The 66497-nt window shown below is 36.4% G+C and overlaps 14 protein-coding genes, 1 long non-coding RNA gene and 2 other non-coding genes across 24 annotated transcripts; 7 read left to right on the forward strand and 10 right to left on the reverse strand.

The window, feature by feature from the left end:
* The first annotated feature begins 5827 nt into the window (after nt 1–5827).
* ETO1 (tetratricopeptide repeat (TPR)-containing protein) lies at nt 5828–10439 on the forward strand. 3 transcript variants are annotated; one of them, XM_012994843.2, is made up of 5 exons: nt 5828–6430; nt 6559–8629; nt 8725–9016; nt 9095–9404; nt 9661–10439. In XM_012994843.2, the coding sequence occupies exons 2-5, from the start codon at nt 6582–6584 to the stop codon at nt 9891–9893; spliced, it is 2883 nt and encodes a 960-aa protein (XP_012850297.1). In that variant the 5' UTR covers nt 5828–6430; nt 6559–6581; the 3' UTR covers nt 9894–10439. The 3 variants fall into 3 exon arrangements, with proteins under 3 accessions (XP_012850297.1, XP_012850298.1, XP_088682345.1); XM_012994844.2 differs by having other exon boundaries at nt 5859–6430; nt 6582–8629; XM_088826219.1 differs by having other exon boundaries at nt 6029–6430; nt 6588–8629.
* Nucleotides 10440–10688: 249 nt separating this feature from the next.
* Nucleotides 10689–11402, forward strand: LOC105969940 (hypothetical protein). Its single transcript, XM_012994711.2, has one exon. The coding sequence runs from the start codon at nt 10689–10691 to the stop codon at nt 11400–11402; it is 714 nt and encodes a 237-aa protein (XP_012850165.1).
* Nucleotides 11403–11841: 439 nt separating this feature from the next.
* Nucleotides 11842–14270, reverse strand: LOC105970195 (putative L-type lectin-domain containing receptor kinase VI.1). The gene has a single exon (XM_012995000.2). It carries the CDS (start codon nt 13994–13996, stop codon nt 11939–11941), a length of 2058 nt encoding a protein of 685 aa, XP_012850454.2. The 5' UTR covers nt 13997–14270; the 3' UTR covers nt 11842–11938.
* A 628-nt stretch (nt 14271–14898) lies between these two features.
* On the reverse strand, nt 14899–14980 carry TRNAS-CGA (transfer RNA serine (anticodon CGA)). The gene has a single exon. It is a non-coding gene; the product is annotated as a tRNA-Ser (tRNA).
* Nucleotides 14981–15313: 333 nt separating this feature from the next.
* On the reverse strand, nt 15314–17046 carry LOC105970069 (gamma-interferon-responsive lysosomal thiol protein). The gene is made up of 5 exons (XM_012994851.2): nt 16588–17046; nt 16398–16463; nt 16186–16326; nt 15800–15892; nt 15314–15694 (listed from the first exon to the last, which is right to left on the reverse strand). Exons 1-5 carry the CDS (start codon nt 16927–16929, stop codon nt 15542–15544), a joined length of 795 nt encoding a protein of 264 aa, XP_012850305.2. The 5' UTR covers nt 16930–17046; the 3' UTR covers nt 15314–15541.
* A 71-nt stretch (nt 17047–17117) lies between these two features.
* LOC105970068 (histone-lysine N-methyltransferase ATXR3-like protein) lies at nt 17118–19778 on the forward strand. The gene is made up of 5 exons (XM_012994849.2): nt 17118–17998; nt 18098–18308; nt 18551–18748; nt 18845–19290; nt 19378–19778. The coding sequence occupies exons 1-5, from the start codon at nt 17516–17518 to the stop codon at nt 19585–19587; spliced, it is 1548 nt and encodes a 515-aa protein (XP_012850303.2). The 5' UTR covers nt 17118–17515; the 3' UTR covers nt 19588–19778.
* A 215-nt stretch (nt 19779–19993) lies between these two features.
* Nucleotides 19994–20713, forward strand: LOC148766719 (uncharacterized). The gene is made up of 2 exons (XM_088826220.1): nt 19994–20464; nt 20579–20713. The coding sequence occupies exons 1-2, from the start codon at nt 20086–20088 to the stop codon at nt 20638–20640; spliced, it is 441 nt and encodes a 146-aa protein (XP_088682346.1). The 5' UTR covers nt 19994–20085; the 3' UTR covers nt 20641–20713.
* A 351-nt stretch (nt 20714–21064) lies between these two features.
* On the forward strand, nt 21065–23070 carry LOC105968258 (uncharacterized). The gene is made up of 2 exons (XM_012992888.2): nt 21065–22579; nt 22697–23070. Exons 1-2 carry the CDS (start codon nt 21890–21892, stop codon nt 22871–22873), a joined length of 867 nt encoding a protein of 288 aa, XP_012848342.2. The 5' UTR covers nt 21065–21889; the 3' UTR covers nt 22874–23070.
* Nucleotides 23071–23185: 115 nt separating this feature from the next.
* TRNAG-GCC (transfer RNA glycine (anticodon GCC)) lies at nt 23186–23256 on the forward strand. Its single transcript has one exon. It is a non-coding gene; the product is annotated as a tRNA-Gly (tRNA).
* A 65-nt stretch (nt 23257–23321) lies between these two features.
* Nucleotides 23322–24440, reverse strand: LOC105968260 (uncharacterized protein At5g01610). The gene is made up of 3 exons (XM_012992889.2): nt 24160–24440; nt 23882–23936; nt 23322–23779 (listed from the first exon to the last, which is right to left on the reverse strand). Exons 1-3 carry the CDS (start codon nt 24244–24246, stop codon nt 23409–23411), a joined length of 513 nt encoding a protein of 170 aa, XP_012848343.2. The 5' UTR covers nt 24247–24440; the 3' UTR covers nt 23322–23408.
* A 783-nt stretch (nt 24441–25223) lies between these two features.
* Nucleotides 25224–26216, reverse strand: LOC105969987 (PRA1 family protein B4). The gene has a single exon (XM_012994760.2). It carries the CDS (start codon nt 26119–26121, stop codon nt 25456–25458), a length of 666 nt encoding a protein of 221 aa, XP_012850214.1. The 5' UTR covers nt 26122–26216; the 3' UTR covers nt 25224–25455.
* Nucleotides 26217–26438: 222 nt separating this feature from the next.
* LOC105970146 (influenza virus NS1A-binding protein) lies at nt 26439–32095 on the reverse strand. 3 transcript variants are annotated; one of them, XM_012994945.2, is made up of 11 exons: nt 31811–32095; nt 30701–30864; nt 30382–30563; nt 29700–30305; nt 29392–29469; nt 27915–28245; nt 27617–27816; nt 27402–27478; nt 27201–27302; nt 26898–27084; nt 26439–26768 (listed from the first exon to the last, which is right to left on the reverse strand). In XM_012994945.2, the coding sequence occupies exons 2-11, from the start codon at nt 30861–30863 to the stop codon at nt 26670–26672; spliced, it is 2025 nt and encodes a 674-aa protein (XP_012850399.2). In that variant the 5' UTR covers nt 30864; nt 31811–32095; the 3' UTR covers nt 26439–26669. The 3 variants fall into 3 exon arrangements, with proteins under 3 accessions (XP_012850399.2, XP_088682568.1, XP_012850400.2); XM_088826442.1 differs by having other exon boundaries at nt 31662–31823; XM_012994946.2 differs by lacking the exon at nt 31811–32095 and adding an exon at nt 31547–31740.
* A 3394-nt stretch (nt 32096–35489) lies between these two features.
* PECT1 (phosphorylethanolamine cytidylyltransferase 1) lies at nt 35490–41877 on the reverse strand. The gene is made up of 10 exons (XM_012994859.2): nt 41285–41877; nt 40398–40633; nt 39906–40087; nt 38969–39040; nt 38656–38723; nt 37511–37631; nt 36265–36330; nt 36031–36153; nt 35820–35915; nt 35490–35743 (listed from the first exon to the last, which is right to left on the reverse strand). The coding sequence occupies exons 1-9, from the start codon at nt 41572–41574 to the stop codon at nt 35844–35846; spliced, it is 1230 nt and encodes a 409-aa protein (XP_012850313.1). The 5' UTR covers nt 41575–41877; the 3' UTR covers nt 35490–35743; nt 35820–35843.
* A 267-nt stretch (nt 41878–42144) lies between these two features.
* LOC105970064 (Protein kinase superfamily protein) lies at nt 42145–45774 on the reverse strand. Of its 2 annotated transcripts, none has more exons than XM_088826832.1 (6): nt 45224–45774; nt 44549–44889; nt 44283–44418; nt 43260–43396; nt 42932–43055; nt 42145–42826 (listed from the first exon to the last, which is right to left on the reverse strand). In XM_088826832.1, the coding sequence occupies exons 1-6, from the start codon at nt 45282–45284 to the stop codon at nt 42339–42341; spliced, it is 1287 nt and encodes a 428-aa protein (XP_088682958.1). In that variant the 5' UTR covers nt 45285–45774; the 3' UTR covers nt 42145–42338. The 2 variants fall into 2 exon arrangements, with proteins under 2 accessions (XP_088682958.1, XP_012850299.2); XM_012994845.2 differs by having other exon boundaries at nt 45230–45551.
* Nucleotides 45775–46197: 423 nt separating this feature from the next.
* Nucleotides 46198–47244, reverse strand: LOC105970065 (uncharacterized). Its single transcript, XR_016034883.1, has 2 exons — nt 47133–47244; nt 46198–46828 (listed from the first exon to the last, which is right to left on the reverse strand). It is a non-coding gene; the product is annotated as an uncharacterized LOC105970065 (long non-coding RNA).
* Nucleotides 47214–50050, forward strand: LOC105969983 (uncharacterized). Of its 2 annotated transcripts, XM_088826833.1 has the most exons (7): nt 47214–47314; nt 47625–47790; nt 48200–48373; nt 48593–48685; nt 48924–49088; nt 49250–49414; nt 49500–50050. In XM_088826833.1, the coding sequence occupies exons 2-7, from the start codon at nt 47638–47640 to the stop codon at nt 49863–49865; spliced, it is 1116 nt and encodes a 371-aa protein (XP_088682959.1). In that variant the 5' UTR covers nt 47214–47314; nt 47625–47637; the 3' UTR covers nt 49866–50050. The 2 variants fall into 2 exon arrangements, with proteins under 2 accessions (XP_088682959.1, XP_012850208.2); XM_012994754.2 differs by lacking the exon at nt 47214–47314 and having other exon boundaries at nt 47391–47790.
* Nucleotides 50051–50162: 112 nt separating this feature from the next.
* Nucleotides 50163–52273, reverse strand: LOC105970185 (NADH dehydrogenase ubiquinone 1 alpha subcomplex subunit). Of its 2 annotated transcripts, none has more exons than XM_012994988.2 (3): nt 51686–52273; nt 51423–51517; nt 50163–50445 (listed from the first exon to the last, which is right to left on the reverse strand). In XM_012994988.2, coding segments are annotated over exons 1-3 (420 nt in total). In that variant the 5' UTR covers nt 52010–52273; the 3' UTR covers nt 50163–50444. The 2 variants fall into 2 exon arrangements, with proteins under 2 accessions (XP_012850442.2, XP_012850441.2); XM_012994987.2 differs by having other exon boundaries at nt 51417–51517.
* Nucleotides 52274–66497: the final 14224 nt, after the last annotated feature.

Consider the following 66497-nt stretch of genomic DNA (forward strand, 5'->3'; position numbering starts at 1 on the left):
TTCCATGCTGTACAATTTCCTTACTTTTTCGATCACAAACTTTGATCTTCGAAGATCCAAGTATGAAAATATATATGGACTAGCTCATGTTAACAATCTGTACAAAGCTCAAATAATAACTAATTTGAGCACTAGCTAGGACTTAATTAATTCCATAGAAGCTCTCGATCAAGAATGAAACTGTAATTACATTTCTTTATGATTAACCTAATTGCACAAGACAGGCCAAAAAATACTCATGAATATTAATTAAACTAGCTAGTATAATAATTCCATCATCAGCTATCTTTGAGAATGTTCATGTATAGTTATGAGTAGAATTAATAAATGAGGATCGTAACCCTAAACACGTGAGAGCTAGGAAGAAGACATACAGACACCCCCTCTCTCTCAAATAATTAAAAATAATAATAATATTAAGTAATATTTGTATGAGATATCTAATAATGGCATCTTCTATATTGTTACAACTTATAAATAAATTAGGTAGGTACATATCAAAATAAATTAAGGTGCAGTTTTTACATACTTAAAAACTTAATGTTCAACGTAACTGTACTAGTTTCAGTACTATTGGTTTTTTTTATTTGCAAAAATACCCTTGTTTAATCTCTAATTGCAGAAACTTAAAAGAAAAGAAAACAAGTAGTAATAAGTAATAACTCTTTGTAAAGATTGACCAAAGAAACGTCCAACGTATGAAGAAGTCAACGACCAACAGGACCTCTGTTTACATTAATGAATTTATATGCATGGGGTTGGGGTATCTTAGGAACATGTGTACTGTCTCGTCTGCCTATTAATACGGATCTACCATCAATTTAAGAATAAGCATGTCTGTCGTTTTGTACATACATATATGATTCCTCTTCTATATATATTAATTAATTAATTAGTTAATCCTATCATCATCAACAATGAATTCTTAACTGTATATATAGACATTCTTGCCCAATTGCCCATGCCCCATATATATATTTGCATGTTGCTTTTATTATCTTTCTATATATTTTGTTGGTTGATGCCTGATTTATGTATTCCATGCACCTACCTTTCAAAGGAAAATTATATACGATCTTCACATTAATTCTATTTTCATTTTCACAAATTGGCCTGGTATTAATTATTAATCATTATAAATTTAAAAAAACTTAAATTGAAAGAAAGTTTACTTTTCAAATATATATAATATATATACCTTTTCTTAAATAAATTATTTTCACCTCATCATCATCAATACCCTTTCATCTTTTAGTTAATTGTTTATATTAATCTTGCTAAGGTTGGCAGTTGTCACATGGGTTTCTTTGATCAAAAATTTTTCGCCCGTCCGGCCTGATTTGCCCACCAAATCAGTCAGCCTTCCTCTCGATTCTCTTCGTACAAAACGCACAAACACAAGTCTTTTAGCCAACGTAAACGAGAACAAAAGTATGCAGCGGAAAACAACACACAAGCACGTTTACGGGCAATGCCCAACATTTATATTAGTTTCCAACAAAGAATACAAAGGTGCACACACAAAATCCTCACTCAGAATGCCCACAATTGCAATCTGAACTCTCTAATGCTAGATGGGCAGTATTTGTGCACTCATAGCCATATAAATACAAGAAAGAATGTAGTTTTCACATAAAACTACCTAAGGACACTTGGCAGCATACTTGCTTGACACTTGGCTAACTATTACAAGTAATAAGGGGCAGTTTTTCATGCTTTCCAGGCCTCAACTTGCTCCGCAACTTCCCTCAAAATCGTCCATAAGGCTGGTTTTCGAGGCCCATCTTTGATCGGGCGCGCGCTCGCGCACCGAACGGCCCAAAACAACCCGGCCGGTTGCTAGGCAGCCCACCTGCCTTGCCTTTTCGGCACATTTTGCTCGCCTTGCCAATTACTTGCCAGTTCTTTGCCCACACGGTCATTAACACGCCCGCACTTCGGGCTGCCTTCCTTGACTTGCCAACCGGTCGTGCCAACTTGCCCACACTTGTCAAGTCGTGGTCGATTTCCTTCGAACGCACGTTCGTTTGCCCAAGTTCTCGGCCACATGCCGATTACTGCCCACGCTTGTCCGCATTCGCTGCCTAGCAACGCCGTGCCAACCATAAGTACTTTCGATCACCGTTCCCACTTGAATCAAGCCGATCCTTGCTTTCTCGGACAAACACCCCAAATGCTTGCCCAACACTCGACCACTCATTGGCCAATTGTGTGGCTGTCTTGTGCCAACCCTTGCTTGGCACCATTTCTCGGCCATGACTCGGCCACACTGGAGTCATAGCCGATGTCACCGACTAAGGGGGTAACAGACCTCCCCCACCAACAGTGTTCGACGCCCTCGTCGAACCGACACCATCAGCTTCAGCTTTCCCTCGTTTCCACTTATCTTGCCACCGTCCTCGATTGTGCTTGATCCACAGCACCACATCGAAAACCAAATCCCAAGTCTGATCCCACGAATTTCCCACAAATTTTTTCAGCCCTCGGAAAATCGAACGCCAATCGCGTTCAAACAACAACACCATACCACAAGTGAAAATGCTAGTTTTTGGCATCACTAGCATTTGATCTCGATTGTCACACCAATCAAGAAAGGAGACCACCAACCCACGGAAATCACCCAAACACGGCTTTCATTTTCTCAACAACAGAAACCAGCCCAACAAAAATCCAACACGCAACACAAATTCAGAAGATACCACATTTCGAACCCGCGAATTATGCCACACACGACAGCAACTTGGAACAAAAGGAAGGCCGCAATGCCCTTTCATAAGCCCAACTAAATACCTCAACTTGCCTTCGGCCTTTGTATCATTTCTCGGCAATGCACGTACAAGCAAACGAGCCCGAGAATTCACCGTTTTGTTTCCAACGACTGCAATTAGGCTCGATGACTCCTCGTCGTTCGATTCTGCCTCCAATTGCACCGCAACCAACATTTCTACCGGTTTCTTTCCCGCCTTTGCTTTAGTCACGTACGAGCATTCGACGAAGCATGGACACTTTTCGTCCATAATCATCAACCCTCCGAGAAATGGTATCACCGCAGCCTTGGCAGCAAGTAGGAACTCTTGCCCCAATATCACATCGAAATCATCTAGTGGTACGACAGACAATCCACACTGCCCTTTCCAAGAACCGATCACTAAATCAACATCGGTTCTGCCCTTCACCGGCCCCGCCTCTGAATTTACAGCCTTAACTTGACTTGTATGTTTTGAGAGAGTCAAGCCCAGCTTATTGACTTGCATGTTTTGAGATAGTCAAGCCCAGCTTCTTGACCTTTTCTTTCGGCAACGAAGTTATGAGTTGCTCCCGAATCAACCATTGCCCTCACTTCCTTGCCATTGATCAGCACCGTGGCATACATCAAGCCCTTGGTGCCGTTGGGTGCCTTGTCCACGACCAAAGCACTCAACAACTGAATCGGATTTGCACGCCTCGTCTCATCCGACTCTTCCTCACTATCCGACTCCCGCATCAAAGCGCCAACTGACGCAGAACGGAAGCACGATAAAGAATTAATTTCTACGAATTAATCCTATAGAACAAAATAACATTCGGAATCCACCGAAAACTCTGGAATCCACCAGAAAAATAGAGAAAACTCTAAATATTTTATTAAAATTCGAAATTCTTTTTAAAATAAAGTCCTAAGGCAGCTATTTATACTAAAAAACTGAAAACCCTAATTAAACTAAGTAAATACTAAAAATTACCAAAAATGGCAAAAACGAGTTAAAATCTGATTCTAGTAGATCTCGTAATTTTGTGAACAACCCAATTTACGGAATCTTAATCCGATTTTTCTATGATTTGATATTAATTTTCTAAAACTTGCATAAAATAGCAAAAACGAACTTTTAGGAGTCTAAACGACGTTGGATTGCTGAAATTTGACGTGATTCACGAGCTTTGCTCATGAGTTTTGTTCCTTGCGCCGTTTCACTTGAGATAGAGTTCGTTTCGTACTCAAATACAATTTGAGTTCGAAGAAAACCCTTATTTTTCAATAATTTCTTTCGATATTTCCACCAATGCCCATAAATAACTCTTCTCCGAATCAAGTAGTTATTTTGCAATTCGAATCCAATTTGACGTTCCTTATCAATTCAACTTGCTCCTCTTAGGAGAGTCCCTCATCCGGTGGTTGCCATCACATAGAAAACAACCACGGTTTTGTTTGTTGACAACGGGTTGTCCACCGGAATTGGCCTGCACCGTGGATCCCTCGCCATCACCGCTCTCTTTTTTGCTTCCAATTACGGCCACCCTTGCTACCGAACTTATTTCCCTTGGACTTATCCTTCTTCGAGCCTTCCTTATCGGAATCATCGGGCCCCATCACCTTGTAATCGACAAGTCGATCTGCTGCCGAAATGGCACTTGGCAGATCCTTCACGCCTTGTCTGCCGAAATACGACGGTCCTTTTGAAGTGGTGTCAAAAGTTGGCCGAGTTGCCTATCGGTTGAAGTTGCCGGACAGATTGAAAGTGCATCCTATGTTTCATGTGAGTTTCTTAAATAAGTTCAACCAAGATTTACTCGATGAAAGTCGGAAGCAAACGAAGAGAGCCCCACCCGTGGTCCGAAAGGAATTTGAGAGAGAAATTCAGCAAATTCTGGACCACAAGACCCAAGGTCAAAGCAAGAAGAACCGGCGGACTGAATTTTTAATACATTGGAAAAATTCAGAGGTGGTCGATGCTACTTGGGAGAATGCAGTGAATCTGTGGCAGTTTGAAGACGAGTTGGCAAAGTATTGGGATAATTTGAAGCGGGTGAACAGTTCGACGAGCGCGTCGAACACCGTTGGTGGGGGAGGTCTGTTACCCCCTTAGACGGTGATATCGACTATAACTCGAGTGTGGCCGAGTTATAGTTGAAATGGTGCCAAGAAGTTTTGGCACAAGGCAAACTACACATGGGCCAAACAGTGGCTGAGACTTGGGCAAGTATTGATGTGCTTGGCCGAGAATTACAAGGCAAGGGTTTCGAGTGATTGGCAAGCATTGAGGTGCTTGGCCGAGAAAGGCATGGCAAGTGTGGGCAAGGCAAGCGGGCTGAATTGCACGCGTGCGGGCGGATTCGATCCTTGGGCATGCGCGCGTGCCGATTGGGCAAGCCGGGCAGCTAATTGACTCGGGAAGTTAAGGAAGGCAGTTGCGGAGCGGTTGGCATCAACAATGGCTTAGAAAACCGTCCATTTATGTTGTATTAGTGAGCAAAGTGGCTGGCCTGCGTGCCGCCATGTGTCCTTTGGCAGTTTAGTGTGTAGACTGCATTGTAACTTGTATTTATAGGCCCTAGAGTGCACAAATCCGACCCATTCAGATAGAGGGACTCATATTGCAATTGTTAGCATCTGTTGTGAGGATTCTTTGTGTGCACCAAGGGCTTTCCTTGTATTGTTCGTGAGTGAATCAATAAAGGTTGAGCGTTGCTCGTAAATTGCTTGTGTTGTTCGATTTCCGTTGCATACTTGTGATTGTTGCTGTTCATTTGATACAACGATGGTGCCTTACGTTTGTGGGAAGAATTATTGAGTAGGCTGACTGATTTAGTGCGTAAATCAGGCCGTACGGTGTGAAAATTTCGATTATAAGTTAACCCCTGTAACACCAGCCACAGTTGAATAATTTGAATTTAAAACGTCAGAAATTGTGAAATCACATAATAAAGTATTTATTTATAAACGAAAAAGAAAGGGTGAGGCCCAAAGATAAAAGCCCAGGAATGAGGAGAGGTATGACACAAACAGCCCAGCCCAACTTACATGACTAATCACGAGCATTCATTATCCATCATCGCTACCTTTTCCTTTAATGACCAACTCACGCGCCACCTGCCAAAATGTTCAGCCAATCATAGATTTGGCTATTCTACGCGCGAACCAGAGAGCGTGATGTTTCTCGATAGGCCCGAAAACTACGGTCGGAAATTGCAGAATATTGGAGCTTGGCATTCCTTTCTCTTTTTTTTTTTCTTTTTTTCTTTTTAATTTCAGCGGCTCTCCATTTCTAACGGGTTTTTACGCACTTGTTACTTTTTTTTTTTTTCTTTTTCTTTTTGGGTAAATATTGGTACGCACTCTTTACACGCACTAATTGCATTATTTCTCTGTAAAAAACAAGTCCAATAAAAAAACAATTTATACAAACGAATCTGTTGATTGTTGATAAACAAATATAGATATAGATCATATTTAGAGAGAAGATAGAGAGAGTGGCCGTGCAAATTAACGGCCACCACCCTCGACCACCATCACCATCAAATTTCATAATTTTGAATACTCAATAATAGGACAATTTATTTAAAAAAAAAAAACCTCCATCCATTTATTGCTGAGAAGGAGAACAACTCATCGCAGAACCGGCTCTTGTTTCCAAAAGCTTTCTCCTTTCTTGGTCAACGGGGGTGTTTGCAGGTAAAGATTTGATCTTTTTATATTTTTACCCAATCCCACAGCATTTCATACATTCCCCTTCTTCTTTTTTTTTTTTTTTTTTTTTTTTTTTTGTGTGTGTGTGTATGTCTTTGCATAATTATTTATAGGGTGGTGTTTTGATTGAGGGAAGATGCAGCAACATTTATTCAATACAATGCGTAGTTTGAAGATGATAGATGGGTGCAAAGGAACCCAAGTGTACGCCCTTAATCCCACGGCCAGCGGAGGTGGTGGAGCAGCCGGCGGTGGCGTGGGTGAGAAATTCTTGCAGCATTTGCAAGACCATTTAAGGGTTAATTCAATTAGGTCGAAATCTCATCGGCGTTATCAGAGTTTCTCTCAAACCAATAATGTGAATCCAAGTGTTCTAGCGGAGGTTCTTGCAATCTACGGGCTTCCCCAGTCGGATCTCATCGAACCCCAGATTGATCCGTCTCTCAAATTTGTTGATTTTGTGGGAATTCTAGCCGATGTTCATACAAAGCTTGAGAATTGCCCTGAATTCGAGAGATCAGGTGTGTATATGGAGCAATGCGCAATCTTCAGGGGATTGCCTGACCCTAAATTGTTTAGGAGGTGTCTTCGATCAGCCAGGCAACACGCTGTCGATGTGCATTCAAAGGTTGTACTTTCAGCTTGGTTGAGATTCGAGAGAAGGGAGGATGAGCTGTTTGGTGTGTCAGCAATGGATTGTAGTGGTTGGAGTATGGAATGCCCCAAGACTTCATTGGTATCGGGGTACAATCCCGAGTCTGCACATGATATTTGTTCGTGTCAAAATGGCTTGGAAAAAGACGGGGCTATGGAATCTGATTTACAAGGCCAAGAATGCTCGACTTCGATTAGCTACAATGATGATGATGAAGAGGATGATTATGATATGTGGTTCTGCATTGGGGATGATGAGGTTAAATGTAATAGATACAAGATTGCTTCTCTCTCCAGACCGTTCAAATCAATGTTGTACGGTTCCTTCATGGAATCGAAAAAGGAGCGGATATATTTTGCTCAGAACGGGATTTCTGCCAAGGCGATGAGAGCTGCAGAGGTGTTCAGCAGGATTAAGAGCGTGGATTCTTTCGATCCAAATGTTGTTTTTGAACTCCTGGTTTTGGCTAACAGGTTCTGCTGTGACGAAATGAAATCTGCGTGTGATGCATATCTTGCAGCTCTGGTTGATGATATGGATAGTGCTGCACTGCTTGTTGAGCATGGGCTTGAGGAGACTGCATATCTCCTTGTGGCAGCTTGCTTGCAGGTATTTCTGAGGGAACTTCCAAGTTCGATGCACAATCCAAACGTGACTAGACTCTTCTGCAGTTCAGAGGCACGTGAAAGATTAGCATCGGTGGGGCATGCTTCTTTTTTGCTCTACAGCTTTTTGAGCCAAATAGCAATGGAAGAAGATATAAAATCTAACACAACAGTAATGCTGTTGGAAAGGATGGGGGAGTGTGCTACCGAGAATTGGCAGAAGCAATTAGCTTTCCACCAGTTGGGCTGTGTGATGCTCGAAAGGAAAGAATTTAAGGATGCTCAGAAGTGGTTCGAGGCAGCTGTTGAAGCAGGTCATGTTTATTCGTTAGTTGGTGTGGCAAGAGCGATAAACAAGCGGGGCCACAAGTACAAGGCGTACAAGATGATAAACTCCCTAATTTCTGACTACAACCCCTCAGGGTGGATGTATCAGGAAAGATCTCTGTACAGTAGTGGTAAAGAGAAAATGATGGATCTTAATACGGCTACCGAAATGGACCCAACTCTCTCTTATCCTTACAAGTACAGAGCTGTCTCGATGATGGAGGATGACAAGATTGGTGCTTCGATATCCGAGATTAACAAGATAATTGGTTTCAAGGTCTCCCCAGACTGCCTTGAGCTGCGTGCTTGGTTCTTGATTTCATTAGAGGACTATGAAGGAGCTCTGACAGATGTTCGGGCACTTCTAACATTGGACCCTCAGTACATGATGTTTCATGGTAAATTGCACGGCGATCAGTTGGTGGAGATTCTACGCCACCATGTGCAGCAGTGTAATCAAGCTGATTGTTGGATGCAGCTATATGATAGGTGGTCTTCGGTAGATGATATTGGCTCTTTAGCTGTTGTGCACCATATGTTGGCTAATGATCCTGGGAAGAGCCTTTTAAGGTTTCGGCAATCTCTCCTCTTACTGCGGCAAGTGTACTTTTTATCATGTTTTTTAAGTTTTCAATTTCAATTAATTGCATCAAACTGCTGTAAATACTTAACTTGTGTGTACCGGGGTACAGATTAAACTGCCACAAGGCTGCTATGAGAAGTCTGAGGATGGCTAGAAATCACGCAGCGTCTGAGCATGAAAGACTTATCTACGAAGGATGGATTTTGTACGACACTGGTTATCGTGAAGAAGCAATAGCAAAAGCTGAAGAATCCATCTCAATCCAGAGATCATTCGAAGCATTTTTCCTAAAAGCGTATGTTCTGTCTGAAACAACAACGGATCATGAGTCATCATTCTATGTTATCCAACTCCTCGAGGATGCTCTCAGGTGCCCGTCTGATGGTCTTAGGAAAGGACAAGTAAGTGTTAATCTTCTAAAAGACTGTTGGTATGCCCTCGTTTGTTAAATATTGACATGATGTGATCGATTATCGCAGGCTTTAAGCAATCTAGCAAGTATATATGTAGATGTGGAGAAACTAGATCATGCAGTTGACTGCTACATGAATGCCCTAAACATTAAGCATACACGGGCACATCAGGGGCTGGCCCGTGTTTACCACCTGAAAAATCTAAGGAAAGCTGCATATGATGAGATGACCAAGTTGATCGACAAGGCAAGATACAATGCATCGGCTTATGAGAAACGTTCTGAATATTGTGACCGTGAAATGGCCAAAAGTGACCTTAGCATGGCAACCCGATTGGATCCTTTAAGGACATATCCTTACCGATACCGGGCTGCCGGTAAGTCTTTCACCTTTTCCTTTTTTTCCCACTTAATGAGCAATGAATGGTAAACAAAAGTTGCACTTTGATGTTATTTGGCTAGATTGGTATGGATTATGTATGATAAGATGTACCATAACAGAGGAAATATTGCAAAATCTTCAAGTACCATCCATAACAACTTAGTATCTATCTCCAGAGGGTGTTACATTTTAGGTAGACATTGAATCTAAATTTAGACCAAAAAAGGCTAACAAATAATAATGTGTTTCAGTATTGATGGATGACCACAAGGAAGCTGAAGCAATAACAGAGCTGACAAAAGCAATAGCATTCAAGCCGGACCTGCAGCTGCTTCATCTTCGTGCAGCATTCCATGATTCAATGGGTGATTACTCAGCCACACTCAGAGACTGTGAGGCAGCCCTTTGTCTTGATCCTAAACACACTGACACTATTGAACTTCATCAAAAAGCACAAAAACGGGCCGACGAACAACCTAAGTGATAAACAGAGAGCAATATTTGGTGGTGGAGGATACTTTTAGTATTCTTGTGCAGCTATATTTTTATCAGCTGTTGCCATTTTATTGCACGACTCTCTCGGAGATAGATGGATCCATTTTCTCCTCTGAGCTTTGCTCTTAGAACCATTGTGCTTGGACTGGTCATCAATGATCATCTGCCAAAACCAATTAGGTGAAATTGTAAAAAAAAAAAAACGAAGGGGGAAGAGAAGAAAAAGCTGATGATGCCCTGTGAACCCATTATACACACTTCTTTTTTATTTTTGTTTATTTTTGTTTATTTTTATTTTTTTCGTTTTCTTGGCAATGGTAAATGGATGAGCACACGTGGCATTCAGTAAAAACTGATGATACTAAATTTATGTTTCATTTGAAAGCAAGTGATTCACCACCTTTTAGAAGTAAATATGTAGATTGAATTACAAACTGTGATCAGATTATCTATTTCTTGTGTTTTCCTCCTGGTTGACTTTTTTTCTTCTGTTTTCTAAAAGTTTGTTTATATACAACATTTCTTCTTTTGTTTATTTCTCTTACACTGATATATGTATCATGTATGTATTATGAGAATTGGATAAATAAAAACAGCAACAAGCTTTCTTGCAGTTAGAAAGACAACTTTTAGCAGAGTAAGTCCACGAGATATCCACCAATTACAACTGTCCAGTCTGCAGCTAGCTACTTTCTTAAAGTTTCCTATACTTATTAATGAATCATTCAAACAAATCCTATCATATTATACTTGACCACAAAAAATAAGTGTTATTTCTGCCCACATGGAGGAAAACAAGAAGCAAATTCTACAGGGGCAGCGCCCCCAAAAGCTGAACTTGAATGCTCCCCTTCTATCAACTAGGCGCCCCTTTTCTTTGCATGAAACCACCACCACCACCTCCTCCTCAAACTACACTACCAATATGGTTCCGTTTTCTTGGGAAAGAATCGCCGGTGAGCCTAAAGACAAGGAAACAAGTGACGACAGTATTGAGCCACCGCCACCTCCACCTCCAAAACTTCCACCAGGGCGGTGGCAGCCTCCTGTTGTGGAAGAGGTTAACGGTGCAACGGACCATGCCTTTGATGGATGCTATGATGTTGATGAAGAAGAATATGGCCATAGTGACATTTTCTCATTGGCTGAATCAATAGTTAATGACGTTGAAGTAAATTGCGCAACGACAAATGACAGAAGCTCAACTATACTTGATGGATACTGTCATTCACCGAATTTCATCATACAGAGATTTCTTCCGGATGCACAGGCCTTAGCTGAAGCGTCTGTTGTAAATAAGAAAGTTCCGTTTTCGACATCTCCACACGCTAATGGTTCTTTGTCTAGAGCTGTTAGCATCAATAGGAGATCGTACCATTCGCCAAAGGGATGTGGGTTAGGTGGTTTGTTTCCATGGAAAATGAAGGCTAAACCGTGTAGTGTTAAGAGCCCTGTTTGTGATACAATCATAGGAACCAATCCAAAACATAATCGCTAGCTGATCCCATTATTTGATTCTCTATATAAAGTTAGAATTGCCAATGACATGTATATATCATTTTATCTTTATTTCACAAACTTATATAGATATCCTTTTATTTATCTATAATCTCATTTATTTTATCAGGTCTAGCTAAAAGTTAACATGTTACAAGCTAGGCTAATTTGGAAGGAAACTTCTTGTCAAACGTATAAAAACGTTGTTTATATTATTTCAGTTCCATTGTCGATGTATTCCTTTGCCCCATCCCATGGATGATCAGTTTATCGAAAACTCTCATTTTTTATTTTGCAATTTAATTAATATTACAATTCATATTGCAATATTTTTTTTTGATGAGAATTCATATTGCAATATAATCTATACATTATTATTATAATTATTATTTTTGATAGAATATAATCTATACATGATCAGCTAATATAAAGATTAGTAATAAAGATAGAATGTCCTTCCTATATATATGCTTGCCGTCATTAAAGTATTTAGAAGCAATTAACGTTCGACAATTTAATTTAATGGTAATCATGTATCTACCTACCGGATTCAAAAGAAGCAGAAGATATTGTCCCTACAGAAGATGATGCAAATGTTGCAGCTCCTGTAGTAGTAGTAATGCTATCACTATCAGCACTTAATGCTAATGCCAAGAATCTTGAAGTAACTTGATCAAGTCTTCTCGATCCAGCTGAGCTCAACTGATCAAACAAGGGCATAACTTCGTCTCCGTTGAGATATTTAATCACTTGTCTCATTGTAGGCCTTGCCTCTGGCTTTGGGTGTGAACAAAGAAGCCCTAATCCCAGCACCAACTCCATCTCTTCACTCGCATACATAGATGAGTTCAATTTAGGATCAACTGCATCAAAAATATTCCCCATTTGCATACACTCTGCCACCCAATCCACCAAGATTACATTGCGGGCAGCCTCATAAACGACCGGGGCCCGCCCGCAGGCCAACTCAAGCAGGAGAATCCCATAAGCAAAGACATCAGTGCCCTTGGAAGCCTTACCTATTCGAGACAACTCGGGTGCAATGTAGCCTATTGTGCCCACAACGTTTGTGGTGTGTGAGGCTTTCCCATGGTCGTATAATCTTGCAAGCCCGAAATCTCCTAATTTGGGGTTCATTTCGTGGTCGATCAAAACATTGCTCGATTTGACATCACGGTGAATGACAACTTGCTCCCACTCCTCGTGCAAGTACAAGAGCCCAGATGCAACACCTTTGACAATGTTGAATCTCTGATCCCAAGTGAGCAGTAAATTGGGGTTGGAATGGGTGTAGAGTAGAGAATCGAGACTTCCGTTGGAGACATATTCATAGACGAGGATGAGGTCATTGTTGTGCTTGCACCATCCTTGAAGATTGACCAAGTTCTTGTGCCTTAATCTACCAAGGCTCTCGATTTCTGCAGCGAATTCTCTCATCCCTTGGAGTGGATTGTTGGACATGATCTTTTTAACTGCAACCTCAGCCCCAGTGGAAGGTAAAACACCCTTGTAAACCGCTCCGAATCCGCCAGATCCAATTTTCTCAGTTTCATTAAATCCCTTAGTGGCCTTGTGAAGATCCCTGTAACGGAATCTGTGAGGACAGTCCAATTCCCAATCCTCCATCACCTCAAGCTTCATCACTTTCCGGTAAAACACTGTGAATAAGAGTGAGACTAACAAGACGAACAGGATAACAGAAAACGTGGCAATAAGTGCCTTTTTCAACTGAACATCAATGGAGCTAGAAGGCATTAATATCTCGTCAGGTATAACAGGGAGCTGGGATAGATCGAGTGGATCGGCTGTCCCGTTAAGACGAAAACTCCATCCCAAGATGTAATGATAGCTTGATACCTGTCCTGTGGCGGCAGAGAAACCAGCGTACATGGTATCGAGGAGTACATCAGACAAATCGATGACCTCGGTGATCAAAGGTCGAAGTGGCTTAGGAACAACGCGTAGAGGAGAAACAGTTACATTGACAAGTTTAGTGAAAGCATCGTAGTCAATCCATGCCTGGACCGGACCATAATTCTCCAAAGGAAAATCCTCGTTCTTGGCTCGGGTACCATCAACAGAATAAGATGCTGGTTGATGAAAAGTGGAGTTCATTCCATTGATGTTGATCCCAACATGATTCCCGTCTGTGTCTGAGGTGTCGTTGTAACCATTAACAGTGTCGAATTCGACCATGAAAATGTGTTTGGAAGGAGTGTATCTGTTGGATTCATTGAATACACCCAAGTAATGGCCGGGGGATGCACCTGGGAAACTTGTGGAGGGGGATAGAGTGAAGGCTAGGCCATAACCACCCCGGTTAGAGGTGGAGGGTACTATTTGGAATACAAAATATGTGCTGAAAGAGGTTGAATTAATTGATAATATGGGAATTGGTGTAGGGTGAAATGCATGGCCGGTGACGTTGAATGAATTGTTGGTGAGCCTGAGTGCTCCGCTGGGTTTGATAACTGTGGCTCCTGCTTCTACCATATTTGAGTCGTTGAATCCATTGTACACGAATTCAAACGATTCAGATAACAATAAAAGGTTGCACATCATCAACAACGCAGTAGCAGTAGCAGTAGCAGCCATATATGGATGGCTAACTAGGGAATTAATTAATATGGATGGATACCTACTAAATTCCTGGGGAGCTAGCTTTCTTGTGATATAAATTATAATTGGTGGGGGAGAGAGAGAATATAGATATGAAAAAGTTGAATAGTTGACTGTCAACGCGTATAAAATATAATTGGCATAGTGGCAATGCCATTGAAAATGGGGCAACGAAAATTGGAGCTACTCATTATGGGAGAGTTGAGTCACTGTCTGTACACTGCCCACATCCAAATAAACTACCTACAAGTTTGAACTGTTGCCTTTTCTAGAAATTGTAGCTTCACTTTGACTTTATTCCCTAACAACCCCTTTATTTATAACCTTTATTATCCTCTAATCATGTTAATTAGTCTTTTTTACAAGAGTTTACTTACACATTCATTATTATGGCATGATTAAGATAGTCATCAGTATAAGTTGAAAGCAGTTAATTTGTGATTAATCAAATGATTGGCTATTCTTAAATACCTACACAATGATCATCATAATTCACCATTGAAATACATAATAATTAATACTTTATTTTGTTGACTTGTTATTTCCAACTATATATATATATACATTTTGTCTTTTCTTTTAAACCACACATTTCTTTTTTAAATTTATTTCTTTTTCATTTTTCCTTTTGTTGGAGAATTATTTGAGCTTCAACTTCCAAGTTTGTTGTTTGACGCGTGAGGAAGAAGAGTTCCTGTTGAACAAGTTTCCATTGTTTCAAGTCTGTGTAATGTAATGTGGATCCACTTCCACCGGGTCAGACTCAGTCCCGTTCCGGGTTGGGTTAGGAGAAAAAGTCAACAATGGAAGGCCGCGGGAAAAGGAAGCTAAAGTGATGGGCTTACCTTATAAGTGAGTGCCCAAAACAAAACAAAAAACGTCGACAGCAGGATTCGAACCTGCGCAGGCAAAGCCCAACAGATTTCGAGTCTGTCTCCTTAACCACTCGGACATATCGACTGATGATGACATTAAGTTCGACTAATACATAATGTTGTTTTTCAGTCCTTTAAGTAATAAATGTGGAATCCAACCAACATCTGATTACACATCATCAAGCCATATGATATGATTGATGCATGCAACTAGAAATCAGCTGCTAGCCTGCTACTGATGCAGAATTAAACTCACTGCATCAAAGAAAGAGTTGGACTAATTAATTAGATTGGATCGGAGGAGATGAGTACGTAGTTGTAAATTAAATAGTTTGAACTTAGCTTGGAAGATGATAAACTTGTCACAAGTCTAGATTATGCCATGTATGTTGGTTTTTCCATTTAACTAATAGATTAACACATCGGCCAACACGAAGCTGTATATATACTATAGTTACTAATTCTTACATATATGGAATATGTTTTGAAACATATCAAGTGCACATCGCAATATTGAAACTAATACATATATATGATCGATCATTAATATAATAGAACTATATTATTATTATTATTGTTATTAGGGAGTACTTCAAATTTTGTATTCATTCCAAAACAAGCGTCCCCGATTCATTAATAAGTAGTCTTAGGGATTGGTAACTTGAGGTGTAGAAATTGGTGCTGCTTCAGATGAGTTGATGGTTAAAGAGGTAGAAATAGTAGATGATTTGCAAGCATTTGGCTTCTTATATCCTCCTCTGTATGCTTTGCAAATGTAGCCTACAAAATTCTGATAATCCTGCATATATCAAACAAAACAAAATAAATTCGATCCCCTTACATGCATTTATATATAGTATGTGTAATTAATTTGAGATGGATGGATCGGAGCTGGGGGACTGACTTGTTGAAGAGGAAAATTGTTGACAAGCACCCATGGCACAAATTTGTGTCTTGGATTCAGATTAGCCGTTTCATCAGCATATGTTTTCTCAAGCTGCGGTATGGTACATTAATCAACAATTAACAAGTTTTAGAGGAGAGAATATATATATATATATTATGAAAAATCATGGTAACTCAAATAGCTAATTAATATACCAACCCTCATTAGGAGAGTTGGTACCTAGCCTTTACCAATAGGGTAATGGTCTAGGGTTCGAGTCCCTCCCTCCCCTACTTCCCCTTGTAATGGACTTGAATTTACTCAAAAAAAAAAAAAAAAAAAAAAATAGCTAATTAATATGAACAATCCTGATAAATCGGAAATTAAAATAAGTGTAAACGAACCTGATATCCGAGGCCGTTATTGTAGCAATTATCAAGGGGTTTAGGATCAAAACCATTTGAAGCAAAACAAGATTGCCACTGGGTGTGCTTGTTCATCAAATGCAGTCTCTCTACGCAGTATATGAACCTGAAATGAGTCTCCTGCAACAAACATTTTTAAATAAAAATAAAATAAAAAATATATATAGGCACTGTTAATATCTATCACCTACCACTTGAGGCCACTCATTTATTGCACATGCTTCTGTAACATCCAGCTTACACTCGTCTATACCATGCTGCCGAAATATTGTTAACACAAAAAACCATCAAATATATATTATTTGATCGATGATTAAAAGAAAGAAAAGAAAGAGAGAGAGTGGAGAAGATGGAGGAGAAAAAAAAAGGGGGAAATTAAACCTGGCAAATCCAGGTATCGTTGGGCTGAATTTGAGTGTTGCCCCAGGGGATTAGCCTGAGATTGACAATGTTGATGAGATCTGTGTGAAAAATGTTGACGAGATGGTTGACTATGAAGTTTGCACAATATGGGCACAGAGATTCATAGTAGACAGAGAGATTAACCCTGTTTGAAATGTCGGAGAAGGGATCATGATTATCAGTTTCCATAATACGGGCAGCAGATGCATGATGATGATGATGAGGTGGTTGTGATATTATGAACAAAACCAGAGATACAGATATTAAGACAGTTAGAGTACTGCTGCTGAAACTATGGAGTTGTCTTTCAGAAGACATCATCGTTTCCTTTTTTTATAGTAACACCCTCTCTCTATCTCTCTGTGTGTTTTTATATATGGTGGGTGGGTGTGGGTGTGTGTGGGTGTGTGTGTGTGTGTAATGAGTAATGTGTATTATGGATGGCATCAAGCAACGGTGTGGCTATTAAGTAGTGATCACTCAACTTGAATGGGCTTTTTCTTTTTCAGATGGCTTTCACTTTAATGCAATTTGCCACCTTTCTCACCATAATTAACTACTAAATAAAATGGAGTACTACTGTACTAGTACTACTACTGTTCAATCAATATAATGTTCATCTTCTCTCTCCCCACCCTATCTCTCTCTCTCTCTCTCTCTCTCTCTAAATAGATTTTTAATTAATTGGTTGGTTGGTGAGTTGATGTAGTGGACATTAATTAATGAAGAGTTTGACGGGCTAAGAAGTAAAAGCCCATTGTTGTGGTGGCCCATTAACTGAGCCCATCACTCCTCTTTCAACCGGAGAGAATAATAGTATGTATACTCAGTCCCTTAATTCCTCTCTCGTCCCATTACTTCTCACTCCCACTCCACTGAACTCAGGAAGGTAAAACTTGTCTCTCCTATGGCGTCGATTAATTTCAATCCCTTCAACGACAACTGGTTCAGAAACCCACCTAAGCTTCCCTTCCAAATCCAACCAATCAGCCTCCTCTCCTCTTTCTTTAACCCTTCTCCTTCTTCTCAAACCCCCAATTTCGCTTCCATTTCTAATCCCTTTTCCAAGAAACCAAATACTGACCCCGATAAAAAACCTGGCAAGCACCGCCAAATGCTCGACCAATTCTACTGGGAGTGCGAAAACTTACCAGATTACCGACACGCCCCTGAGGTTGAGAGGATTTTGCAGGAAGACCCTATTGCCGAAAAGAAGGAAAACCCCACCCAGGAGGAAATTGAAGAGAACGAGAAATGGTGGGCTGACTTTCGTAGCAACCCAGTTGTGCAGTTTTTGACCCGCGCCGAGGAGATCGCTGATAAGCTCAATGAGATTGAACTTCAGGAGAATTCTGTTCCCTACCGGAAAGAAGATAAGAAACTCTGGCAGGTATTCTTTTTTTTTTTTTTTTTATATACTGTCTAGTGGTCTATCTTCTTCTATAATTTTGAGTTGAGTTTTGCTACTTGTCTAATTAATTCTGTGAAGGCAGTGCCGAATATAATGGGGCTGGATGGGAGGCCAATGCCAAGGAAAGCTATAAAAACGAAGAGGGAATCGGATGATAAGTTTTGGGATTTTGCAAGGCAGTTCTTTTTTGGTCTTTGGGGGTTCAGGCAGCGGCCCTACCCACCCGGTAGGCCTATTGATGTCTCCCAGGCTATTGGTTATAAGAAACTTGAGAACCGTTATTACGACTGTAAGTTCACTATACCTTTCAGGTTCCGAATTACTATGTTTCTTCTTATTACACTAGTATAGGAAAATGTTTCTTCTTTTCGTATTGAAAAGTTACAAAATATATTCTTGTAGATTCTTATGGATGTTGGTTTTACAATATTATGGTGTTAAATGAATTGTCCAAATTCCCATGTTGACTGAATTGACACATTGATTTTGGCAATATAAATCATTTGATATAGAAAATTGGTTTTATGATAGTTGTGATGAGAAGTGGTGGGTGGTTCTACAAGGATAGATTGGGTCGTTCAAGAGGACCAATGGAATTAATACAGCTGAAAACAGCTTGGGGTGCTGGAATAATTGACAAGCATACATTTATATGGGGTGATGACTTGGATGAATGGGCACCTATTAGCATGGTGTATGGTATGGAGCGTGCTATTGCCACTTGGGAAGGTTTGTATTTACTGCAACGTGTTATTAAAGTGTTTATAACCCTAGTCTAGTTAGTTCCCCTGTTAAAAAAAAATGAATGGCTGGTTTGGTTTTCAGTTAGGTTAGGTGCAGCAGCGACAGCATGTCTGCATAAACTGCAGAAAGGAATAGCACCATGGGTACCTCTGAAGGGGCATGAGGTGAAAACATATAAGCAGGTACAGGAAGAGGCGTACGAGAGCAAAAGACGTGACTTAGCAGTTCTTGAGGCGAATGATGGTGTTTGGCCAGGTATGAGGACTCCTAGTCATGCACTGTTTCTATGGGCAAGTGGATCTGAGTTGACGACACTTTTAGAAGAGGACCACATGCCCAACAAATTCATCCCAAAAGATCTAAGGGTGCAACTTCAAAAAGTAATACCTGGGTTGAGGCCGTGGGAGGTTCTCAGCATTGAACAAGCTATGGATAGGATAACGTATGGTGGTAAATGGTACCGTGAACCTCTTGGTAGTTACACTACTGGCCCTCCTTACATTGCCGAATGGAACAAAGATGTCATGGTATGTATTTATGTCTGTTCGTCTAGATTGTAAATTCTCCCTCGGAAATTACAAACATGTTTTGTAAAATTGTTTGGTTGTTTGCAGAGACTGTTTGAGATATTCCATAGCCTGAGTGTTCAAACATACAACAAACTGGAGAAGACAATTCCAGGTTTCGACAAGATTATGGACAAAGTACAAGAAGATGCTGCTCAAAGGGCTGCCTCTAGGGAGGCAATCAGGGCCGCCGAAAAGATGTCAGGGAAGAAGAAGACCATTCCTGACCGAGATCGAAGCAATTTAAAGCAGCTCTAGCTCTAGCTCTAGCTCTAGCTGCTGCTGCTCAACTTTTTTTTATTTTATTTTTTTGTTGCTTCGGGGCATGCTTTATTTCTCTGAAATAGTTTTGGCTCAAGAATTCCTTCAAACTGATCATTATATGACGTGTCATTAGAATTTTTGAATTTATTGTTGACTTGTTGGTTACTCATTTAGCAGAAGATCCACATCCACTGAGAGCATTAAAATATCCATGTACATAATTTAGCAATTCTAGTAACCGACTTATCAGATAAGTAACCGACAATTGCACATGCATGCATCTTATTGGATGCTCTAGCTACTCTCCGTTCAGTGTTGAGTGTGATTAAAAATATAAAGGACACGTGGAACACTCCCGATGCAAGGGTCTTTATATAAAGGACGTTTGTCCGAGATGCATTAATAATAGCAAAAGATCGATAGATAGATAGATAGATATATAGATATCAAAACATAAAGAAAGAGATATCTCTGTTAATTAATCCGGAGGAGATGGAAGATGATGGTGTAACAGAGTTTAAAGACTTGTTGGTTTTGGATATTCCAGCAGGTGATCAAGATGGGAAGGAGGACATAGGTTGTGATGCCGATGCCGCTGCCGGAAAAAGTGAAGATAATTCAAGCGGTGGTGGTGGTGGCGGGATGTTAAGTGAGTTGATCTGTGCATTGGTTTCAAGAGATGACATCGGAGAAAAGGAAGAAGAAGCAGAAGAGGAGAGCAATAATAATAATAATAATAACAATTTGGTTTCTGAAATATTACATCAAAGTGGAGGCGGAGAACATAATGAACATGATGAAGACGATGGAAATGAGCCACAATTAGGTTTAATTGATACTATTATCTCTCACTTGCCTTCACCCCTTGATGGTATGCATCTACCTAATTTCTTCCTCCTACATTATTTAATTAATTTATCATAATCATATATATATTTATATTCTTGGCGCTGGGCTTGATTTTGTTTTTTGTTGAACATAACAGATGATGCTGCTCCAGCTTCAGACGAAGCTTGTATTTTAATCCATTCTATTGTTCACGATTAGCATCACTTTTCTTCTTTTTTTTTTGGGTGAAAAATATGTAAATAAATAAAATAGAAGGAGCAGTAAGTATGAAGATATTGTGTTCGGCCCAAATAAGATAGATATCCATGTAAAGGCGGTTCTGTTCGGCCCGGCCCATTCTTAATGGGAAGACAGTTGACTGTTGAAGTCCAAAACAAAACAACATTTTAAGATGATTGATGATGATGATGATTAATGAGCGATGTGTCTCTGAGTTGGTAGATATATGTTCATTTTTTAAAGAATGAACATATATGGAGTTTGCCGAAATATAATGTTATGGAATGGAACTAGTAGTACTTGTGATGCCTGCTACGCTACGTTAAGATTAAATCTTGATAATCTTTTGATTTCTGTCATCTCTGCCTCTTTATTTGACATACACTAAAATAGAATCAACGTCGGCTGTTGAGTAATGTATATGGAATGTAAGCTTTATCAAGAAACAAGGTTACTTTGATGATAAAACAAGTGTGTATATATATTTCAAGGAATCAGCCAACTGGCCGAGTGGTGTTAATAATTGTTTGTCGATTTAGAGAATGGGGGGTGTCCGGGGACCTCATCTTGTATGAGGACATAAAATTCCTCATTCGCATCTGCATATATACATACATATATGCTGAAGCTGAATAGGTACACATACATACACTGATTTAAAAAAAAAAAAAAAAAAGCTGATCGAATGAGTCAAAAGGTAATTATATTCTGTCTTTTGAGCTGAATGGGAAGATAAAAGCTGCGATTGTGATTGTGATATGGTGATGGAGATTCATATAGTTTCGATTAACACTCACACAGCTGCAATAAAGGTACTAATGAATTAAAAAGGCGTGTGTGGATAGAACATCCCCTCTTTGTCTCTATTTACCTCAACTTTTCTTTTGTACCCATCACTGGATTCCCATATTTATTTATTGCCAATCATCTTCATTCATCATCATCGTTTGAACGAAACTTGCCAGTTTTATTTAAGGTCTAATAAGCTATCTCTGTGCTATCTTTTATTACTTTAAAACTTCCTTACTTGATTGTAATAATTCTTTTCATGTGATGTGATGAGATGAGATGGAATGTGGAATATCTTTAACTGTGATATATTCTCTCTCTCATTATATTTTCTCCCACTAAAATCAATTTCCAAAGCAATCACCTGCCAGTTATTCACTCACCCTTTTTAAACCCTTGATCCATCCATCTACACGCACAAATTCTCAACAACTTGATCATGGTAGCCACTACGGCAGATTATGATGAAAACTCACACGATGGCCTAGAGTTCTGGCAATTCATGATTGCAGGGTCTATTGCTGGATCAGTAGAACACATGGCCATGTTCCCAGTCGACACTCTCAAGACTCGCATGCAAGCCATTACTTCTTCATTCAAAACCCCATCATTAAATCTCAGGCAATCCCTCGGCTCAATTTTGAAACTAGAAGGCCTTGGTGGGCTGTATAGTGGAATTGCAGCGATGGGACTAGGTGCTGGCCCTGCACATGCAGTCTACTTCTCGGTATATGAATCTTGTAAGAAATCTCTACCAAACAATCCGATTGCTCACGCAGCTTCAGGGGTGTTAGCTACTGTTGCCAGCGATGCGGTTATAACACCAATGGACCTAGTCAAGCAAAGGCTGCAGTTAAAGGGAAGTCCATATAAGGGAGTGGTGGATTGTGTGAGGAGGGTATTGGTTGAAGAGGGATTTGGGGCCTTTTACGCGAGCTATAGAACAACTGTTGTGATGAATGCGCCTTTTACTGCAGTTCACTTTGCTACTTACGAGGCTGCAAAGAGGGGGCTGACGGACAGTGATGAGACTTTGTTGGTGCATGCAACTGCTGGAGCTGCTGCTGGGGCGTTAGCTGCAGCCATAACCACTCCCCTGGATGTTGTCAAAACTCAGTTGCAGTGCCAGGTAATCAAATTTTATCGTTTATCTTTCGTGCTAATCATTGTTTTAAGGTTTGATTTCATGTCTTGTTGATTATTTTTATTATTGGAGATCAAAGATATATATGGATTGGCATTGCAGGGTGTGTGTGGGTGTGATCGATATTCGAGTAGTTCGATGGTGGAGGTGGTTCAGACAATAAAGAAAAGGGATGGGTATGGTGGGCTGATACGAGGCTGGATTCCAAGAATGTTGTTCCATGCGCCAGCTGCTGCAATATGCTGGTCTACATATGAAGCTGTCAAAAGCTTTTTCTAACTACTCAAAACTACTGTTCAATTTGGTCTATTCCTCACTTCAGCTGGAAAAGGACCAAAACAAGATGTTTAACATCAAATTAAAACTAATACACCTGAATACATAGTACATATGGATGGATGCCTGTATATAATAATATAAATTGTTGTATGCAATATATGTAGTAATATAATAAGAATGCCATGTTTTGAAGCTTTGATGGATTTGGGGTCTGTCTGTTTTAATGTGTCCTTGGCAATTGGCATCTCTATCTTTTGTTGTTCATGGATATTATCTGCCAAATAAAATTTTCTAATCTTTCATTAAAAAAGAGCACCAGTGGTCTAGTGGTAGAATAGTACCCTGCCACGGTACAGACCCGGGTTCGATTCCCGGCTGGTGCATATCTTTTTTGTATTTTTGCCTCTGCCACACAGTTAGTTGATATTTGATAACAGCAAACGATAGATAGATAGATTTAGTTGATATTTGATAACAGCAAACGATAGATGGATAGATTACAGTAACAAACGACAGTAGTACGTAGTAAGTATAGCTAGAACTTGTCGACAGTGATCCCATCTCGAAGAAGCTCATATGCATCTCTGCTTCTGGATTTCCTCATACCGGCAGTTACATGTATCTTTGTTTCATCACATGAAATACAAGACACCTTTATCCACACAATCATCTTTGTCTTAATTCCATCTATATCCCATAGCTTACCTTTCTCTAGATAACCATTTACAACTGTTGAGAAACGCAACACCGACTGGTCTTTGTACCCCACTTCACACACCTTTGGAATGTGCACTGTCAGCTTTCTCGTTTCCTCATCGAACTCGTAATTTGTCGCATCACGCGGGAATATACCTACTGCCAGCTCATACTCCTTGAGAAGTTCTGTTAATGGCTTCTGAACTTTTCCTGAGGAATAATACTACTTGTAATATTAGATCAATCATCGATCATCATCAAAGTATATGTATATATATATATATATACAACAAGAAAAAGAAGAAGACTCGCCTTTTATCTTGTTAACCAACCATGTTGCTCCCCCTTCGATGCTGGTTGATAAGGACTAATTATAACAAACACCAAGGACAATATATATCAGCATTCTAATAATAGCGTAGGAACCTCTGCGAAATTCTTTTGGTATTGATTCATATAATGCACGTATAAACCATATCTAAAATTAAGATTCTAAAATAGAATTGAGAGATTTGCTAATGTTAGAATGCAAATAACCTAAATTCCAGAAAAAAAAAAAAAAAAAAAAAAACTCGCTCGTTTGTTCTTACATTGATTTCGTTGGCGACGGAGGCAACCTCCTTGTTGGTTTGTTGGCCCAACCAATAAGAACCGACCTTGCTGAATACTTGATCCATTAACAATACAACAAGACAACCGCTCGCGCAAATACCTTAATTATTATAATCTCTCTCTTCCCTGATTTCTTTCTTTCAGAATGCATGCAGAGAGAGAAAGAGAAAGGTCTTGTTTGTTCTTCCCTACTTTTCAGCACGACATATCATATATGCACTCCTCTTCTTTCTCATTATTCTTGCTATTTGCGGCCTCTATTAATTTGTTATTTTAGCTCTCCTTGATTATAAATCATATTAATTAGACTTTTAATTAGCAGTTAATTCCTATATATTCCATTTTCTGTTGTCTTATCCATCGGATTTGTGAATGATAGATAGCAAATGAAGTATATAAGACATGACTTTATTTAAATAATCCACAATATATAATTTTCATTTTTTAGTTAATGGACTAATCAATTATTTATATATAAAAAGTTGTAGGATTACATTCCATCATAGTATAGTATTGAAAATAAATCATTTCTAAATGTTGTAGCTAGGTAATTTATTCTTGATCAAGTTAAATTTAATTACAGATTAAAAAATATTATAGATATATATCGTACGTCCTCTAGGGTGAAAATATTGTGGTAGGAATCTTATATCCGTAAGTTACTAGATCCTATTTTAGGGTTTGTTCTGGATCAACACATGAATTTTGATCGATCACAACTACCACTCTATCTCCTTCCTTGTTTACAAATTCATAATCCCGGTGTTTGTGTCTAAAAACTCACTAATTATAATTGAAAATGTGTAACTGTAAGTCCATTCCATTAATCATGCATGATCGCCAGATTGCTACTAAATTGACATATATAGATGATCAAAAAACAAATCAGCATTATATTCCAGAAAGATAATACAAGTCAGTCAGTCAGTAAGTCAAATGAGATTTACAGAATGCTCTTCCCCTGGTAAATGGTAATAGCGAACAACACATTACTACTACATCACACACACACACACACACACACACACACAAACAGTATATATGTTGGGGTTCTATATATATATTATATTCCAAAAACAAAATTACAAATATTAACATTCCCTAATTATGCAAAAATGGTACAGATTAATTTACATGCATAATATATATTATGCTCACCGCATACAATATTACGGAATTACTCATCCGAATCAAACGGATTCCTCGATCGGGAATATTTGTAAAAGAAAAAAAATAGAATTTATTATTCATCACCCTGATCGAGGCTCCTGAGGTCAAGTCCTAACAGCAAGAGGAGGCTGAGCAACGGCGGTGGTGGTGAAGAAAGAGAGGAAGCCAGAAACGCCTCCCTGAGGCTCCTGATCATCAAGGAAAAGATCTTCGGGAGCCCTAAAAGCACCGTGCAAGCAAACAATGCCTACGCCAACCATGAGGGCGGAGACTAGTACAGATCCGACGCTGGTGAGGAATATGACAACAACGGTTAAGAAGATTAAGAAGAGGAGGGTCTCGCGATCCGAGAATTGGCGTCCGAAGGCGGTGATTGGAGGATCAGACGACTGCCGAAAGAGGTAGAGGAATATCCACGCGGCGAGCAGGCCAGTAAGGAGGATTAGGGATATCGGATTCGTTAAAAGGGACACGGCGACGACGGCGGTGATGGCGACGAGGTAATTGATGCGAAAATAGTTATAGTTCTTGCGGAAACGGAGGCTAGCTTCCGATAGGGATTCGGGCTTGGAGAAGGCGGAACGGTCGAGGAGCTCTGGCCAGGGGCGGCGGCTAGCGAGGCCGGAGCCCACAGTGTCGGAGATGTTGGACAGAAAAGCGCGGACGGGCGAGGTGGAGGAGGAGGAGGACAATTGTTGGTTATCGGAGGCAGCGGGAGTAGATTGAGGGTTGGAGATTGGGAGGATTGCAGGGGAGGAGCTTGCTGCCATTTTTAGGTGATTGAATGTAAATATCGGCAAATTTGCAAGGAGGAAATTTATTTATAGGGAACGTTTGAGATATCATATGGCGTTCATGAAATTGTGTCGGTGGATCATGTGAACTGTGGAGCTCCCGATTAAGCCGAATTATTATTTGTTTATTTCCTTTTTGGTAACTAGACTCTAAGCTATGGATGCAAATTGGATCGGAATTTTTTTAATCTCCAATTTGAATCTATTAATTTTAGGAATTATCGGAAATAAATTTTCTATTTTTTTTCAAAACTTAAAAATGGGTTCCATTTTCTATTTAAAGAAAATCAGAATTCAAAAATGCATTCCAATTTCTAATACGATTTTAATTTCTGACAGTTCCGAATTCCGTCATTTTTCGATCACAAAATTTTCAAATTCTTAACAAATTACAGAAAAAAGGTTACACTTTCCTTCGACCTTTCATGACTTTATAATAATGCATAACTTGGCCAACAAAGTTTTTTTGGGGGAAAAAAAAAGAGAGGACTGCTTTGAAGATTGATAATGCAGCAGGTATGGTTTCAATCCCCTCTCAAAACAATAGCAGAAGCAAAGCACCTTTTTCCGACGGCACTTAAGTTTGTTGCTTCCCATCCTCGACCTTCCTTATAACATTCGATCTGTCACAAATAGACTTTCAGACAACAAATATATACTTTACCAAATAAATTTTAGAAAGAAAAAAAACCCACTAATGGTGGGTGTGTGTGTGTGTGACAGAGCCCGTGAGAGAGAGATGATTGACTAACCTGGTCGACAATTTCCTCGTCAGTTTGAATCCCACCAATGACATAAATGGAATCACCAAGAACAGCAGCAGCTGAATATCCCCTTCCTTGATTCATAGGCTCCGCACTCATCCATGTCCCAAGACGAGTATCATATATCTCAACACACGGAGCCATTGTTATTCCATCGTAACCACCTATTGCATACCTAGACAATTTCCCATCTTATCTCGTAATTACAACAATTCCATTCAATTCACATGGAATGGGACACTCTTTCATCCGATGAATATTCAAAAAACAGAGATTGGGAAATAAACTTACAACTTTTCATTCATTACCACCAGTGAGTGGCAGCCTCTACTCGCATTCATACTCCCAATTCTTGTCCATGAATTTTCTCTAGGGTCAAACCTTTCAGCAGTCCTGCACAAACCCAAAGAAAGCCACTTGTGAGATGCCATGCCGGACCTTCTTTCAAATTTTCCAAAAAAATGCTAATTTCAAACAGGTTTCGCAACTTACGTCAAGTACTCATTTCCATCATATCCACCAACAGCGTAGAGGGCACCATTGAGCTCCACAGCAGCAAGAGCAAACCGCTTTAAAACAAAGATCAATATTAACTAACAACAACGAATATTAATATTGATCTTTATCAATAAATACCCATTCATTTACCATCTCATGAATTATAATTCATTAAACACCAAAATCAATTGTCAGTGATGGTAGACTACCTTTTGCAACATTGAGCGTGCACAAATCCATCGCCCAACATATGGATCAAACATTTCTACATCCGAGAAGCATTCAGTCCCATTTCCACCACCAAGTGCGAAAATTTTACCATTTAAAGCAGCACCAGCTAAGCTGCCCTTTTCTTTGTTCATGGAAGGACGAAGGGTCCATTCGTTGTTTCCAGCATTATAAGACTCAACTTCATATAAACAAAATACAGGTGTCAATAAGTAGGAAGATCAAGAGGGAGAGAGAAAGACGTGCATGCATAATGAACTGATAGGGGCACAAAAATACCTGTATCATACCACATCATAGAACCAGATCCACCACCAAATACATAAAGTTCTTCATTACATCTGGCAACTGAGGCATATGATCGAATATAAGACATTGGCTTAAGAGACCTTAAGACATCATGTGAAGGTAAGAAGGAATGCAATGCTGATGACCACGCAACACCATCATATCCGCCAACTATTAAGATGGACTCATCAAGATTCAGGTACAATTCATCAGTGGACTCAATCGGTGCCTCGTCGCCAGAGAGTCTCATGGAAGTATTCAATGTCGACTCCAATTTCATACTTCTATTCTCCAGCCGATGAATTTCTTGTTCTGCCTCAGCCTGAAATGTGATGTGGACTTACATTGGGAATATAGGACTAATAAAAACCACTACCAACTCATTAACTATCACAGGCATGCACTCACTGGCAAAAGGGAGCAAAATATTGCTTCTTCAGTGATGGATAGTAACAGCCCAAACAGGTATGTTTGCACCACAATGAAACAGGAACCGGATTTTCACAATAACATAAATAAATAACCAATTATTACCATGCAAAAGAGATTTCACCACTAAGTGCATTGTGCTGAGGGAAAGCAAAAGCTGGTTCAGAATTTTATATAATACTTCAGTTCGACAAATCCAACTTCAATTTAAAGTCCCTTGCCAACATAAAGCAATATTATTTAACACAAAACCAAAATGACTTGTTCTCTGTGCAGAGTACTCGCAATGAAGCAACCAACTGGCAATTTATCAGAAAATTTAGATCACCACTATCTCCTTATCCATTTAACAACACGTAATGGCACATCAAAGGTGAGATTGTAAACTCGAAATTAACCAAACAATCAGATGAATTTTCTCCTCTCTTTTGCTCTTTGCCAAGAGAATGATCTCAATAAGATTCGAAGGTAATGATTAATGTACCCATTATTATGTTTATCTAAATCAATTTTAAGGACAATTCAGATAATTACAAAGATAAGCTGAACATTAAAATTTGTTTTGCGACCACATCAACTTCTAAATTGGATGCTTAAAGTTAATTTCTCAGGCATTTGCAAACACCCCCAACTTTACTCGCAACAACCAACTTCTAATTTTTCAAAAGCTTTTGCACACACCACCAAAGGCTCACTGGCTATCAAGGAAGCTCATGCCAAGTTTTCTGCCATGTGAGCAGTTTTTGGCTTATTTGATCTAAACCAAAATTGAAGTGCCAAAACACTAGATAGACCAAGCTAGAGGATTAATGTTACTGAAGAGAACCCAATTTTGTTCCCACTAACATAATGCAATTACACAGCAGTAGACAATCAAGTCTCTAAATAGGTATATAGTTTTTTAATCAGAACAAGAAGCATGTCAGTTTTCTTATCAGATTACTAGTTCAAATTGATACTCTTCCCCAAGAAAGCCAGGAACTTAAACAACAAGTTAAATGCTTTTGGAAGATGAGGGTTGTTGAAACAGAAAAAATACCAGCTTTTTTTCAAGACTTGCCATCTTTTGATTTTGCTCTTGCTTAAAAGTCTTTAGCTCTTCCATTTCCCTGCACAACTGCATTCAACATAGATATAGGCGTTAGCTATGTCAAAAACCACTGAAATCTGACTGCACTAACAGTGCAATGTGCATGATGATCTTTAAAGCACGCAAAATAACACATGAAGGTTTAAATTAAATAGAATTCAGCCAAGTTAACTAGCTTGAATGCAGTTTTAGACTCAAGGAATCTCAACTAACTAGTTTCAAATATAGACAAAGCAACTGGATGTTGAAAAAAGTACCTGTACTATGATAGCAGGATAATCAAGTGAATCCAAAGAACTTCCACCATTCTTCTTCTCCAAAGTAACCAGATCATCATCATCGTGGGTTTCATGTTTCAAGTCCATGACACTTGTAGATGCACCTCCTATCCCACGCCCTATCATGTTTCCATCTTTAAACTCAGAACTGAGAGCCAACTCTTTCAGTTTCATGTAAATAAGATCCTTTTCATTGCACTCTACCATTGAGTTGGATGTTGATGCCTCCATCCATTGATTATTTTCACCCAAACAGAGGGTACCATTTGCAGTGGCCGATGTTCCAATTGAATCATGAGAGTTGACAAAATCATCGGTCAAGAGTGGTGGCTCAGATACTCCACTTTCTTCTCTCTTGTTGCTTGAGGGAAGCCTCTGCACTATTGCAGTCCGCTTGGGGAGATTTTGTGGTACAAAGGGCCTCGGGGCAACTGCTAAAGAGGATAGCATGGATATCAACTTGTTTGCTTGAACATGGTCCAACTCAAACCAAAAATGGGTTTGACTGTAATAGTTATCTATAATTATTGGCTTGAACTGATACTCAGCAAGGACTTGGCAATGCATGCGGACACGTACTTGGACCTATACGAAAAATAATGGAGACAATGACGTAGCTGGTAAAGCCATAACAACTGATGGTATTTCCATATAATAATACCTGAGCTGGATACTTTGTTCTCTCTGAACCGTCTGATGTCCAAGCATATGAATCGATATTCATTTTCCCTGAGCTAGCAGCTTCGTAGATACCATGAAGTTGTCTTCCATTATAGTTGAACAAAAATAATGGTAGACCTGGCGCAATGTTCTTTACATATAAAAAGTGTTGTGCTGGCAGGCCTGTCAACAATTCAAACAGAGATGAGTCTCCCGATGGATAAGTTTTAAACCAATTTTATCATGAGATTATGAGTTAAAGTCTTGAACAAATTAGTGACTGTAAGACAATATCTACAATTGACTCAAATATGACTAACCAAATAGTTGATTGGTGAGACATTCTTTGATAGTGCTTGTTGTGCAACCAAATATTACACCTCCAAGTTGATTCTTATTCAAATTTCTTGCACACGCCATGTTAGATGCCATCGACCAAGAAGGAGAAGCTTCACTCTGACGTTTGTTCTTCACAACTCCCATTCTGACAAGGCAATTGGATGAACCATGAGCCAGATTAAAACTCCACTTGGAATTGGAAATTCTAATGCAATCAAACTATTTTTACATGATGTCATGGAAAGATCATTAGATAAATATGCAGATGGCAGGAGTACTTGTTGTTATTGGGGAAGTAGAAATGGATGTCTTAGAATATGCAAATATTAGGAATATCAACAAAAACGAGATGCTACAAACATTAAAAAATTTAAATGGAAGTAAATAAGGTACAGCCATGACTAATTATTCGAAAGAAATTTTACTCGAAACAAAACTGATTGAAATGCTCAACGTGGAGCAAATTCTACTAACACAGGGGATACTGATGGGAGAATACACCAGAATATCAACGAAAAACAGGCATATCCAATATTAACAAAAATCTCGCTGCATTTTATGATCATCAGGAAAATCATGCTAACTTTAAGCTGCCTTGAACAAATGATAGTATAAGTGCAGGGCAGCATTAAAAAACAAACTAATACTCTTTAATTAGTTCATTCCCAATGATTCGCAATACTAAATAATCCCAAAACACAAAGAATCCAACAACAACAAGGAAAAATGGAGTGATTCCCAATGGAAACAACGCAAGTCATTCAATTACGCCAGATATGAATTTAATAGCGAATATGAAGTCAACAATTGTTCCAACTCCGAATTACCTTTATTATCCAGATAATGACAAATTATCAGGAAACCGAATAATATAACAAAATCAGAAAACCTAGGTGAAATGTGAAATAAAAGGAGAGAAGAAAACCAATAGACTTGATATACCATAAAATCGAGCATACTAAAAAAAGAAAACCACTTCATGTTCTTGAATCATATACATTTGGTGAGTTTCAGTGTGTGTGGCATACAAAGACGATGAAATTGTACAGAGGAAAGAATCTCGCAGCAACAGAAACGTGAATTGTACTAACCCTGATACAGTACTGTTAAAGCGCGAAATGGTGTATAGTTTGATAACCCTGCACTAGCGCATGTTAGCGAAGAGCGACCGGCATTCGCAATTCTTTCAGGTTTTGTTTTGTAAGGGCGGGCCTTTATACTTCAACATTGCTCTAATATTTTTTATTTATGTTTTGTTCTTTTTTTGATAAGAACTAATATTTTTTTATTTTTTTATATATTTTTACTTTCAATACCAAAGATGAAATCTTCTATTTTGTTCTAAAATTCTCTACACTAGTGGAAGCCCATGTTCTAAACTTATTGTGTACAAAGAGTTGGTGTAATAGATAGGCATGTTTAGGGAATTTTAGGCCCCGTTCCTAATATATATAAATTAATCATATATTATTTCAGACTAAAATATTGTATAAAAATTATTTGAGTATTATTTTTATTTTTAAATCGTTAAGATAGAGTTAATTGCATTTGCTACCCCTGTGAAATTCAAAACTGCACAATTCCCCCATGTCATAAAAAAATAGCAAATACCCCCTATGCTTATTAGTCAAAGGCGAAAACCCCCCTTGGAGCTGATCGTGCGACTCACTCGCCGCGTTTGCGATTTTTTCTTCCTTTTTACTTATGAAATGACAAAACTACCCCGTGGTTATTTGCAAGAAAAAAATTTCAGCCCTTAAACATATAATTTTTAAAGGTAAGGAACTAAATTGAAGTTTAAAAACAAATGCAGGGTTAAAATTGCAATTTTCCAGAACTTAATTAAAATCCTAAACCTATCCCCTAATTTCTTTCCTCATCTTCTCTTCTTCCTCTCCAAAATTTCTGGACCTGAAGAATTGCAAGGATTAGCTTAGGAAGGTCGAGGAGAGAGAGGGATTGAGTAATGTTTGTGTTTGTTGGCGGTTGAATTGGGGTGGTTGTGGGCGGCGGATTTGCAGAAAGTGGTGTTGCGGCGTTGGAATTGTCGGGTGGAAGGACATGTGTCGGAGGTGAGGAAATAATAATAATAATAATAATAATAATAATAATAATAATAATAATAATAATAATAATAATAATAATAATAATAATAATAATAATAATAATAATAATAATAATAATAATAATAATAATAATAATAATAATAATAATAATAATAATAATAATAATAATAATAATAATAATAATAATAATAATAATAATAATAATAATAATAATAATAATAATAATAATAATAATAATAATAATAATAATAATAATAATAATAATAATAATAATAATAATAATAATAATAATAATAATAATAATAATAATAATAATAATAATAATAATAATAATAATAATAATAATAATAATAATAATAATAATAATAATAATATTATTATTATTATTATTATTATTATTATTATTATTATTATTATTATTATTATTATTATTATTATTATTATTATTATTATTATTATTATAATTATTATTATTATTATTATTATTATTATTATTATTATTATTATTATTATTATTATTATTATTATTATTATTATTATTATTATTATTATTATTATTATTATTATTATTATTATTATTATTATTATTATTATTATTTATGAGGAGTGATGAATAGGAGAGATAAATGAGTTGGTGGAATCAAATATATAGGTTAGTTAGTAGGTTTTAGTAGGTTTGAAAATTGAAAAAAATATGAATATGTTGTAAATAATATGGAATGTGTGGTTTCCTAACTTAACCACTTTGAGGGTCTTTTCAACCTCCCACTAGTGTAAACTTCCCACGTCTTAGTCACATGATGTGTGTAGGAAATAACTTCCATGGAACTTCCATTTGTAACTCCTCCTTGTAACTTCCGGTGGCTTACACCTATATTAATGAGAAAAACTCCCTCCCCATTGATACCCACAATTTCTATGGATTGTTGTTATTTGCATTATCTCTGTCTCTCTTTATCTTGTTATTTACATTCTTATGTATTTCCACAATCACAAACCAAAGAGCTAGATTAAATAGGCGATTTTACAACAGAATAATGTATTTTCAATAGAAATTTGATAAGAAAAAATGAGATTTTCTGTATAAAATTATCAAACAAACATGATGTCGGTTTTATGAATAGTATAAAACTGGAAACTATAATTTGAAAATAAAAACAAGGCTGCAGATATTTGCAAGACGAAAATTACTAAGTGCAAGACCTTACTTCATGCAAGACCAAAATATAAATAAATTTACTAAGATCAAGACTGGAAATTACAAATATAACCCCAATAATAATTTAGATATTATTAATTTAAATTAAGCTAATTGCTATTGCAAGACCAAAAAAAAAATACAAAAAAAAAAGAAAAAAAAAAAAAAGGAAAAAAGAGAGGGAACTCACTCACCCAACAAAACACCAACATCTTCTTCTTCACCCTCATATTACACATTTTTTTCCACAAAAAAATCTTCCATATTCTCCAAAACCCTTATCACATAAAACCCTCAAATCTTACTAAAACTTGAAAAGAAGGACATTATGGATACACAAGACATAAATATGGAGGATTCTAAGGTCGAAGAACACAAAGAGGTAAGAAATATTGTACTTTGTGATCGTTTTTCGCACCTCATTTCACGTACAAAATATTCGACATGTACAGGTCGAAATATCCGCTTAATATCGACACAGTAGTGTCGAAAATTTCAACATAATTCGACACTCCTTAATTGTCGAATTATATTGAAATTTTCGACATTATGGTGTCGATATTAAGCGCATATTTCGACGCTAGTGTGTCGAAAATTTGCCAAAAAATCGACAAGTACAGGTCGTTTTTTTTGTAAAACCGCAACTCCTTCAACAATAGTGCTACAATCGAACCCTAGAATCATCAACTATGTTCTAAAATGACTTGAATTCATTATTCTAACAATAAAATCATGTTTATCACATTTATTTCTCAAAAAAAAATTAATTCAAAAAGTAATTTCCTTACTTGCTTTTCGTGAGATTGTTGTGGCGGGGTTGGGGCAACAACGGACTTCAACGGCGACGGGGAGGTGGTGGACTTCAACGGCGACGGCGACGGCAACGGCGACGGGGCGACGACGACGGGGCGACTATTGAGTGCTGCAATTGATTTTTTTGTTTTCTTCTTCCCTTCTTCCCTCCTCGTTTTTTATTCTCAATTCAATTTCTTTTTTCTTTCTTTTCTTATTAATTTTTCTTTTTTAAATTGGTCTTGCAAAAGGAAATTAATAAAATAATTTTTATTTTGTTTGTATTTTATTAAGGTTATTATAGTCTTTTTATACTGAATTTAATAAAAAAAATTAATTTGGTCTTGCCTTAAGTAATTTTCGTCTTGCAAATAGTCGCTGCCTAAAAACAAACATCCCATTATTTTTAAGAAGTTTCATTTCACTCGTATACAACTTTCCGGTACTGCTTTTTGGGTGGGTGGGTCCGTTACTCAGTAAGCCAGATTATAACCCGACTTTAAAACTAAATTAGTACCGTACGGAAACAGCCGATTTTCTACCAGTAATTTTTGGGTGTCATTGGAGACCTCAAAGAGGGAAGAATTCCTCACAACATGAACAATATCCTTATCACCCTTATTCCTAAACAAGAGAAGCCTGCCACACTTGCCCGAGTGAAAAACTAAATTGATGAACAAATGAATGCACAGAGCACAAACAGAAGCAAACCACTGAAGAATCATCTTTTTACTTCCCTACTTTACTGCAAACTAATTGCAGTTGATTTAGTCCATCTCTGAACTTGCAAAATATCACATCATACTTTTAAACAAGTACTGAAAAGTTAACTACTGTCATCTGCTTAATATCGCGGCAACAACGCCTTTTACCACCAATCCAAGTCTAAACAAAAACCAGAGAATTTTAACAGTGAGACAATCCGCTTTATTATCGTTACAATTCACCAACTCCTCTACGACCTGAACCTGAAAATAAGGTAAGGCCCATAACCACCGGCTACAAAACAAAACAACAGCCCCGGTACAGGTTCTATGTATTTACCTTGAAGAGCCTGAGGTCAATCATTCAATCATCTGACACATGAGTTTTATCTTCATAATACCTTCTCTCGCCCTCAGCCTTCCTCTCATTTCGTTTCTGCAAAAAGAAAACCACTTTACGATTTTTCTTTTCCAATAAATTTGAATGCATAAGTGAAGATAACAAAAATTCGTAAGCCTTTTAACTCATAAGACAATAACAAAAGTGAAACCTGGTAAGCCTCGTGATTTGATAAAATCCTCCTGATTATCGTGCTAGTTGTAATGTCCAGAGGACTTTCCAATAGCTTAAAGATACCTAGGCTAATTGGAATAGCATATGGATTCTGCTTGTCCTACAAAATTAACAAATGCACGTAAATATGTGGTAACTTCCACTTGTCCTGCAAAATCAGTAACCATTTGGCAACTAATAGATACATGCCAGAGATTATTTAAATATATACCTTCTGAAAGTCATTATCCTCAGCTACAGTTCCTTGCACAACCAATGAGATATTGAAGGTTGTTATCTACAGCAATGGGAATAACAAATGAGATAGAAACCAAACCTTGATCTTTAACCCAAAAATGTAAATACTATTAAAGCATTTGTGTTTGTTTGTGACAGCATAATCCATGACAGGAAAATAATGCATTAGTCGAACTCAACCTTGTTAATAAATAGTCATCAAAGAGATAAACAAGATCAACATCATTTACTTTGTTATTTCTTAAGCATTCATGGCAATCGAAAGAAGCACACATACAAATAATGTTAAGGACGCAACTGAAAAGTAAAACACCATATTACATATTGCAACAGGTGGGTGGCACCCCGAACCCTAGTTGTATTTTCTAACGTATGAAGTGGCAATCAATATTTTTTTTTTGACACAAGTAGCAATTAATTTCAATGTGCTTAGTTCGCGTATTTTTAACACGGGATTAGACACAATATGAAAAGCTGGTATTGAATTTTTAAGACATACTTCATTCAACAGGTGAGATATATGTCTTCTCCAACATTTCATCATTGGGTAGCTTTCGACCATAGAAACTACAGACTCAAACCTAACACACAAATGGAATCTGGTCACTAACTTTCGAGCAAATGTTGGAAACCCTAATCTATTGTCCCAGTAGATTCAAACATGAATATTTTTATTTTGTAATGGCTCAGGTACCATGTTAGGAGAAATACAAAGGAATTTCATTTTTCATGCATTGAGTGGAAACAACACACCAACGTATACAAATCACCATAAGCTAAATAAGAAATATATTCCAATTAGCATCCCTAAAAATAAACTAATAAATCCTAGCTATTTACAGTGATGCATTATTTTCCAATAATAACTTGTAACATTGTTTACTCCTAGAAGGCTTTCAATAGGACAATGCTTCGAGTCTAGTTAAAAAAACCATAAGGGGACTATTTGCTCGGAATTAATCAGATATCTTTCAAAATAAAAGGGGTAATAACTTCTTTTTACTAAAAGAAGTAACTAGCAACCAGAAGGTTAATCACGTCTGAGCATTAGTAATTTGTGCCAATTAGCTGTTTGGATCCATATTATATGTTTTATCCCGATAGCTATCATTTTTATCTGTACTAACCTTAAATCATCATTAAACATGGTGGAAGAGTGGTAGGAGCAAATAAATTCATGTAGAATACTAACTAGCAACATAATGTCAACTCATACTCACCATATCTTTTGACACTTCCCTCGGAGCACCAATTATTACCTCATCTGCATATTGGCAAGCCAAAACACTCAAGCTTCTTTCGTGTAGATTCATAATCGGACGGTGAGCTCCTCTATTAGCACTGCAATAGACATCACACTGGAAAATATCAAACCTCTGTCATAAAACTTTGCATCTACGATACAATCCTTCTTATTGCTTGAGTTCATAATTACCGTAATCATACAACAAAAGCAGGAATATAGTTAAGAGAAACATAGGCCGAGAGAGCAATGAGATCACTCAGAAATGACTTTAGCAGCATTATTGAAATTCTTATGAAGTTAATAAAATATACACCTCAAACCACATATTTCACTAGAGAAACAATATAAAAGTTACACCTCATTGCATCGAATGTTATTTTTTAACAAATATCAGGTCAGCATCCTTCATTGAGATTGACTAAATTCTCCCCCAATAAAATAATTTAAACAAATAACTAAATACTCAAAGCACTCTGCCAGCAAATACGGTGTCGTCGGAATGTCTATAGCTAACAAAGGTTGGTACTAGATAAACTTTAATAAAATGGAGTTCCATCAACCTATCACAATTGCTATCTATTGTAATCAAATTCATCCCCGTCGATTTTGTAATAATCTGTACCAGCAAGCAAAAATACTGACTTCAACATCCAAACACCACCTTACTGGTATTCTCAGTTTCATCTTGCTGTAGTAAGGAATAGCTCATAACTTTATTATGACAGCTCCAAATCACAACTTCCATGTTTTAGGCTGGAGAATCTACACTTAGTATCCTAGCAAGGGGTTGCTATGAGAGTACATATGTGTAGCTGAAATGTTTGTTCTGACGACAATATGTTCGCAAAATATTGCTAGCCAATATTATTCCATCACACCAGTTTGTATAAATGAGTAGCAGTTTACAGGTCACAGATCACAGATCAACAGGGAAATGGGGAAAAAATCATCTTTCTTAAGGTTATATGCTAACGTCATAAGGGCTTAGCTAGGGATAGTATTAATTGTCTAGATTTCTGTTTGTTCTGTGAACTTCCACAATGGAATGATCCAGTTAAATTCTAAAACATAATCAATTAGATTGAAAGATAAAAGTGAATGGTGAAACAAAGATCACACCTGACAGTTTGATCAGTATGGATGCCAACAAGAAGAAAATCACCAAGACCTCGGGCAAGTCTGAGTATCTGCATAACCGAATAAATAATAACCTGAGCACGTAATGTAAACAAAAAGAAAATTTGGCAATGAAGTATACTTTTATGAGAATTCATATTCATAAATGCTGCTGTGGTATTGGACAGAGATTACAACATGAAGAGTTGAACATGAGAAATTATCAACAGAAGGTGAATAAATGGACACAACTACCATGCGAAATTATTGCAATCGATGAACTAAGTTAAATAAACCAGATAGAATCGTCACGAACCTCCACATGTCCAGCGTGGAAAAGATCAAATGCGCCATCTATATAAATTATACGAGCATCAGGTCCTGGCCCCTAACATAAGCAAACAAAAAACTGAAATGTCTGGGAACCATTATCAATCACATATAAACTGGATGGGAGATGAAAGCAAGAGTCCAGAATTATTAACAAAACAATCAGTACTGCATCCTGACATACGAGGCAGAATCCAAAGCTTGGATGGAATGCAAAAGGAAATCATAATGGAGAAGAAATTTGGTATAAGAGGTTATAAAGCCAATATTTATATCATTTTTGGATAAGATCAGAAATAGTTTTGTCCTTCCTATCCAATTACATATGCTCAAATGGTTTCTCTAGTTTTTTTTCTGTCCTTTTCTTTTGTTGGGTGTTCAGGGGGATTCAAATGGGTGCATAAGTAGTCATGACCAGAGTCTCTTGACTAAGTTCAGCCACAAAATTTTCATAGATATGGACGTGGTTAAAGATTATAATGTCCAACCATCCAGTTTATAAACTTATGATTATGTGTTTACTGGTTAAAGATAACACATCTTCATTCATGAACCCCTCTGTCTCTCTCTCTCTCCCACTCTCTCTCTTTAAATCTCTTTGAGATAAAATTGGCTTTGCAATTATCAACCATCAGTTGAGTGAAATTATTATTTATACGAATTTCTTAGATCCCCTTAGCAAGACAAGTTCCTATTTCAACAAGTCATCTCAGCAAATATGTGCTTGTATGGGTGTTATGTGGGGGAGGGGGATATACATGTGCATAAATTATTCCTGTTCACATCAACCGATAATAGACTAACCATAGAGAATTCTCCTTATGACAGGGACAAAACACATTCTAAGCAAACTGTAAAACATTGGGGTGCAAAAATTAATATCTACGGACATAAGTTGAGTTCTCCAAAATTGATATATGTACCTTGCTATTGGAGAATTGGACAATCCTACGAGATGTAGGGAGAAAATGGGATATCCTTGTTCCACTACCAGAGCCACCGTCTTCAGATTTGTGGCTGTGACCATGACTAAATTGTCGTTGCAGAGATGAGTGGTTATGGCTGTCCCCAGTTGACCTCTCTCTCAGACAAAGAAGCATACGGCCTAGTATACAAATACGCAAATGAATATTGAGTTTCAAGACAATGAGAGGGCAAAAAACAGGATTAAGTTATTTGCCTTAAAGGCTAATAATGTAATAACTGAGCCAAGAACCAACAGATGTACAAGTTCTATTTCTGAACACATGCACCAAGGTCCACTCTCCGGGATGCTAACGGAAGTTTTTTGTCAATGATAAGCGATGATATGTAAAAACTACCATTCAATACGTACTCACACAAATAATAACAACGACTTAGCCCTTTTTTTTTAATCCCATATAGTTAAATGGACAAAAGTTGAAAGTACAGACCAACGATGTCGGTGCTTGATACCCCTTCGGTGCGCTTTATCTGTTTATAACGGCCAACCTTCTTAGCAAGGGCATAAGCATCAGACCCGTCTGGAAGAACACATGGGTCATCCCCATGAATTATGTAGTCAATATTGTATTCATCAAATAGCTTTCTCATAAAATCTTCCGTGATAGCATATGGAGCATCAGGAATAACTTCATCCACCCATTTCACAGCACTAACCATGATCATCCTATGGCAGAAATAACAGCAAGGAAGTGAATTAATTAGTGGCTTGAAATATCTAAATTCAATCTTTGGTAAAAGACCTAGCTAAATTCATTAATAACCGCTGTGGAACAAATTGAAAGAGATTAATACCTGTTACCGCATTATCAATATGTAAAGAAACAAGCAACTCAGCAAACCACTAAGGAAATATAAGGGACACGAGTGCCAAACTGAACTTAACTCAAAATATGAAAGGCGAAATTGGAATACCGTTGTTCAAAACTAACAGAAGAAAAAAAAATGATTTCCATAATAAATAAAGCCGGAAAGTAAATCAACATGTCTTCCATATCCACATCAAACCAGGAAACTTCTTTAAAGACTCCACCTATCATCAAACTGGACATGTATACTATGCATTTGAAATTCTCACTGGGAAAAAACACTTAATTAATTAGGCACGACACTTGCTTTAGCAACCTATTTGACGGATGATCATAAATTTCCAGGACCTAATGGTGGTATTTGTCTGTACTTGATGGAGTTCATGTTAGGGTCATAAATTGAATCGCAGAAATGTCTGAACCAAAAAAAAAAAAAAAAATGCAATCCCAATAATGTAAGGAAGCAGAGATTTAAATATAAGAATGGATGAATCGGTAGAAAATAGGACCTCTCTTTAAGAGGAGTAACTGGAGGGCCTTTGTTGACAGTAATTTCGGCATCGCTGACAACACCGACTACCAATTGGTCACCTAGGGCACGGGCCTGGCGAAGGGCATTGCAATGTCCGTAATGCATCATGTCGAAGCACCCATCCATGTATACCCTAATTGGCCTCTTCTTCTTCTTGTTGTGCTCCGGCAAAGCATAACGCAAACCTAGCAACGACATCCCTATGACCAGACCACCGATTAACCATGATGCCAGAATCCTCTGGACCTTCTCCCCTTCCCAACCCATTTATTTCAATTGCTCAATCCAATCAACATAAAATCTCCTCTAATAACAGCCTACAACTCACACACACTCACTAATACATAACATTTGTCGGTCGATCAACAAACAACCTACAGCAAGCACCCTTATTTGCTACCTTCTTCCTCCTTTTTCGGCGACTCTTATTTCACATTTAAGCTATGCCCTGCGCCTGCGGCAAAAATAGAATAGCGATGATAGGTCTAACGGACGTTGGGATGAGATTGTTTTGGTAAAAGAAAACCGAGTTATTTGCAGAAAAGTCCTTGTGGTAACTCAAAGCCCATTACTTTCTTTTTAAATAACACATTCGACCCATTTTGAGTTTACAGTTAGCCACTCAATAAAAAGACGGAAATAACCCAGGGGTTATTGCAATTAGAAAGGTATGTAGTTTTTTAACAATTATTTGATTTATGTCATTTTGACCCTAGGGGATTTTTAGCAATTAATAAAGTATATTTAACTTATAAATATTTTTGATTTTTCTTTAAAGTAACGAAACGTTATGTTAGTTTGATAATCAAGAAAGATGGGGAGGCAAACAAAGAAAAATGAAAGAAATTAGAGCAACATCACATAAAACGAGTATACATGTCTGCAAATTTGATACGCAACAAACACCACCAAATACAAAATAAACTATTTTCTTACAGGAACACTTAACACAAGCTTGCAATCACCATTACAATTATGGTACATATATATAGCTTATAGCTTCCAGGCATGATACATGAAACAGGTAAGTCTCATCTAACTCGGCATGGTGCAGGGGAACAATTTGGATTGGAAGATCGACAACCAACACCAGCAGTTCCGACTGCCCCAGCAAATCTGCGATGCATCCTGTAATCTGGAATCCTCCCTGATACAAATGGACTGCCACTACATAGAAGAGTAGGTGTTGAAGATGATGAGACTTCATGACTACCATTGCTTTGTAATGGTTCCAAAGTCTCAACCACATCACTCATTAAGGGTCTAGCTTTGGGATTTTGGCTTAGACAATAGTATGCCAAACTGCATGCTTTCTGAGCTGCCCTCACTGAGTACTGATTCTCTAATCTAGGGTCTATTATTTGAAGCATTTTTCTCTTATCGTTTAGCTTCGGTCTGGCCCAATCCACCAGACTTTGTTCTTTACTTGGTCTTGTCTTGTCAACTGACTTCCTTCCCGTCAATAGCTCCAGAAGAACTACTCCAAAGCTGTACACATCACTCCTTGCTGTGAGGTGCCCTATGTAACCATTCAAGAGACACACAGATCAGCTTGGATACGTTACAGCATATACATTCAACACTTTTTTCAATCCTTTTATTTTTTAGAGATTTTAAGCCATACCAGTCATCACATATTCAGGGGCAGCATAACCATAGGTACCCATAACTCGAGTTGATACATGGGTCTCGTCACCTTGGGGCCCTGCTTTTGCAAGCCCAAAATCAGAGAGCTTGGCCATATAATCCTGTAACAAATACATTTTCATATTAACTACAAGACACATAAAAAGATCCAAAATCATGATATAACTCTATCAACATCAATTCGTAAACCCACACCAGTCCCCCAACAAACAGGTCAAACAAAACACACACTCCGAGAAGCAAGGGTAGGCCCACCAGAGAGAGAGATAGAGTATTCAATAAATTATCTAATTGACATCCCTTACCGAGTCCAGTAGGATATTAGATGTTTTGAAGTCCCGATAGATAACAGGCCGTTCAGCATTGTGAAGGAAAGCAAGCCCTTTAGCTGCTCCAAGAGCAATCATCATCCTTGTCGACCAAGATAGTGGAGAAGTTGCTTCTGGATGCCTCAGAAAATTCCAGGTTAATTGTAGTCAGCCAGCAAATGATTAAAACGAGAAATAAAGTTTTATGTGTATAAGCTGCACAGTAGGCACTGAATGTGCACACTCACAAGTATAGAACTCACCATCAAGAAATGGAGGGAAACATTATGCAAACATAATATCACTGGAAATTATTCAAATCGGTGAAGAAGATAATACTGTTTCAACAGAGAGGACGAGATAGCTAATTACAACTAAAACGACAAAATAGAAAAAAGCCAAATACAAAAGTCTCTAGCAAATATATAATGAGCTTCACCAAACTATCTCACTCAAACAATGAATTCAGTGACATTAATAATGATTTGGTTCAAAGTTCTAGCTTTAAATGTCAAGCATAATTTTTTTAATTCCTTAACGTTCATATATGATTGTTACGATTCAACTCTTCTCTAGTCTATAATCAAAATTCACTACTCAAAAGGCAGAACCTTGTTTGCATGACCTGATCCAGATTTTAAGAAATCAACCAGGTTTACCACCATTTTTATTAGTTACGCCACGCGGGTCACAATTTGAAACAACCACCATCAGATTATTGAACTATACAAAACTATCACAGAGACGCCCACTCTTACAGTTGGCCAAAAACTCTCCACATAGACACTTGTGGGAACTGGAAGTTTAAACTTATCAAGAATCTGATATTTATATCAGATAAGACAGGAGATTCATTCCGTAAGAAGGTCAAATTTACATGCGGAGGTGTCGATATTGTTTCACACTTTCACTGCATCTTAGCCAACATAACAAGTAAAATTTCAATCACAATCATACAATGAGAGGAATCTAGTAGCAGCAACAACAATAAATCATTCTTTGGAGAGCAACAGAACATACTTCGAAACAGATGATTCTCAAGGCTTCCTCTGAACATGAATTCATAAACAAGTAACCTGTGATCATCCTCACAGCAATATCCAATCAACTTCACTAAATTAGGATGCCTGAGCTGCCCGAGGAAGTTGACCTCAGTCTGAAATAGTGAACTTACGTATTCAGCAAAATATTATCATTTTCATAACGCAAGCTACTTGTTAAGTACCTTGAGAGAAACAGGGAGCCATTTAAAAACAAGGAGCACATAAAAGACGCAGAAAACTCACCAGCCATTCACGGTGGCCTTGAAGGCCTTCCTTGTTAAGCACTTTAACAGCAACAGGGAGAGATTTGAGTCCAACTCTGACATTCTCATCAATGTAACCTTTGTAGACCGTTCCAAAACCACCTTCTCCAAGAATGTAGTCAGAACGGAAGCTCTTAGTGATGGTCTCAAGCTCAAAGAGGGTGAAGGCAATGACGTGGGTGTAGAGCAGTGCGTTTTTGCGAAAGTCCTCAAAGTTGCGGGGTGTTGAAGGATCGCTCAGATCTGACGTGGAACGACTGTGCTTCTTATCTATAGCTGGATTCCTAGTGGGTAGCGGCAACACTTGGAGCTGCTGCTGAACTGCTCATTGTTTTTATTGTTAATACTTTTTTTTTCCCCAAGAATTATATTGTAGTATCTAAATTGTGTGGTGACGTAAAGACCTAAGTTAATTTATGAACAAGCATTGAATATTATTTATTCAAAAAATAAATAAAAAACCTAAATATGATCTCCGCCATACCGGCGAAGGGTGTGTGCAGCAATTACCGAATGTTTAATTAAGGGCAACTATGTTTCCTCTTTGTGAGAAACCAACAAAATATCCGGTGATATTGTTTTGTTGATGGAGAATGAATTGACGAAAAACCAGATCTGGTGGGCGGAGAAGAGAAAATGCAAGGGAAAAGAAAACCCGAACCTTGATGAGCAGTAGAGACGACGGCTGACTCCTCCCTAGTACCGCAATTGCCCATCTTCTTGTCTATTAGGCAGAAGAGCTTCACCGGAATTTCGTCTCATTCTTCGCCGCCAGCCAACCCCTCGTTCCCCTTTCCTTTTCTTCTTCTCCCTCTCACACACAATTCTAATCACTCATCTGCGTACGACTTTTTTTTTTTTTTTTTCTTATTATCAATTAAGTTTCAATCTGAAAATATTATTATAAAGGGGAAAAAATTAGCTCCTGGTCTGTGCACAACTCACACGTATATACCTACTACTATATCGATATCTATATGGCTGTAGTGTCTGTAAATCAATATATTATCTTAAATATTACTAATCACAATTTCACTCAGGTGTTTAAACTTTAAGAAAAGTTTGATTTGAGGATTTAAGATGGAAATAAAGAATGGTTGGTGATGGGCAAATTAATTCCTTTTAGGGCCAACTTTGAAAAGCCTTTTGTTTATTTCAATTTGCTTACTCACTTAAACGTCATATTAATTTTGAAGCCCAAACCTTGATCAATGAATGAAGGGCTGAAACTTGGCCTACCTCTCTAGATTTAGAGGCTCTTTTTGAAAATTACGGTAAAGCCCTTGTTGGATGATAAATTAAGGCAAGTTACAACCGCCCCTGAAGTAAGTATTTTTACAAAACTTGCAAACTGCAGGAGGCTAGATGTATTTTCCAAATAATAAGGGAACTTTACCTCGGGGAGCTGGTGGTAATTTACCCAATAAAACTGTTAACCTTAGAGATAGAAACCATAATGATCAAATTTTGCTTTCATGTATGTGTTCCATTAAGATTCAACACTTTTTCTTCACCTTTAAATCCAAACTGCCAATAAGAATATTATTTGGCAAGTCCCTGAAGCAGATTTATTCTGGTTATTATTCACTTCCTATTTTATCGAGTGGCTACAATAATCTTCCAACAAGATACATTAACAATAATATTTAATATCGAGATGAATCAAAAGTTACCATTAAAGCAGAAGACATTGTAGAAGGGAAAAAAAAAGAAGCATAAAAATGTGTATGAAAGGAGTCAGAATTGAAGCTTCCTGCATACATGAGAAAGATTGTGAATGTTTGTGGAGTTGGTGGTGGTGGACTTAGTTGGAGCTGCAGGGCATGTATGAGCAATCCCAGTAAGGCATGGTGCAGATGTAGGCGTGTTGGGGGTGTCGTCTAGATTTGTCACAACTAGTTCAGATAAAATAGAATCGAGTATAAATCCATAAACAAACTGAAATAAATAATCTTCATCATCGCCCAACTCTAGTAATCCATAATCTCCAATAATCACATTTGTAGAAAAGTCGAGGCGTCGCATCACATGGATCCTTGACTCTTCCTCCAAATATTTACTAATCATAGACGACTTGTTATTAGGAGGACCTTTTTTAGCTGCAAATGAATCATCTGAGGAAGAGGTCATCACTGACATGTCATTCACATAATTCTCTCTGTAGGTAGCTTCATTCCCACAACATTCTACTAACACATTCTTCTTTCCTGAATTACATGCCTCACCACCCCCCATCTCAATATTTACCTTTTTGCCTCACCTGCACAATGCACCCACCAAGAATTAATTTATACAAATTTCCAATTTAAAGAAGAAACAAAAATAAATAACAGGAAAGGAAACATTTATTTCTGTCCAACTATCCTAATCCCCAAACCCTAATTTTATTGAGTCTGCAAGCTCAGCCACCAAAGACCCATGAACATAAAATATTTAATTAACTGATGAAGACGCAATCAGATGGGAAACAGTTAGAGTTGAAAATTGCAATTAATTACAAAGGAAAATAAAGGAGGATCGATCGGAAGAAGTAAGGATTAGGTTGAAGAAGATGACATAAATACCTTTAATTAAGAGATTGTGGAATAATGGAGATTTGAAGCAGTATAACTATTTTGGGAATGAGGAAGATCTGAGACTGAGGGTAATTTGGTTTTCCACGATCTACTTTATTACAGTTTTCGACCTCCCTGTGTCTTTCTTCCACTAGTAGCTCTAATCGCTCAGGCTCAGCAACTTGGTATGGGTGGGTCCCTACCTATTTTTTATTTTTTTTATATATAATCATATTTTATTATTTATATATATTATAATAATTACCTAAATAGAGAAAAGTTGGTTAATTAAAACGTCCGTGAGCTCACAGCCGGACATTCATTTTCTACACTTCTTCTCTGTTTCATATCACCCTTCCGAAATCTGTGGAGGTGTTCTCCGGTGGTAGTGGGCGGCGTCCCCCGGCAGTGTTCTTGTTAATATAATTCGACATCCCAAATAATCACTATTATTGAAATATAATCCATAATTAATTAATTATTAGCTAGGATGGCTTACAGGAGGAGGCAAGGGATGGGCAGATCATCCACCTTTAAGGAGGAAATATGCCCGCCACTGGAAGAGGGGGGCACTGCGGCATCATCATCTCTCGCGGCACAGGCTATAATGGCATCCGCCGCCCATCGTGACTCCTCCCATTCCGACCACTCTATTAATAATAATAAGGTTAGGTTATATACATTTTCCTATCATATTTCTTTTTCAGATCATGATATGTATGCATATGCGCGCGCGTGCATTTCATTATTTTCCTATACATTGAAAAGATGAAGTCATTTATTATTAGATATATCTCAGCAGCTGAGAATTAATCTGATCATTAATGCATGTGTTTGCTTCTGATCTGATCTGGTACGTGCTCATGATCTATTTACTAGAGTACTCCCCTTGTATATATGCTGTTGATAGAAATGGGATTTCTTGAAAAACAATTGCATCTTTGATTTCGAGAGAAATATTAATTAGTTGTTCGCACATTCCATGCACCATATATCCTTAGCTTGATGATGATGGTGATGATGCGTGAATTGCATCATTTTTGCTTATAATATTGATGGCATGCATTAAAAATTAGGGAGGTCCTACCTATGACTACACATCGATGGGAAGTTCAAATGAAGCAGGCAACTTTTGGGGAGTTCTCGCCAGAAAAGCTAAAGCCATTCTCGAGGATGATAACATTCCTTATCAGTCCGAATATGTTAGCCAAACAAGACCAGAAATGCTCTATTCCTCCAGGATTGACCAGGTGATCAAACAAATAACAATAATAATTTTTCTTTTGAGTAGTGACTGCCTGAGTGCCCTCCTTCTGTTGTTCCCAGTTCCCACCATATACAATATATATATATATATATATATATATATATATATATATATATATATATATATATATATATATATATTATGATCTTACTAATTGCAATGATATGCCTTTTGGTTGTTGTTGTTGTTTTTTTCCTGGAAGGTCGAAATATCCAAAAAGACGGAGAATCCCACTCTGCGTAAGGGGCTGGACGCACTAACATCTTCCATGAACCGCATTGGAAATGCTTTGGAGGTAAGTCACACTTACACCAGAATATCAGTAATATATATAATATTTTTCTCATTTTCCATCATTAAGTTGTGTATACTTGTCTAAGTGATCAATCTTCACTTGTGTATTAGGTAATTAGAAAAGTTGAAATGGCATTGAGAAAACTAGCTAGCTAACACGAATTAATAAAAGTTTGTCATGGACTAATTAATGCCATTTAATTTGTTTGTATGATCGGTCGTCAAATTAATAATTCCAGGAAGGGCGCACAATTGTTGAAAATAAGACAGCTGATTTTATACAAGAAACAAGGAAAATGCAGATAAGGAGAAAAGGGGTGAATGAGGGAATGCCATCTGGTCCATTAATGCAGCAGTCACAGAATCATACCAGTCAAGAAGATCAGCTCAAAGCATCTCGCGACGTAAGGTGGCCAAGTACTGTGTAAAATTGTCATCATCTCATTGTGATTCATGCATGCATCAGAATCAGAAAACATCTCTAATTAATTACTTGATCTGCCGACAGCTCCTACTGTAACTGTCTTGAAACGTACGTATTTTCATTATTATTGTTGGATTTCAGGTGGCTATGGCAACTGCTGCAAAAGCAAAACTACTTCTTCGAGAGCTGAAAACAGTTAAAGCAGATCTAGCTTTTGCAAAAGAGCGGTGTTCTCAGTTAGAAGAAGAGAATAAAATACTCAGAGAGGCTCGTGAAAAGGGAGTGAATCCTGCAGATGATGACATGGTATAACTTTTTTTTTTTTTTTTTTTTAATAATAAAAAACAAAAACTTTTTTTTTTAATTGATGAAATGAGATGATGTAAAATAGATACGGCTTCAACTGGAGACACTACTGGCGGAGAAGGCACGTTTGGCACATGAAAACTCGGTATATGCACGTGAGAACAGGTTTTTAAGGGAGATAGTAGAATATCACCAACTGACAATGCAGGATGTAGTATACTTGGACGAAGGGATTGAAGAGGTTACAGAGGTTTATCCAATATCAATGTCAAGGACACACTCAGTTTCACCACGTTCATCTATCTCTATCTCAATGTCAATCTCTTCTCCACCATCTCCCTCTGATCTTCATCACATTTCTTTGTCCAGAACCTCTTCTCGTGAAGTACTGCTTCGAGGAGACATTTCTAACAAGGATGATTCTCGATCCAATACCACTCCACTCGATTAATTCATTATTATTATTATTGTGATCCATTCATCATTTTTCTTGTTTCCCTTTTTCTTTTAATTACAACAAAATTATATTTTTATTATTTCCTAACTAGAGCTAGTTCAGACTCTGTCTCATTTGTTAAACTCTGTAAATTTCATATTAAACTAGATTCTGAAAGCTTTGCAACTAGTTCTTCTTGAGTTTGGGTTACTACTTACTACTATACATGTGATGGGATCTCATATTGCACGTTCAAAAGCTTGTGCATATATGTCTGCATGTAATGGCTCTTTTATCAAAACAAATAGATCGAAAAATCCGAAACAACTTTTGGCAGCTTAACACAAGAAAAAACAGATTATTCAAATACAATGTCAACCAGAATATGAAAAGGCAGATATATCTAATTCACGGGCAAGTCCCACATGATCATCACCAAAATACAACTTAATCATCCTTGTTTTCTTGTGCAGGCCACAAAAATATAGAAAGAAAAAAAAAAAAAAAAAGGACTAGTAGATAAGAGTTCATAAATAAGTCCACTGATTGGGTCTTGCACATTATTTCCTTGTACAAGCCATTCAAATTCAATTACCTGCATCACCACACAAAGGAACCAAGTCAGTGATACTTTTGTTTTTTTATAAATAAACAGAGAACTCTGAATAATAACGAAATTAGAAACAAGCTTTCTTTACAGAAGAAATCAGAAAAGCTGAAACTGAAAGGAAGAACCAAGAACAATTTAGAAGTTGAGCAAGAATCATGTAATTATATCTCATGAAGCCTAAGCTTAAAAGGTCCAAGTGCTGACAGACAATAACAGTGTAAATTTTACAAGTCTCAACTAACATAAAGTAGGAAATACCTACTTTAATTTCCATTTCCTTGGAAGAAGAAACTAAAATCACATAGCCTCACAAATATAAGTAGCAATTCTAGGAATGATTTTGGAAAAATGTTTTAGTCAGTCATATTTCTTAACTTGAACCTGGATTTATTATTCACTATTCAGAAACAGAAAAGGATATCTACTACCCCTCTCCCAGAACAACTTATCACTTGCATTTACATTTTTATGCGTAGGTAAATAAATATTAACATACTAAAGTGATATCAGGTTCAGTAACAACAACCAGTGCCATTAAACCAAATTCAGGGAGTGGAGAGTGGAACACAATACTGTGTCTTATAAAGTTTTTTTATGTCGGTAATGTACTTGTTCTAGATTACGAAAAACCAAATTCATATAAAACAGCATAGTTGTGTTTACAATGTCATGGAGACTTGCAGTTGCTTAGTAATAATTTGAAGAAAACATTTTTGTTTTTTTAGTACGACTAGACTACTGAAAAAATTGTTAGGTCAATGAAACAACAACACTTTGGAAAGCCAATTGATTCTGAGGAAAGACATGTATGTATTATGTATATGTCCGTTGGACAAAATCAAGTGGCATCATATGTAATAGTTATCAGTATCATATTATATAGAAAAAAAAAATGTAAAGCATTATCCAGAAGAAGAAGAAGAATCAGATAAAATGGAAAGGCAAAAGGGAAGGACCGAAACTAGTTGGAAGGTGAAGGAGAAGAGAGCATCTCCATGATTTTCTTGTCACGTCTCTCCATAGCCACGTCCCAGACGTCGTTGCCAATGTGCTTTGGCTGCAAACGCAATTCAAATTGTCAGCATAAACAAAACAGATCAATCGTCAATCGTCATCGATATGTATGTATAATCGAGGATGATAGATAGATAGATTGATTGATTGATTGATTGATTCACACAAACACGCATACAGAAAATAGAAAAGGAGAAATTTGGGTACTAACGCGGCCATGAGCTGCTTTGTGAATGAAATATTGGGCGTTTCCCATAACGCAGAGCATCCCTGCTATTATGCCCAGCGGCAACATTGCTTCCAACCATATGAGCGCCATGATTGCTCTGCCTCTGCCTCTGCCTCTTTCTCTCTCGATCTCGATTCGATTATTTTTAATTGATTGGAAATCCACTGAATTCTTTGTGGTCGCTTGCTTCTTCCTTGTTAGATCGATCCCCCAACTCCAATTTTTGGTGTAAATTCCATCCCTACCCCTCCCTCCCCCAAATATATTGGGCCTGGGCTGGACTCGACTCGACTCGATCCAATACATAATACCGAGCCCTCGTAGACAATTATAATTTATGTAGTAAAATAAACTTAAATATAAAACTGTAAACAATTTATAAGAAAGTACAAATTACCTAATTAATTTTCTATAGTGAAAAAGTACTCACAATCAGAAAATCCCAAGTGCTTGCTTGGTAGCAGATGACTTTTTAACGTGCCCAATGGCCGATAGACACACCGGCTCGCCGCGTTTCAATGTTTCCAAAAATAAAAATAAAAGAGACTAGTCTCACTCGCACATTAAAACAAATAAATAAATCATAAATGGTAGGAGGAATAGGATGGTGCCAACATTTTAATAATGGGCCTGAGCCTGAGCCTGACCCACCCCCCCCCCTTCTTTTGTTGTAATATCATAATTGAATAATGGGCCTCACTTAACTCCTATTAAAGTGTGACAACTAATTCATTGTGACCGATTATGTGGCGGTCATTAAGCCACGTGTTAAAGAAAGGGGTCCGGTCTCTATGGCCCATCCCATTTTTCATCTTTTAAGAAACACGTAAAATCGTAATGGATTCTACATTTGGCTATTTTAATTAAAACTTAAATGAAGTTGCTGATATTATTCTCTTTTTCTTTCTAATAACTAGGTTGAAAAATGAAAAGAGAAATAATAATTTGATGAAACTATAAATAATGTCAGGGGAAAAATAATGAATTGGCAATAACTAACCGATAGCAAATAAATTAAGAAATTGATATACAGATACATATATAATAAGAGTGCATGCATAAGTATATATATGTATTTGGTGTGAATGAAGATCGATGATGATTGATTTAACTTTTGGATCAAGTCCGGTACATGGAACTGAGGCACAGCAATCCTTAAAGCTTCATCAATATAATATTACTACTCCAGCAATTTAATTTAATTTAATTTGTTGGGAATTACGTTTACTGTATCAACGCTTTCAATTTATTAATTATATATATGGACATAGACATGCGTGGATCGGAGGCCCTGATCAAGCATGGTCACCCAATTACATTATTAATATATCTTTTTTTTTTCCTGAGTTTATTAATATATTTATGTCATCATATACTCAGAAGTCGATAATAACAATATACATACATAGGGATAATTACAGTTTTGGTCCCCCAAGTTTGCATGTTTTTCACTTTTGGTCCCTCATTTACCGCCGTCAACAAAATACACACTAATGTTGTCACATTTTAACACATTTAGTCCCTCCGTCTGTTTGACCGTTAAGTAGTAACGGTCAACGGTTGAATTTGGGGTTTTTCTTTGAGAAAATTGCAATAAGACCCCTGTATTCTTTCAAAATATTATAAAAACCTCTAAAATTTTATTCAACCATAATTTAACTCCTATTTCATCAATTAACCAATTTTAACCAATGACCCCGATTTCTCAAAATTGGGTAATCCGACGTTGACTTTCTTTTTAACGCGGTTGACTCTTTTGTCGATTGATATTTTTTCCCGTTGTTGACCGATGTTGAATGTCGGCTCAACAGCGTTGACATTTTCTTTCTTGATTTTATTTCAATTGTTCAGTTATGGAAAAATATAATTAAAAAAATCAAAAACTGATAATCGGCGAGAAAATAATATCATAAAAATGAAAAAGTCAACGCGTCTCAATGACGGAAAAATTTTAAGACAAAAAAAAAGAGATAAAAATTAACGGTCGGTGTTAATTAGCCCCAAAAACCGTTGTAATAGAGTGGTTTTCTCATTACAAATTACTCCGCACATGCCTAATTCATCTTCTTCATATTTTCTTGGGAAGAAATTGAGATGCACTGGCGGTTCCACGAAGAAAAATTTGAGGGGAAGAAATTATGGATTTTAGAATTTTTTTAAAATTGTATTTAGGCCCTAAAATTTTAGATAAAAAATTTCTTAGAAGTTTGTAATTTTAATATTACGATACTAGATATTACTATAGTATTATTATTGTGTTATAATTGTGTTGATCGGAAAAAAAAAGTCAAAGGAAAAAGTTCGTAAAAAATCAAGAAAAATAAAAAAAATCAACATTATTAACCGAGAATACAATGTCGGTGAACGGCGTCAAAATCAATTTTAAATAAAATAACTCAATGCCGAAAAAAAAATTACAAAAAAAAAAAATAATCAACGGCGGTCAAGGGTCAACGGTAATGGTGTAAAAATTGGGGTCGTTTGTCAAAATTGATTAAATGATGAAATTGGAGTTAAATTATGGTTGGGTAAAATTTTAGGGGGTTTTAGAATATTTTAAAAGAATGCAGGGGTCTGAGTGCAATTTTTATCTATGAAAAATCCCAAATTCAGCCCTAATTCAACAGTTGACCGTTACTACTTAACGGTCAAACAGACGGAGGGACTAAATGTGTTAAAATTTGACAACATTAGTGTGTATTTTGTTGACGGCGGTAAATGGGGGACCAAAACTAAAAAACGTGCAAACTTGGGGGACTAAAACTGTAATTATCCCTACATACATATGTATATACTCACGAATAACCTTAGGGGAAATTTGCTAGACACCCCTTATTTTGGACTTATATAGGTAGAAGTCCTAGTTGTTAGATGGATATAGGCCTAGGTCCTTTCACATAAAAAAATAATATAAATTAAATAATAAAAAAAATATATAGACATAAGTACCCTTATTGAATAATAAACATATTTTAGGGGATTTAGTTATTTACGTAAAGATGGGAAATCAAATCCCACTAATCACGATTGAAGGCAGAGTATCGTGTGAGACACTTGGAAAATAGATCTTAGTCGATTCAAGTGAAATATGAGATCTTCGTGAAGAGTTCGAGAAACCAATATGAGCGTATAACAATTAAACGCGAAAGTCGGTGTTGATAATTAGTGAATCCTTTTTCGGCCTGCAATCAACATTAAAACGAATTATACGCAAAGGTTTGTCAATTGATGTTTGTTGTTTTGAATTTTCGATTTATTAATCGTCGTTTTTACAACTTAATTTTCGTTCAATATTGTTTGCAGTTTATCGTTCTCCACAAAATTGGTGTTCAGGTATGATGTATTGGTATCGGTGAAGAAAGTGTCGAATGAAATGAGTTATAAAAAATTTGTTGACTTTGTTTGCTCGAAGTGGAGTTGTCTATGTCCGGGTAATTTTTTATTGAAGTATAATTTGTTAAATCACGGGGAATGTGTCCTGATGGATGACGAAGATGTTGGGGGGTGATGATGGATTAGTGGATGCTTAATTGGTTTTCGCGTTTGACGGCCAATGATACAAATTGATGGAACATTTCTTAAGGGCGAATTCGGTGGTATTCTTTTCAGTGCCGCGTCAAAAGACGCTAACGATGGTTAGTAATTTAAAATTTATTACATATTTTATTGGTAGTAACTGCGTGTACTGAATGTGTTATTTTTTTATGTTGAATGTGTTAAATGTGGTATGTTTTATGAGTTCTGAACGTGTTTCAAATGTACATGTAAATTGCGTATAATATTTTTTTTATTTATGTAAAACTGCAAATTGCAAATTGCAATCATACACCAGTATATGCGAACTGCAAACTTCATTGTTGTGGGTCTCACCATTTTTTACCAACGGAAAATGTTATATATATTGCAAAAGACAAAGATCATTGCTTCTCAGTTAGTATTCGGTGTACAAGCAGTATCATTTTTAATATGCATTTTTTAACATGTCAAGCAATATCATTTTTAATATATTCTTTTTAATGTATCGTATTGTTTGATGCATGACTTTTCCTTATTGCATTGCTATAGTTCACGAGGAAAACGATGACAATTGGGACTGATTTTTAGCATTGGTAAAACAGGAAATAAACAACGATCGTGTGTTCACGTTTATTTCCGACAGACAACATGGCATTCTAGTCGAGCTTAAAAAAGTGTTTCCAAACTCTTTTCGCTCCTTCTGCCTCAGACACATGACAGGTAATTTGAACAACAAGTTTAAAGGGGTCCAACTGGTTACGTGGAGGCAATCGCTATATCATGTGCATTTGAATTCTCAAAGACATGGTTCGGCAAGAAGATTGAGAAACTCAAAGCCAGTGGGTCAACCGGAATTATTAATTTTTTGAATGACTTGCCTTATCACAATGAATGCGTATTTATTTCGTACTTGATTGTTTCGTTTATTTTCATTGTAGTATTTTTTTTAGGGGCAATTTGCTATAGGTCCTCCTATAAGAGATTATATGTGTTAAAATCCATCAATAAACTCTAATTTCCAGCAATTTTTTTTATTTATAATTTGTCAAAAGTACCCCTATTAATATCCCTATCAATATACGGTAAAATAAATCTTGAAAATCAAATCCCCTATTTTTCTCCCGATTATACTGCAAATCCGAAAATTAGAATTGCAAAAATCTGGAAATCAATTTCTTCCTTGTTTCTTCAAAGTGAAAATCTCTCCACAAATTCTGAATCCTTCCATAGGTTTGGGTGTTCGACCGTTTGCCGTTTTACCAGGTCGTTTGCATTTTGTCTTCGTTCGATTTGTTGTTTCCCTATTTGCCTTCATTTAGTTTGCTGTTTACAAATTGCTTGTTGTCGGAAACAACGGCTAGTGTTTAGGGTTTGTTGTTTGACCGTGAGGGTGTCTAAGCGTTTGCAGTTTTACCAGGTCTGAGCATTTTACCTTTATTCCGTTTGCCTTCGTTCGATTTTCTGTTGCCCAATTTGCCTTAGTTATGTTTGCTGTTTTCAAATTGTCCGTTGTTCGGAATCAACGACTGGTGTTTAGGGTTTGTTGTTTGGAGTTCGTACGATGGCCAAAACACGATTGAGTCTTGGTAAGCAATGATCCTTTGTGTAAAATTTTGTTTGCATGTTGGGTTTTCGATTTTGATTTTTTTTCTTTCGTTATTAATTTTGTATTTTGTTCCTTTTTTTCTTTTGTATTTTGTTTGTTTGCTATTTATTTCAAATTTTTCAATAATAATTTGAGAACCGCTTTTTTTCCCCTTAACAGCAAAGGAGGTAAAAAAATTGAGGGGTTTGTTTATGTTACAACTTTGGTTATGTTTATTCTAAAACAAAACGTGAACTGTATTTTAAATTACATTTTTTGAGAGTTGTTTGGTGTTGGACCTCCTCTTTATGAACCTAATTATATGTTATGACTTTGCTTTTTGTATTTCTCTGTTATGAGTTTGCAAGTTGAATTTCAATATGTTCGTTTTGGATTTCTACATCTTACCAGTTTTGTTCAAAGAATAATTTTTTTGTTTTTATATTTTTTGGTACTTTGAAGAACCCATTTATTCTTTTTTTTCATTTGCAAAAAGTCATTTACTGAAAATTTTGATTTGCACTTAGTTGGGTTAAAATTGCATAAGGCAGTCTATTTTTGAAGTTCATAAGACTGGCTTTTGTTTGTATAAAATCAAAAAAAAAATGTAAATCGAAATTACAATAACCAAATATGGGCTGCATTTTAAAGTTGCACATAGCATATTTGAGGAGTTTCATTAGTGGTAGTTTCAGTCCACATTTGTTTATTAAGTCGTTTGCAATAGCAGTTCATTTGCTATTAATGTGGTCTGCATTTTGTTTTAGCATGCATATTGTGGAAATTTAAACTGTTTTTTTGCATTTTTTTAACTTGTTTGCAACTAATACTTGTTTCCAATTTCAGTTTGCATTTTGCAAATTCTTGTTTGAATTTGCAGTTGTTATTTGTTATTTGCATAGACAACTCTTGTTTGCTATTGAATTTGATTTTTGCAATTATTAAAAAATTGTTGAAGTTTGTAATTTACGATTTGCAATTGTTCTAAATTTTTTCTTATCGCGTGTTCAACAATCAAATCAAGTGAAGGGGACAAGCCATCAAATGATTGTTCAACGTCATCCAAAGAAATGAAGAAAAAAAGAATCAACTGGATCATGTCTAGTAGAAAGAAAACGAAGATCCATTTTTTGTTTATGCGGAGACATGAAAAGTTTCTTATAACGTGCAAATGACGTAATAAATATGGCGGCTATTCAAGTATCAGCTAGTTTCGACAATATTGCTTATGACAACCATTAGTGCAGAATGATGCATAACTATGTTTGATTTGCATACATCAAGCCTACCTTAATGTGACTTGAAGAACTTCTTTGTATTCACCTTATTTCTTTGTTCCTAGATGAAATATACGTTTACTGACATTTCTATTTTGTTATAACGTTAAACGCTAGTTGGAGTAATTTGGATTTTGAATTTGTAAAAGGAATTCTGCGATTTTAGATTATGCAATGTTAGTTTGGCAATACGAAATATTTTTTTGTTGTAATTATACTGCATATTGTAATTGTCTGGCTATATTTACTGTAAGTGTTGTTTATTGTCTACAATTTGCAGTTTGCTATTTTATGATAGTTTGCAGTTCACTGGCTAAATGTACACGAATCACAAAAAAATTTGCTATTGCATTCTGCAACATACTTTTACAATGGCAATTACATATTTCAAATAGATACTTGATGGTTGCAAGTTGATGTTTATTGTTCGCTACTTCATTTGACAACATTCTTTTACCACATTTATATATTCTAATGTGAGTTGTTGTTTGCGTTTCACAATTATATGTTTCTATTTGTAAAAAAAAGGGGAAATTTGCTAGACACCCCTTATTTTGGACTTATATAGGTAGAAGTCCTAGTTGTTAGATGGATATAGGCCTAGGTCCTTTCACATAAAAAAATAATATAAATTAAATAATAAAAAAAATATATAGACATAAGTACCCTTATTGAATAATAAACATATTTTAGGGGATTTAGTTATTTACGTAAAGATGGGAAATCAAATCCCACTAATCACGATTGAAGGCAGAGTATCGTGTGAGACACTTGGAAAATAGATCTTAGTCGATTCAAGTGAAATATGAGATCTTCGTGAAGAGTTCGAGAAACCAATATGAGCGTATAACAATTAAACGCGAAAGTCGGTGTTGATAATTAGTGAATCCTTTTTCGGCCTGCAATCAACATTAAAACGAATTATACGCAAAGGTTTGTCAATTGATGTTTGTTGTTTTGAATTTTCGATTTATTAATCGTCGTTTTTACAACTTAATTTTCGTTCAATATTGTTTGCAGTTTATCGTTCTCCACAAAATTGGTGTTCAGGTATGATGTATTGGTATCGGTGAAGAAAGTGTCGAATGAAATGAGTTATAAAAAATTTGTTGACTTTGTTTGCTCGAAGTGGAGTTGTCTATGTCCGGGTAATTTTTTATTGAAGTATAATTTGTTAAATCACGGGGAATGTGTCCTGATGGATGACGAAGATGTTGGGGGGTGATGATGGATTAGTGGATGCTTAATTGGTTTTCGCGTTTGACGGCCAATGATACAAATTGATGGAACATTTCTTAAGGGCGAATTCGGTGGTATTCTTTTCAGTGCCGCGTCAAAAGACGCTAACGATGGTTAGTAATTTAAAATTTATTACATATTTTATTGGTAGTAACTGCGTGTACTGAATGTGTTATTTTTTTATGTTGAATGTGTTAAATGTGGTATGTTTTATGAGTTCTGAACGTGTTTCAAATGTACATGTAAATTGCGTATAATATTTTTTTTATTTATGTAAAACTGCAAATTGCAAATTGCAATCATACACCAGTATATGCGAACTGCAAACTTCATTGTTGTGGGTCTCACCATTTTTTACCAACGGAAAATGTTATATATATTGCAAAAGACAAAGATCATTGCTTCTCAGTTAGTATTCGGTGTACAAGCAGTATCATTTTTAATATGCATTTTTTAACATGTCAAGCAATATCATTTTTAATATATTCTTTTTAATGTATCGTATTGTTTGATGCATGACTTTTCCTTATTGCATTGCTATAGTTCACGAGGAAAACGATGACAATTGGGACTGATTTTTAGCATTGGTAAAACAGGAAATAAACAACGATCGTGTGTTCACGTTTATTTCCGACAGACAACATGGCATTCTAGTCGAGCTTAAAAAAGTGTTTCCAAACTCTTTTCGCTCCTTCTGCCTCAGACACATGACAGGTAATTTGAACAACAAGTTTAAAGGGGTCCAACTGGTTACGTGGAGGCAATCGCTATATCATGTGCATTTGAATTCTCAAAGACATGGTTCGGCAAGAAGATTGAGAAACTCAAAGCCAGTGGGTCAACCGGAATTATTAATTTTTTGAATGACTTGCCTTATCACAATGAATGCGTATTTATTTCGTACTTGATTGTTTCGTTTATTTTCATTGTAGTATTTTTTTTAGGGGCAATTTGCTATAGGTCCTCCTATAAGAGATTATATGTGTTAAAATCCATCAATAAACTCTAATTTCCAGCAATTTTTTTTATTTATAATTTGTCAAAAGTACCCCTATTAATATCCCTATCAATATACGGTAAAATAAATCTTGAAAATCAAATCCCCTATTTTTCTCCCGATTATACTGCAAATCCGAAAATTAGAATTGCAAAAATCTGGAAATCAATTTCTTCCTTGTTTCTTCAAAGTGAAAATCTCTCCACAAATTCTGAATCCTTCCATAGGTTTGGGTGTTCGACCGTTTGCCGTTTTACCAGGTCGTTTGCATTTTGTCTTCGTTCGATTTGTTGTTTCCCTATTTGCCTTCATTTAGTTTGCTGTTTACAAATTGCTTGTTGTCGGAAACAACGGCTAGTGTTTAGGGTTTGTTGTTTGACCGTGAGGGTGTCTAAGCGTTTGCAGTTTTACCAGGTCTGAGCATTTTACCTTTATTCCGTTTGCCTTCGTTCGATTTTCTGTTGCCCAATTTGCCTTAGTTATGTTTGCTGTTTTCAAATTGTCCGTTGTTCGGAATCAACGACTGGTGTTTAGGGTTTGTTGTTTGGAGTTCGTACGATGGCCAAAACACGATTGAGTCTTGGTAAGCAATGATCCTTTGTGTAAAATTTTGTTTGCATGTTGGGTTTTCGATTTTGATTTTTTTTCTTTCGTTATTAATTTTGTATTTTGTTCCTTTTTTGCTTTTGTATTTTGTTTGTTTGCTATTTATTTCAAATTTTTCAATAATAATTTGAGAACCGCTTTTTTTCCCCTTAACAGCAAAGGAGGTAAAAAAATTGAGGGGTTTGTTTATGTTACAACTTTGGTTATGTTTATTCTAAAACAAAACGTGAACTGTATTTTAAATTACATTTTTTTAGAGTTGTTTGGTGTTGGACCTCCTCTTTATGAACCTAATTATATGTTATGACTTTGCTTTTTGTATTTCTCTGTTATGAGTTTGCAAGTTGAATTTCAATATGTTCGTTTTGGATTTCTACATCTTACCAGTTTTGTTCAAAGAATAATTTTTTTGTTTTTATATTTTTTGGTACTTTGAAGAACCCATTTATTCTTTTTTTTCATTTGCAAAAAGTCATTTACTGAAAATTTTGATTTGCACTTAGTTGGGTTAAAATTGCATAAGGCAGTCTATTTTTGAAGTTCATAAGACTGGCTTTTGTTTGTATAAAATCAAAAAAAAAATGTAAATCGAAATTACAATAACCAAATATGGGCTGCATTTTAAAGTTGCACATAGCATATTTGAGGAGTTTCATTAGTGGTAGTTTCAGTCCACATTTGTTTATTAAGTCGTTTGCAATAGCAGTTCATTTGCTATTAATGTGGTCTGCATTTTGTTTTAGCATGCATATTGTGGAAATTTAAACTGTTTTTTTGCATTTTTTTAACTTGTTTGCAACTAATACTTGTTTCCAATTTCAGTTTGCATTTTGCAAATTCTTGTTTGAATTTGCAGTTGTTATTTGTTATTTGCATAGACAACTCTTGTTTGCTATTGAATTTGATTTTTGCAATTATTAAAAAATTGTTGAAGTTTGTAATTTACGATTTGCAATTGTTCTAAATTTTTTCTTATCGCGTGTTCAACAATCAAATCAAGTGAAGGGGACAAGCCATCAAATGATTGTTCAACGTCATCCAAAGAAATGAAGAAAAAAAGAATCAACTGGATCATGTCTAGTAGAAAGAAAACGAAGATCCATTTTTTGTTTATGCGGAGACATGAAAAGTTTCTTATAACGTGCAAATGACGTAATAAATATGGCGGCTATTCAAGTATCAGCTAGTTTCGACAATATTGCTTATGACAACCATTAGTGCAGAATGATGCATAACTATGTTTGATTTGCATACATCAAGCCTACCTTAATGTGACTTGAAGAACTTCTTTGTATTCACCTTATTTCTTTGTTCCTAGATGAAATATACGTTTACTGACATTTCTATTTTGTTATAACGTTAAACGCTAGTTGGAGTAATTTGGATTTTGAATTTGTAAAAGGAATTCTGCGATTTTGGATTATGCAATGTTAGTTTGGCAATACGAAATATTTTTTTGTTGTAATTATACTGCATATTGTAATTGTCTGGCTATATTTACTGTAAGTGTTGTTTATTGTCTACAATTTGCAGTTTGCTATTTTATGATAGTTTGCAGTTCACTGGCTAAATGTACACGAATCACAAAAAAATTTGCTATTGCATTCTGCAACATACTTTTACAATGGCAATTACATATTTCAAATAGATACTTGATGGTTGCAAGTTGATGTTTATTGTTCGCTACTTCATTTGACAACATTCTTTTACCACATTTATATATTCTAATGTGAGTTGTTGTTTGCGTTTCACAATTATATGTTTCTATTTGTAAAAAAAAATACTACAATGAAAATAAACGAAACAATCAAGTACGAAATAAATACGCATTCATTGTGATAAGGCAAGTCATTCAAAAAATTAATAATTCCGGTTGACCCACTGGCTTTGAGTTTCTCAATCTTCTTGCCGAACCATGTCTTTGAGAATTCAAATGCACATGATATAACGATTGCCTCCACGTAACCAGTTGGACCCCTTTAAACTTGTTGTTCAAATTACCTGTCATGTGTCTGAGGCAGAAGGAGCGAAAAGAGTTTGGAAACACTTTTTTAAGCTCGACTAGAATGCCATGTTGTCTGTCGGAAATAAACGTGAACACACGATCGTTGTTTATTTCCTGTTTTACCAATGCTAAAAATCAGTCCCAATTGTCATCGTTTTCCTCGTGAACTATAGCAATGCAATAAGGAAAATTCATGCATCAAACAATACGATACATTAAAAAGAATATATTAAAAATGATATTGCTTGACATGTTAAAAAATGCATATTAAAAATGATACTGCTTGTACACCGAATACTAACTGAGAAGCAATGATCTTTGTCTTTTGCAATATATATAACATTTTCCGTTGGTAAAAAATGGTGAGACCCACAACAATGAAGTTTGCAGTTCGCATATACTGGTGTATGATTGCAATTTGCAATTTGCAGTTTTACATAAATAAAAAAAATATTATACGCAATTTACATGTACATTTGAAACACGTTCAGAACTCATAAAACATACCACATTTAACACATTCAACATAAAAAAATAACACATTCAGTACACGCAGTTACTACCAATAAAATATGTAATAAATTTTAAATTACTAACCATCGTTAGCGTCTTTTGACGCGGCACTGAAAAGAATACCACCGAATTCGCCCTTAAGAAATGTTCCATCAATTTGTATCATTGGCCGTCAAACGCGAAAACCAATTAAGCATCCACTAATCCATCATCACCCCCCAACATCTTCGTCATCCATCAGGACACATTCCCCGTGATTTAACAAATTATACTTCAATAAAAAATTACCCGGACATAGACAACTCCACTTCGAGCAAACAAAGTCAACAAATTTTTTATAACTCATTTCATTCGACACTTTCTTCACCGATACCAATACATCATACCTGAACACCAATTTTGTGGAGAACGATAAACTGCAAACAATATTGAACGAAAATTAAGTTGTAAAAACGACGATTAATAAATCGAAAATTCAAAACAACAAACATCAATTGACAAACCTTTGCGTATAATTCGTTTTAATGTTGATTGCAGGCCGAAAAAGGATTCACTAATTATCAACACCGACTTTCGCGTTTAATTGTTATACGCTCATATTGGTTTCTCGAACTCTTCACGAAGATCTCATATTTCACTTGAATCGACTAAGATCTATTTTCCAAGTGTCTCACACGATACTCTGCCTTCAATCGTGATTAGTGGGATTTGATTTCCCATCTTTACGTAAATAACTAAATCCCCTAAAATATGTTTATTATTCAATAAGGGTACTTATGTCTATATATTTTTTTTATTATTTAATTTATATTATTTTTTTATGTGAAAGGACCTAGGCCTATATCCATCTAACAACTAGGACTTCTACCTATATAAGTCCAAAATAAGGGGTGTCTAGCAAATTTCCCCTTTTTTTTACAAATAGAAACATATAATTGTGAAACGCAAACAACAACTCACATTAGAATATATAAATGTGGTAAAAGAATGTTGTCAAATGAAGTAGCGAACAATAAACATCAACTTGCAACCATCAAGTATCTATTTGAAATATGTAATTGCCATTGTAAAAGTATGTTGCAGAATGCAATAGCAAATTTTTTTGTGATTCGTGTACATTTAGCCAGTGAACTGCAAACTATCATAAAATAGCAAACTGCAAATTGTAGACAATAAACAACACTTACAGTAAATATAGCCAGACAATTACAATATGCAGTATAATTACAACAAAAAAATATTTCGTATTGCCAAACTAACATTGCATAATCTAAAATCGCAGAATTCCTTTTACAAATTCAAAATCCAAATTACTCCAACTAGCGTTTAACGTTATAACAAAATAGAAATGTCAGTAAACGTATATTTCATCTAGGAACAAAGAAATAAGGTGAATACAAAGAAGTTCTTCAAGTCACATTAAGGTAGGCTTGATGTATGCAAATCAAACATAGTTATGCATCATTCTGCACTAATGGTTGTCATAAGCAATATTGTCGAAACTAGCTGATACTTGAATAGCCGCCATATTTATTACGTCATTTGCACGTTATAAGAAACTTTTCATGTCTCCGCATAAACAAAAAATGGATCTTCGTTTTCTTTCTACTAGACATGATCCAGTTGATTCTTTTTTTCTTCATTTCTTTGGATGACGTTGAACAATCATTTGATGGCTTGTCCCCTTCACTTGATTTGATTGTTGAACACGCGATAAGAAAAAATTTAGAACAATTGCAAATCGTAAATTACAAACTTCAACAATTTTTTAATAATTGCAAAAATCAAATTCAATAGCAAACAAGAGTTGTCTATGCAAATAACAAATAACAACTGCAAATTCAAACAAGAATTTGCAAAATGCAAACTGAAATTGGAAACAAGTATTAGTTGCAAACAAGTTAAAAAAATGCAAAAAAACAGTTTAAATTTCCACAATATGCATGCTAAAACAAAATGCAGACCACATTAATAGCAAATGAACTGCTATTGCAAACGACTTAATAAACAAATGTGGACTGAAACTACCACTAATGAAACTCCTCAAATATGCTATGTGCAACTTTAAAATGCAGCCCATATTTGGTTATTGTAATTTCGATTTACATTTTTTTTTTGATTTTATACAAACAAAAGCCAGTCTTATGAACTTCAAAAATAGACTGCCTTATGCAATTTTAACCCAACTAAGTGCAAATCAAAATTTTCAGTAAATGACTTTTTGCAAATGAAAAAAAAGAATAAATGGGTTCTTCAAAGTACCAAAAAATATAAAAACAAAAAAATTATTCTTTGAACAAAACTGGTAAGATGTAGAAATCCAAAACGAACATATTGAAATTCAACTTGCAAACTCATAACAGAGAAATACAAAAAGCAAAGTCATAACATATAATTAGGTTCATAAAGAGGAGGTCCAACACCAAACAACTCTCAAAAAATGTAATTTAAAATACAGTTCACGTTTTGTTTTAGAATAAACATAACCAAAGTTGTAACATAAACAAACCCCTCAATTTTTTTACCTCCTTTGCTGTTAAGGGGAAAAAAAGCGGTTCTCAAATTATTATTGAAAAATTTGAAATAAATAGCAAACAAACAAAATACAAAAGCAAAAAAGGAACAAAATACAAAATTAATAACGAAAGAAAAAAAATCAAAATCGAAAACCCAACATGCAAACAAAATTTTACACAAAGGATCATTGCTTACCAAGACTCAATCGTGTTTTGGCCATCGTACGAACTCCAAACAACAAACCCTAAACACCAGTCGTTGATTCCGAACAACGGACAATTTGAAAACAGCAAACATAACTAAGGCAAATTGGGCAACAGAAAATCGAACGAAGGCAAACGGAATAAAGGTAAAATGCTCAGACCTGGTAAAACTGCAAACGCTTAGACACCCTCACGGTCAAACAACAAACCCTAAACACTAGCCGTTGTTTCCGACAACAAGCAATTTGTAAACAGCAAACTAAATGAAGGCAAATAGGGAAACAACAAATCGAACGAAGACAAAATGCAAACGACCTGGTAAAACGGCAAACGGTC

Source organism: Erythranthe guttata, chromosome 12 (genome assembly GCF_056151865.1).
Source record: "Erythranthe guttata isolate IM_541 chromosome 12, IM_541, whole genome shotgun sequence".
NCBI lineage: Eukaryota > Viridiplantae > Streptophyta > Magnoliopsida > Lamiales > Phrymaceae > Erythranthe > Erythranthe guttata.

Bases quoted from the DNA above. Each gene is read 5' to 3' on its own strand.
- ETO1 (XM_012994843.2), top strand. From the start codon at position 6,582: ATGCAGCAACATTTATTCAATACAATGCGTAGTTTGAAGATGATAGAT. The intron at 8,630-8,724 runs GCAAGTGTACTT...ACCGGGGTACAG, and splicing joins CAATCTCTCCTCTTACTGCG to ATTAAACTGCCACAAGGCTG. The intron at 9,017-9,094 runs GTAAGTGTTAAT...CGATTATCGCAG, and splicing joins ATGGTCTTAGGAAAGGACAA to GCTTTAAGCAATCTAGCAAG.
- LOC105969940 (XM_012994711.2), top strand. From the start codon at position 10,689: ATGGAGGAAAACAAGAAGCAAATTCTACAGGGGCAGCGCCCCCAAAAG.
- LOC105970195 (XM_012995000.2), bottom strand. From the start codon at position 13,996: ATGGCTGCTACTGCTACTGCTACTGCGTTGTTGATGATGTGCAACCTT.
- LOC105970069 (XM_012994851.2), bottom strand. From the start codon at position 16,929: ATGATGTCTTCTGAAAGACAACTCCATAGTTTCAGCAGCAGTACTCTA. The intron at 16,327-16,397 runs GTAGGTGATAGA...TGTTTGTTGCAG, and splicing joins TAAATGAGTGGCCTCAAGTG to GAGACTCATTTCAGGTTCAT. The intron at 15,893-16,185 runs GTTCGTTTACAC...ACCATACCGCAG, and splicing joins ATAACGGCCTCGGATATCAG to CTTGAGAAAACATATGCTGA.
- LOC105970068 (XM_012994849.2), top strand. From the start codon at position 17,516: ATGGCGTCGATTAATTTCAATCCCTTCAACGACAACTGGTTCAGAAAC. The intron at 18,309-18,550 runs GTAAGTTCACTA...GTTTTATGATAG, and splicing joins TGAGAACCGTTATTACGACT to TTGTGATGAGAAGTGGTGGG. The intron at 19,291-19,377 runs GTATGTATTTAT...GGTTGTTTGCAG, and splicing joins AATGGAACAAAGATGTCATG to AGACTGTTTGAGATATTCCA.
- LOC148766719 (XM_088826220.1), top strand. From the start codon at position 20,086: ATGGAAGATGATGGTGTAACAGAGTTTAAAGACTTGTTGGTTTTGGAT. The intron at 20,465-20,578 runs GTATGCATCTAC...TGAACATAACAG, and splicing joins CTTGCCTTCACCCCTTGATG to ATGATGCTGCTCCAGCTTCA.
- LOC105968258 (XM_012992888.2), top strand. From the start codon at position 21,890: ATGGTAGCCACTACGGCAGATTATGATGAAAACTCACACGATGGCCTA. The intron at 22,580-22,696 runs GTAATCAAATTT...TTGGCATTGCAG, and splicing joins AAACTCAGTTGCAGTGCCAG to GGTGTGTGTGGGTGTGATCG.
- LOC105968260 (XM_012992889.2), bottom strand. From the start codon at position 24,246: ATGGATCAAGTATTCAGCAAGGTCGGTTCTTATTGGTTGGGCCAACAA. The intron at 23,937-24,159 runs GTAAGAACAAAC...TGTTATAATTAG, and splicing joins CCGTCGCCAACGAAATCAAT to TCCTTATCAACCAGCATCGA. The intron at 23,780-23,881 runs GCGAGTCTTCTT...ATTATTCCTCAG, and splicing joins GTTGGTTAACAAGATAAAAG to GAAAAGTTCAGAAGCCATTA.
- LOC105969987 (XM_012994760.2), bottom strand. From the start codon at position 26,121: ATGGCAGCAAGCTCCTCCCCTGCAATCCTCCCAATCTCCAACCCTCAA.
- LOC105970146 (XM_012994945.2), bottom strand. From the start codon at position 30,863: ATGGGAGTTGTGAAGAACAAACGTCAGAGTGAAGCTTCTCCTTCTTGG. The intron at 27,303-27,401 runs GTAAGTTGCGAA...GGGTTTGTGCAG, and splicing joins GATGGAAATGAGTACTTGAC to GACTGCTGAAAGGTTTGACC. The intron at 26,769-26,897 runs GTTAGTCAATCA...TATTTGTGACAG, and splicing joins ACGAGGAAATTGTCGACCAG to ATCGAATGTTATAAGGAAGG.
- PECT1 (XM_012994859.2), bottom strand. From the start codon at position 41,574: ATGGGTTGGGAAGGGGAGAAGGTCCAGAGGATTCTGGCATCATGGTTA. The intron at 40,088-40,397 runs GTCTGTACTTTC...TTTGTATACTAG, and splicing joins ATCAAGCACCGACATCGTTG to GCCGTATGCTTCTTTGTCTG. The intron at 35,916-36,030 runs GTTTCACTTTTG...TTCTTTTTGCAG, and splicing joins CAAATCACGAGGCTTACCAG to AAACGAAATGAGAGGAAGGC.
- LOC105970064 (XM_088826832.1), bottom strand. From the start codon at position 45,284: ATGGGCAATTGCGGTACTAGGGAGGAGTCAGCCGTCGTCTCTACTGCT. The intron at 43,056-43,259 runs GTAAGGGATGTC...TATTTGTTACAG, and splicing joins CTAATATCCTACTGGACTCG to GATTATATGGCCAAGCTCTC. The intron at 42,827-42,931 runs GTATGGCTTAAA...ATGGTTACATAG, and splicing joins CCCTGAATATGTGATGACTG to GGCACCTCACAGCAAGGAGT.
- LOC105969983 (XM_012994754.2), top strand. From the start codon at position 47,614: ATGGCTTACAGGAGGAGGCAAGGGATGGGCAGATCATCCACCTTTAAG. The intron at 48,374-48,592 runs GTGATCAAACAA...TTTTCCTGGAAG, and splicing joins ATTCCTCCAGGATTGACCAG to GTCGAAATATCCAAAAAGAC. The intron at 48,686-48,923 runs GTAAGTCACACT...TAATAATTCCAG, and splicing joins GCATTGGAAATGCTTTGGAG to GAAGGGCGCACAATTGTTGA.
- LOC105970185 (XM_012994988.2), bottom strand. From the start codon at position 52,009: ATGTATTGGATCGAGTCGAGTCGAGTCCAGCCCAGGCCCAATATATTT. The intron at 51,518-51,685 runs GTTAGTACCCAA...TTGCGTTTGCAG, and splicing joins ACAAAGCAGCTCATGGCCGC to CCAAAGCACATTGGCAACGA.